This window comes from Zea mays, chromosome 1, assembly GCF_902167145.1.
Source record: "Zea mays cultivar B73 chromosome 1, Zm-B73-REFERENCE-NAM-5.0, whole genome shotgun sequence".
In the NCBI taxonomy this organism is placed as follows: Eukaryota; Viridiplantae; Streptophyta; class Magnoliopsida; order Poales; family Poaceae; genus Zea; species Zea mays.
The window spans coordinates 54,242,678-54,314,564 of record NC_050096.1 but is presented as its reverse complement, the minus strand read 5'-3'; the positions used below and the strand labels follow the sequence as shown (position 1 = coordinate 54,314,564).

General features: G+C 50.0%; 1 protein-coding gene across 1 annotated transcript; it reads left to right on the top strand.

Annotated features, from left to right (window-relative positions):
* Positions 1-42,565: 42,565 nt before the first annotated feature.
* On the top strand, positions 42,566-46,818 carry LOC100501706 (Endoglucanase 25). Its single transcript, NM_001196379.1, has 6 exons — positions 42,566-43,174; positions 43,664-43,971; positions 44,066-44,527; positions 45,752-45,887; positions 45,967-46,139; positions 46,217-46,818. The coding sequence occupies exons 1-6, from the start codon at positions 42,793-42,795 to the stop codon at positions 46,613-46,615; spliced, it is 1,860 nt and encodes a 619-aa protein (NP_001183308.1). The 5' UTR covers positions 42,566-42,792; the 3' UTR covers positions 46,616-46,818.
* Positions 46,819-71,887: the final 25,069 nt, after the last annotated feature.

Sequence of the window (71,887 nt, the reverse complement as noted above, 5' to 3'; positions counted from 1 at the left end):
TTCTGAAGCCCGGAACGTACAAGCTGGCCAACAGTCAAGGCGAGGTCTACAGCAACGCTTGGAACATCCAACAACTACGTCGCTTCAACCCTTAAGATGCTTTCAAGTTGTTCGTATACCTCATTCCCACGCAAAGTTTAGTCATCAAGGAAGGGTCAGCCTTGCCTCGGCAAAGCCCGACCCTCCCTCGGGGGCTAAAAGGGGGAACCCCCTCTGCGTCGAAATTTTCCTCGAAAAAAGATCCTTTCTGCCAGAATGTCTTTCGTGCTTTTCGACTACTTCGAAAGTGGATCCTGAAAATGATGGAGTACACGTAAGCAGCCAAGGCTGACGGAGCCGAGGGACTCCTACGCCTCCGGGATACGGATACCTCACTCATCACCTTCTGCGATAAGTAACTCGCGTTCGGATAAGTGATTCCGCGGACCGAACAAGTCTTCACGCTCGAAAGCTCCTCTGCCGAAGCGATTCTTCGGGCCTTCTCGACTGCGTCGGTGACAGAACCCTATGGACGGGTAAGAGTGCGCGTAAGCGGCAAGGCCGACCGAGCCGAGGGATTCCTACGCCTCCGGGATACGGATACCTCACTCATCGCCCTCCATGAAAAGCAACTCTCGCTCGCACAGACAATTCTGTTACCGACGAAAAAGTCCAGATACTCGAAACAAGAGGAAAAGAAGTGCAGCTTTACAATACGACGATGGTGTGCTTGGGCCTCGGCGGCCGCAGAAAACACACGCTACAAGATAATCCGGTCCTGCAGGCTCGGATCTTGACAGTTGAAGGGAGCAGCAGCACCCTCGGCGTCAACTACACCTTCGGCGAGGTCTGACCTAGCCTCGGACGGCGACACGGTCCGAGGATCTCCACTCTGAAGGACGACAACATCACCACGCCCAGGCCATCGCCGCCAGGTTCTTCTCCAGGAATCCAGTTCGAGCAGACGGCTCGGCCGGTCACCCCGAGGCCTCGGCCAGCTGTCCCCCGAGGACATCAGCCCGGCCCGAGGCCTCGGCAACTCAATCCCGGCGTCGGTCCTGCCAGTGGACGACCCGGCCAGGCTCTGGCCGACCAAGTCTTATTTTCGAGCCAACTCTGCCTCTGTCCGTGCTGACACCGCTAATCCTGGCTTCGGCTCATCGAAGAGCGCCCGAGGGGTCCCTTTAACTAAGCAAGAGAAGCCTCGGACAGCAAGGCCGACCGAGCCGAGGGACTCCTACGCCTCCGGGATACGGATACCTCACTCGTCACCTTTGCACGGGGCGACTCACGCTTGGTGAAGCGGTTCAGATAACCAACGGGCGAGTCTTAGTGCTCGAAAATGAGGAAAAAACACGGCTCTGCGCCAAAAATACATACATGTTCAGGCCCCAACAGCCACAATGAACAAAAGACCGGCATTCAAGGTGCCATTACAAACAGAACCCCGGTTCCACCTCCACAGGTACGAACAACCCCACACGATTGGGGGGCCTGCGGAGCAACAGAAGACCGACGAACGGCTAGCCGTCGCCCGCTCCAGTAGCGGCGACGACGACGACTTCTGCTTTGGGGGGCCGAACAGTAGCAGCGATGACCTCAGGGCGGATGCTGCTGTCATGAGGCCCTCGCCCATGCCCTCACTCGAGAGGCAGGGACGGGCAGAAGGCCGTAGAGTTGGAGGTCAGTCCGTGGGCGGCACCGGCTATCTCGTCGGCGGAAGAACCTCTTCCAGCTGCCGTGGCGGAAGGCGGCGCCGGGAGCGGCTCCGAAGCCGCTCGGGTCAGAGAGCCAGGCACGCGGCAGCTGCCAGCGCCACGAACGACGAACGCCCTTCCCCCCGATCACTGAGGGAAGGAGCGGGCCGCCGCCCGCGCAGGGGCCGACCCCAACTCGGCACACTCCCCTCCCCAGCACTGATGATGAAAATCCTTGAAGCTAAGGGAGGGGCAGAGGCCGCAGCCAGGCTCGTTTTTCCCCGCCACCGAACTGGAGGTCATCGTCTTGGGTGACCGCCGGCGAGGGGGTGCAGCCGGGCTGCATGATGAAAATCCTTGAAGCCGAACGATGGCTGAAAGGTACCAACTTCCACGAAGTTGCGTTCCTCCAACGACAAGGCAGAAGGATTGCGGGTGTCCCCCATCTAGGGGCTCGGAAGGTGGAAAGACACGATGCATAAGGGAGCGCGAAGACATGGTCGCCTTTCAAGGGGGTCACCCTCCTTTTAAAGGCGACTCTCCCTACTTGCGTCCCCAGCCATCGTGGGCTGAGTCTTCTCCAACACGCTCCAAGGTCCTCCCCCTATGGCGCGGGGGCTGGGTCCCACGCGTCATGCAAACTGGCCCAGGGCAGAAGAAGCCAAACCGCCGCGCGCGGTGCATGCAAACGCCCAGCGGTTACAAGCGTTCCTCCACTTTCGCCCAGACTGGCGGGTGAAAGGGCGGACAGCCATGCGGGCAGCATGCAACCGCGCCAAGCGGGCGCGCCCCTCCGACTTCCAACGCACCCAGCATGGAGGCCCAGGCCCACGCGTCATGCAACCGGCGCGCCGGTTGCTGCGTGCGAGCAACTGCACCGCCACTCGCATCACTACCACGCCTCCTCGACTGCGGAACCAGTACCGCGACTTGAGGCAACCCTGCGTACGACCCAGCAGTGCCAGCCTGGCGCGACGGTCAATACGGCCAAAAATGTGCCGGCAGTAATGGCGGTGGCAGGCGGGCAGGAGCAGCGGTCACGTCGTCAGCCAAGCTTATGTCCCATCCAAGGGCAGTGAGAGAACCCTCTCTCATGGCGTAAAGACGGCGCGCCCGTGTTCCGTTCCTCGAACGGCTCACGCACGCGCAACGGCCACCTCGCGGACCACTCGCCCTGTCGCATTAACTCCGCGACGGGACATGCGGCGCCTCTGGCAGGAGAAGCAAGCGACGTTTCGCCTTCGCCATAATGACCGCGTCAAAAAAGGTACGCCACGTCATTCGATTTCGTATCCTTTTCCTCTTTCTCTCTCTTACAACAGGGACCGGGAAAGGGGGATACCCCGAAAAGGATCCTTCTCCGTGAAGGAAACAGGCCCCGAGCCTCCCTACTGATCAGAGGTTCGAAGGCTGGCCCCTCGGAGGGGTTCAACAGCCGCCTCAGAGCGCTTGGGTTCTGCGCCCACTACTGGTCAGAGGTTCGAAGGCCGGCCCCTCGGAAGAGTTCAACGGCCGCCTCAGGCCACTCGGGCTCCGCGCCCACTACTGATCAGGGGTTCGTAGGCTGGCCCTCGAAGGGTTCACAGCCGCCTCAGACACAGAGCGAGGGATGACCCTGGGTACGTTCGATACACAACCAAGGCTCGGGCTACACTTCCGAGGTACCCTAGGACATTTCCGAGACCAGCGGGAATGATCTTGTAACAGAATCCCATCAGAGGGAGGCATCGAGCCCTCGGACCCCATCGAAAGGGGACCGGGTCTGGCAGATCACCCGCAGGTACTTTTGAGCGCGCCTCCGGGCCTCTAGCCGACCCCTAACAAATGGGGCACGGTCGTCCACTCGGATTACCCGCCAGCAGCTCACCGGAGACACCATGTTCGGCGCCCTCCGAGGGCAACATGGCGCTTTCCCCCTCCTCCTTGTGGAAAGGCGATCCAAGGGCGTATGTAAAAAAGTCGGGTCTATCCTCGACCGTCCTCTCGCGCTGTGCAGAGGCTCGGGGGCTGCTCTCGCAAACCCGGCTCCGGCCAAACCGTTGACAGCGTCAACATACCAGCCCAAGAACTTGGGACCCGACCGTGCGCCCGGGCTACGGCCAGCTCGCATGAGGGAACGACCAGACCAGCCGAAGCATTGCGCAAGGCATTAAGACCTCGGAGGAGTCAAACCACTCCTCCGAGGCCTCGGGGGCTACACCCGGCGGGTGCGCTCGCGCGCACCCACCGGAACAAAACGCAATCGAGAAAGGCTGGTCCCCTTGCAAAAAAGTGCGACAAAAGCCTCCAAGCGAGTGTTAACACTCCCTTCGAGGCTCGGGGGCTACTGTCGGGGACCATAATTAGGGGTACCCTCAAGACTCCTAATTCTCAGCTGGTAACCCCCATCAGCACAAAGCTGCAAAGGCCTGATGGGTACGACTAAGTCAAGGATCGGTCCATTCGAGGGACTCGATCACGCCTCGCCCGAGCCCAGCCTCGGGAAAGGGTAGCCGACCCCGGAGGATCTACGTCTCACCCGAGGCCCCCTCCAGCAACGGACATACTTTCGGCTCGCCCGAGGCCTAGCCTTCGCCAAGAAGCAACCTTGGCCAAATCGCCACGCCAACCGACCAAATCGCAGGGGCATTTAATGCAAAGGTGGCCTGACACCTTTATCCTGACGCACGCCCTCCAGTCGACAGAGCCGAAGTGACCGTAGTCACTTCGCCGCTCCACTGACCGGTCTGACAAGATGATAGCGCCGCCTGCGCCGCTCCGACTGCTGTGCCACTCGACAGAGTGAGGCTGACAGCAGCCAAGTCTGGCCCTAGGCGCCATGGGAAACTCTGCTTCGCCCGACCCTAGGGCTCGGACTCGGGCTCAGCCCCGGAAGATGACGAACTCCGCTTCGCCCGACCCCAGGGCTCGGACTCGGGCTCAGCCCCGGGAGACGACGAACTCCGCTTCGCCCGACCCCAGGGCTCGGACTCGGGCTCAGCCCCGGAAGACGACGAACTCCGCTTCGCGCGACCCCAGGGCTCGGACTCGGGCTCAGCCCCGGAAGACAACGAACTCCGCCTCGCCCGACCCCAGGGCTCGGACTCGGGCTCAGCCCCGGAAGACGACGAACTCCGCCTCGCCCGACCCCAGGGCTCGGACTCGGGCTCAGCCCCGGAAGACGACGAACTCCGCCTCGCCCGACCCCAGGGCTCGGACTCGGGCTCAGCCCCGGAAGACGACGAACTCCGCTCCGCCCGACCCCAGGGCTCGGACTCGGGCTCAGCCCCGGAAGACAACGAACTCCGCTTCGCCCAGCCCCAGGGCCCGGACTCAGCCCTGGCCTCAGCCGACGGTCTCCGCCTCGCTCGACCCAGGGGCTCGGACTCGACCTCGGTCTCGGAAGACAGACTCAACCTCGACCTCGGAGGAGCCTCCACATTGCCCAACCCAGGGCACGGACCGACGACGTCAATAGGAGGCGCCATCATTACCCTACCTCGAGCTGACTCAGGCTACGGGGAACAAGACCGGCGTCCCATCTGGCTCGCTCCGCCAGACAAGTAATGATGGCGCCCCGCACGCTCTATGACGACGGCGGCTCCCAGCCTCCTTACGGAAGCAAGAGGACGTCAGCAAGGACTCGACAGCCCCGACAGCTGTCCTTCCGCCAGGCTCCAGCGCTCCTCCGACGGCCACGACACCACACGAACCGGGTGCCAAAACCTCTCCGGCTGCCACGATGGCATGTACTTAGGGCGCTAGCTCTCCTCCGCTAGACACGTTAGCACACTGCTACACCCCCATTGTACAACTGGATCCTCTCCTTGCGCCTATAAAAGGAAGGACCAGGGCCCTCTTACAGAAGGTTGGCCGCGCGAGGAAGGACGGAACGGCGCTCGCGTGAGGCCGCTCGCTCCCTCCCGCGTGGACGCTTGTAACCCCCTACTGCAAGCGCACCCGACCTGGGCGCGGGACAAACACGAAGGCCGCGAGATTTCCACCTCTCACGCCCGTCTCCCTCCGGCTGCCTTCCCCCCTTCGCGCTCCGTCTCGCGCCGACCCATCTGGGCTGGGGCATGCGGCGACAATTTACTCGTCGGTCCAGGGACCCCCGGGTTTCGAAACGCCGACAGTGTGCTACAAATGTGGTAAGCCCAGTCATTTCATTGCTAAATGTCCTTTATCTAGTGATAGTGACAGGGGCAATGACAAGAAGGGCAAGAGGAGAGAAAAGAGGAGGTATTACAAGAAGAATGGCGGCGATGCCCATGTGTGCCGCGAGTGGGACTCCGACGAGAGCTCCTCAGACTCCTCATCCGATGAGGACGCCGCCAACATTGCCATCACCAAAGGGCTCCTCTTCCCCAATGTCGGCCACAAGTGCCTCATGGCCAAGGACGGAAAAAGAAGAAGGTGAAATCAAAATCCTCCACTAAATATGCATCCTCTAGTGATGAAGATAATGCTAGTGATGAGGAGGATAATTTGCGTACCCTTTTTGCCAACCTAAACATGCAACAAAAGGAAAAACTAAATGAATTAATTAGTGCTATTCATGAGAAGGATGATCTCTTGGACTCTCAAGAGGATTTCCTAATTAAGGAAAATAAGAAGCATGTTAAGGTTAAAAATGCTTATGCTCTAGAAGTAGAAAAATGTGAAAAATTATCTAGTGAGCTAAGCACTTGCCATGATACTATTACCAACCTTAGAAATGAAAATGCTAAACTAATTGCTAAGGTTGATTCTAATATTTGTGATGTCTCAATTCCCAATCTTAGAGATGATAATGTTAATTTGCTTGCTAAGATTGAAGAATTGAATGTCTCTCTTGCTAGCCTTAGGATTGAAAATGAAAAATTGCTTGCTAAGGCTAAAGAACTAGATGTTTGCAATGCTTCCATTTCCGATCTTAGAGATAACAATGATATTTTATGTGCTAAGATTGTTGAACTTAATTCTTGCAAACCATCTACATCTGCCATTGAGCATGTCACTATTTGCACTAGATGTAGAGATATTAACATTGATGCTATTCATGATCATATGGCCTTAATTAAACAACAAAATGATCATATAGAAAAATTAGATGCTAAAATTGCCGAGCATGACTTAGAAAATGAAAATTTTAAATTTGCTAGAAGCATGCTCTATAGTGGGAGACGCCGTGGCATCCAGGATGGCATTGGCTTCCAAAAGGGGGACAATGTCAAACTTAATGCCCCTCCTAAAAGATTGTCTAACTTTGTTAAGGGCAAGGCTCCCATGCCTCAGGATAACGAGGGTTATATTTTGTACCCTGCCGGTTATCCCGAGAGCAAAATTAGGAGAATTCATTTTAGGAAGTCTCACTCTGGACCTAATCATGCTTTTATGTATAAGGGTGAGACATCTAGCTCTAGGCAATCAACCTGTGCAAAATTGCCTAAGAAGAAAACTCCTACTGCATCAAATGATCATAACATTTCATTCAAAACTTTTGATGCATCTTATGTTTTAACTAACAAATCCGGCAAGATAGTTGCCAAGTATGTTGGGGGCAAACACAAGGGATCAAAGACTTGTGTTTGGGTAGCCAAAGTTCTTGTATCTAATGTCAAATGACCCAAAACCATTTGGGTACCTAAAGTCAAGAACTAATCTTGTTTTGTAGGTTTATGCATCCGGGGGCTCAAGTTAGATCATCGATAGCGGGTGCACAAACCACATGATAGGGGAGAAGAAAATGTTCTCCTCCTATGAGAAAAACCAAGATCCCCAAAGAGCGATCACATTCGGGGATGGAAACCAAGGTTTGGTCAAAGGATTGGGTAAAATTGCTATATCACCTGACCATTCTATATCCAATGTTTTTCTTGTAGACACTTTAGATTATAACTTGCTTTCAGTTTCTCAATTATGTAAAATGGGTTACAACTGTCTTTTTACGGATGTAGGTGTCACTGTCTTTAGAAGAAGTGTTGATTCAATAGCATTTAAGGGAGTGTTAGAGGGTCAGCTTTACTTGGTAGATTTTGATAGAGCTAAACTCGACACTTGCTTAATTGCTAAGACTAACATGGGCTGGCTCTGACATCGCCGACTAGCACATGTTGGAATGAAGAATCTTCACAAGCTTCTAAAGGGAGAACACATTTTGGGACTAACAAATGTTCATTTTGAGAAAGACATGATTTGTAGCGCATGTCAGGCAGGGAAGCAAGTTGGTGTTCATCATCGACACAAAAACATCATGACAACTGACAGGCCACTCGAGCTCCTACACATGGACCTATTCGGCCCGATCGCTTATATAAGCATCGGCGGGAGTAAGTACTGTCTAGTTATTGTGGATGACTATTCTCGCTTCACTTGGGTGTTCTTTTTGCAGGAAAAATCTCATACCCAAGAGACCTTAAAGGGATTCTTGAGACGGTCTCAAAACAGTTCGGCTTAAGGATCAAGAAAATTAGAAGCGACAACGGGACGGAGTTCAAGAATTCTCAAATCGAAGGCTTCCTTGAGGAGGAGGGCATCAAGCATGAGTTCTCTTCTCCCTACACGCCACAACAAAATGGTGTAGTGGAGAGGAAGAATCGAACTCTATTGGACATGGCAAGAACCATGCTTGATGACTACAAGACTTCGGATCGGTTTTGGGCCGAGGCGGTCAACACCGCTTGCTACGCCATCAACCGGTTGTATCTACACCGAATCCTCAAGAAGACATCATACGAACTCCTTACCGGTAAAAAGCCCAATGTTTCATATTTTAGAGTCTTTGGTAGCAAATGTTTTATTCTTGTTAAAAGAGGTAGAAAATCTAAATTTGCTCCTTAGACTGTTGAAGGCTTTTTACTAGGATATGATTCAAACACAAGGGCATATAGAGTCTTTAACAAGTCCTCCGGACTAGTTGAAGTTTCTTGTGACATTGTGTTTGATGAGACTAACGGCTCTCAAGCAGAGCAAGTTGATCTTGATGAGATAGGTGATGAAGAGGCTCCGTGCGTCGCGCTAAGGAACATGTCCATTGGGGATGTGTGTCCTAAGGAATTCGAAGAGCCACCAAATGCACAAGATCAACCATCTTCCTCAATGCAAGCATCTCCACCAACCCAAGATGATGATCAGGCTCAAAATGATGAAGTAGAAAATCAAGAAGTTAAGCCACCTCAAGAGGAGAGCATTGATCAAGGGGGAGATGTCCATGATCAAGATGAGGAAGAAGAACAAGCTACAAGGCTGCCACACCCAAGAGTCCACAAAGCAATTCAACGAGATCACCCCGTGAACACCATCCTCGGCGATATTCAAAAGGGGGTAACTACTCGATCTCGTGTTGCTCATTTTTGTGAACATTACTCTTTTGTTTCCTCTATTGAGCCACACAGGGTAGAGGAAGCACTACAAGATTTGGATTGGGTGGTGGGGATGCAAGAGGAGCTCAACAACTTCACTAGGAATGAGGTATGGCATTTAGTTCCACGTCCTAACCAAAATGTTGTAGGAACCAAGTGGGTCTTCCGCAACAAGCAAGATGAGCATGGTGTGGTGACAAGGAACAAAGGCTGACTTGTGGCCAAGGGATACTCACAAGTCGAAGGTTTGGATTTCGGTGAAACCTATGCACCCGTAGCTAGGCTTGAGTCAATTCGTATATTACTTGCCTATGCTACTTACCATGGCTTTAAGCTCTATCAAATGGACGTGAAAAGTGTCTTCCTCAATGGACCAATCAAGGAAGAATTCTATGTTGAGCAACCTCCCGGCTTTGAAGATAGTGTCGGCGTTTCGAGACAGGGGGGTCCCAAAGCCGACGAGTGAGTGTGCTGCGTGCCCCAGCCCAGATGGGTCGAGCGCGTGGGCGAGCGCGAAGGGGGGAGAGGCGAGGTGGCCGGAGTCGAGCGTGAGAGAGGTGGAAGTCCCGCGGCCTTCGTGTTCGTCCCGCGCCCAGGTCGGGTGCGCTTGCAGTAGGGGGGTTACAAGCGTCCACGCGGGTGAGGGAAGCGAGCGGCCCCAAGAGAGCGCCTGTCCCGTCCTCGGTCCCGCGCGGCCAACCTCCTCTAAGAAGGCCCTAGTCCTCCCTTTTATAGTCGTAAGGAGAGGATCCAGGTGTACAATGGGGGGTGTAGCAGAGTGCTACGTGTCTAGCGGAGAGAGAGCTAGCGCCCTAGGTACATGCCAATGTGGCAGCCGGAGAGGTCTTGGCACCTTGCTGGCGTGATGTCGTGGCTGTCGGAGGTGCGACGGAGCCTGGCGGAGGGACAGCTGTTGGAGCGGTCGAGTCCTTGCTGACGTCGCCCTGCTTCCGTAAGAGAGCTGGGGGCCGCCGTCGTCACAGAGGTTGTGGAGCGCCATCATTGCCCATCCGGCGGAGCTGGCCGGATGGGACGCCGGTCTTGTTCTCCGTGACCCGAGTCGATTCGGGGTAGGACAATGATGGCGCTTCCTGTTGACGTGGCGGGTCTGTGCCCTAGGCAGGGTGACGTGGGGGCTCCTCCGAAGCCGAGGTTGGGTCTGTCTTCTGTTGCCGAGGCCGAGTCCGAGCCATGGGGTCGAGCGAGGCGGAGGTCGTTCGACCGAGGCCAGGGCGGAGTCCGAGCCCTGGGGTCGGGCGAGGCGGAGTTTCGTCGTCTTCCGGGTCTTAGCCCGAGTCCGAGCCCTGGGGTCGGGCGGAGCGGAGTTCGCCGTCTTCCGGGTCTTAGCCCGAGTCCGAGCCCTGGGGTCGGGCGGAGCGGAGTTCGCCGTCTTCCGGGTCTTAGCCCGAGTCCGAGCCCTGGGGTCGTGCGGAGCGAAGTTCGCCGTCTTCCGGGTCTGAGCCCGAGTCCGAGCCCTGGGGTCGGGCGGAGCGGAGTTCGCCGTCTTCCGGGTCTTAGCCCGAGTCCGAGCCCTAGGGTCGGGCGGAGCGGAGTTCGCCGTGGCGCCTTTGGCAAGGCCTGACTGTCTGTCAGACTCACTCTGTCGAGTGGCACCGCAGTCGGAGTGGCGCAGGCGGCGCTGTCCTTCTGTCAGACTGGTCAGTGGAGCGGTGTAGTGACGGCGGTCATGTCGGCTCTGCCGGGGGGCGCGTGTCAGGATAAAGGTGTCAGGCCACCTTTGCATTAAATGCTCCTGCAACTCGGTCAGTCGGTGTGGCGATTTAGTCAGGGTTGCTTCTGAGCGAAGCCAAGGCCTCGGGCGAGCCGGTGATGTGTCCGCCGTAAAAAGGGGGGCCTCGGGCGAGACGGAAGTCTCTCGAGGTTGGCTGCCCTTGGCCGAGGCTAGGCTCGGGTGAAGCGTGATCGAGTCACTCGTGTGGACTGATCCCTGACTTAATCGTACCCATCAGGCCTTTGCAGCTTTATGCTGATGGGGGTTACCAGCTGAGAATTAGGCGTCTTGAGGGTACCCCTAATTATGGTCCCCGACAGTAGCCCCCGAGCCTCGAAGGGAGTGTTAGCACTCGCTTGGAGGCTTTCGTCGCACTTTTTTGCAAGGGGACCAGCCTTTCTCGGTTGCATTTTGTTCCGGTGGGTGCGCGCGAGCGCACCCACCGGGTGTAGCCCCCGAGGCCTCGGAGGAGTGGTTACACTCCTTCGAGGTCTTAATACCTTGCGTAATGCTTCGGCTGGTCTGGTCGTTCCCTCATGCGAACTGGCCGTAGCTCGGGTGCACGGTCGGGGCCCAAGCTATCGGGCTGGTATGTTGACGCTGTCAACGGTTTGGCCGGAGCCGGTTTTTGCGAGAGCAGCCCCCGAGCCTCTGCACAGGGCGAGAGGACGATCAGGGACAGACTCGACTTTTTACATACGCCCCTACGTCGCCTTTCCGCAAGGAGGAGGGGGGGAGTGCGCCATGTTACCCTCGATGGGCACCGAACATGGTGTCTCCGGTGAGCTACAAGCGGGTAATCCGAGTGGGCGTCTGTGCCCCGTTCGTTGGGGGTCGGCTAGGGGCCCAGAGGCACGCCCAAAAGTACCTGCGGGTGATTTGCCGGACCCGGTCCCCTGGCGACGGGGTCCGAGGGCTCGATGCCTCCCTCCGATGGGATTCCGTTACAAGATCGTTCCCGCTGGTCTCGGAAATGTCCTAGGGTACCTCGGGAGCGCAGCCCGAGCCTCGGTTATGTATCGAACGTACCCCTGGTCATCCCTCGCTCGGTGTCTGAGGCGACTGTGAACCCTTCGGGGGCCAGCCTTCGAACCCCTGATCAGTAATGGGCGCGGAGCCCGAGTAGCCTGAGGCGGCCATGGAACCCTTCGGGGGGCTGGCCTTCGAACCCCTGACCAGTAGTGGGTGTCGGGCCCACGCGATCTGAGGCGACTGTTGAACCCTCCGGAGGGCCAGTCTTCGAACCCCTGATCAGTAGGGGGGCTCGGAGCCCGGTTCCTTCGCGGAGAAGGATCCTTTTCGGGGTATCCCCCTTTCCCGGTCCCTGTTACAAGAGATAGAGAAAGAGGAAAAAGGAAAAGGAAACGAAATCGAACGACGTGGCGTACCTCTTTTTGACGCGGTTATTACGGCGAAGGCGAAGCGTCGCGCGCTTCTCCCGCTAGAGGCACCGCGTGTCCCGCCGCGGAGTTAATGCGACGGGGCGAGTGGTTGGCGGGGCGGCCGTTGCGCGTGCGCGATCCGTTCGAGGAACGGGTCACGGGTGCACCGTCTTCACGCCGTGGGAGGAGGCTCTCTTGCTGTCCCAGGATGAGACGTGAGCCTGGCTGACGACGTGTCTGCTGCGCCCGCCCGCCTGCCACCGCCATTACTGCCGGCCCACTTTCGGTCGCTTTGACCAACGCGCCAGGCTGGCGCTGCTGGGTCGCGCGCCGGGTCGCCTCGAGTCGCGGCATAGGCTCCGCAACCGAAGAGGCGCGACGGTGGCACAAGTGGCGGTGCGGTCGCTTGCATGCAGCAACTGGCGCGCCGGTTGCTTGACGCGTGGGCCTGGGCTTCCAAGCTGGCGTGTCAGAAGTCGGAGAAGCGCGTCCACCTGGCGCGGTTGCATGCCGCCTGCATGGCTGCCCGCCCCTTCCGCCCGTTGGTCTGGGCAAAAGTGGGGGGTCACTCGTAACCGCTGGGCGGTCGTGCGCACCATGCGCGGCGGTTTGGCTTCTTCTGCCCTGAGCCGGTTTGCATGACATGCGGGACCCAGCCCCCGAGTCGCAGGGGAGGGCCTTGGAGCGCGTTGGAGAAGACTCAGCCCATGGCGTCTGGTTGGCCGGAGCCTAGCCGTGTTGTCCGTCAGCGGAGCCGACGCCAAAGTCGATCCGCCGAGGCCTCGGGTCGGGCTGGCGCCCTTGGAAGCCGGTTGGCCGAGGCCCCAGGGGTAACCGGCCGAGCCGCCTACTCGGGCCGGATTCCCGGAGTGGTCCCTGGACCGCGTCGCCGTCCGAGGCTGGGTCGGACTTACCTGAAGACGTCGTCGATGCCGAGGGTGCTACGGCTCCCTTCAGCGTGAAGACCCGAGCCTGCAGGATCAGATCGTCTTGTAGCGTGTGCCTTCTGCGGCCGCCGAGGCCAGAAAACACACCCTCGCCGTGCTTGCGAAGCTGCGTCTTTTTTCCTCTTGTTTCGAGCATCTGGACTCTGTCGGTAACAGGGATGTTTGTGTGAGCGAGAGTTGCTTCTCGCGGAAGGGACGAGTGAGGTATCCGTATCCCAGAGGCGTGGGAATCCCTCGGCTCAGTCGGCCTTGCCGCTTACTCGTACTTTCACCCGTCCATGAGGCCCTGTCCCCGACTTAGTCGAGAAAGCTTGAAGGACTGCTTCGGCAGGAGAGCTTCCGAACGTGAAGACTTGTTCGGTCCACGGAGTCGCTTTATCCGAGCGCGAGTTACTTATCGCAGAAGGTGATGAGTGAGGTATCCGTATCCCGGAGGCGTAGGAGTCCCTCGGCTCGGTCAGCCTTGGCTGCTTACGTGTACTCTGTCGTTTCCAGGATCCGCTTTCCGAAGTAGTCAAGAAGCACGAAAGTAATCCTGCTAAAAAGAGATCCTTTTTCGAGGAAAAATTCGACGCAGAGGGGGTCTCTCCCCTTTTAGCCCCCGAGGGAGGGTCGGGCTTTGCCGGGGCTAGGCCGACCCTTCCTTGACGACTAAACTTTGCGTAGGTGCGAGGTATATGAACAACTTGGAAACATCTTAAGGGTAGAAGCGACGTAGCTGTTTGATGTTCCAGGCGTTGCCGTAGATCTCGCCTTGATTGTTGGCCAGCTTGTATGTTCCGGGCTTCAGAACTTTGGCGATGACGAATGGCCCTTCCCAGGGGGGCGTGAGCTTGTGCCTCCCTCGGGCGTCTTGCCGCAGCCGAAGCACCAGATCGCCCACCTGGAGGTCTCGGGACCGGACCCCTCGGGCGTGGTAGCGTCGCAGGGACTGCTGGTACCGCGCCGAGTGTAGTAAGGCCCTGTCCCGAGCCTCCTCCAGCTGGTCCAGCGATTCTTCTCGGCTAGCTTGGTTGCTTTGATCGGTGTAGGCCCTCGTCCTCGGGGAGCCGTATTCCAGGTCAGTGGGCAAGATAGCTTCAGCCCCGTAGACCAGGAAAAACGGCGTGAAACCCGTGGCGCGACTCGGCGTCGTCCTTAGGCTCCAGACCACCGAGGGGAGTTCCTTCATCCACCGCTTGCCGAACTTGTTGAGGTCGTTGTAGATCCGAGGCTTGAGCCCTTGTAGAATCATGCCGTTGGCATGCTCTACTTGCCCATTCGACATGGGATGAGCCACGGCGGCCCAGTCCACCCGGATATGGTGATCCTCGCAAAAATCCAAGAATTTTTTGCCGGTGAACTGGGTGCCGTTGTCGGTGATGATGGAGTTCGGGACCCCGAAGCGATGGATGATGTTGGTGAAGAACGCCACCGCCTGCTCGGACCTGATGCTGTTCAGAGGTCGGACCTCGATCCACTTGGAGAATTTGTCGATGGCGACCAGCAGGTGCGTGTAGCCCCCGGGCGCCTTCTGCAAGGGACCAACGAGGTCCAGACCCCATACGGCGAAGGGCCAGGTGATGGGTATTGTCTGTAGAGCCTGAGCGGGCAGGTGGGTCTGCTTTGCATAGAATTGGCACCCTTCGCAGGTGCGGACAATTCTAGTGGCGTCATCCACCGCCGTTGGCCAGTAGAAGCCTTGCCGGAAAGCATTCCCGACAAGGGCTCGGGGCGCTGCGTGGTGGCCGCAAGCCCCCGAGTGTATTTCTTGCAGCAGTTCCCGACCTTCGGCGATGGAGATGCATCGCTGGAGGATGCCCGAGGGGCTGCGATGGTAGAGCTCCTCTTCATCGCCCAGCAAGACGAACGACTTGGCGCGTCGCGCTACCCGCCGAGCCTCGACTTGGTCGGGGGGTAGCTCTCCTCGACGGAGATATTGCAGGTACGGGGCCTGCCAATCTCGATCAGGCGTGGCCCCGCTCTGCTCATCCTCGACGTCCAGTGCCTCGCCCTCGGGGGCCGAGGGTACCTCGGGCTGAGCCGAGGGTACCTCGGGCTGAGCCGAGGGTGCCTCGGGCCGAGCTGAGGGCGCCTCGGCTTGAGCCGAGGGTGCCTCGGGCTCGGGCGCGTCGTCGATCTTGACAGAGGGTCGATGCAGATCCCGGGAGAAGACGTCCGGGGGGACCGTCGTTCGCCCCGAGGCTATTTTAGCCAGCTCGTCTGCGGTTTCGTTGTAGCGCCGAGCGATGTGGTTGAGCTCGAGCCCGAAGAACTTGTCTTCCAGGCGCCGAACCTCGTCGCAGTAGGCCTCCATCTTCGGGTCGCGGCAGTGGGAGTTCTTCATGACTTGGTCGATGACGAGCTGCGAATCGCCGCGGGCGTCGAGGCGTCTGACCCCTAGCTCAATGGCGATCCGCAACCCGTTGACCAGAGCTTCGTACTCGGCCACATTGTTGGACGCCGGGAAATGGAGGCGCAGCACGTAGCGCAGGTGCTTTCCAAGGGGCGAGATGAAGAGCAGGCCCGCGCCGGCTCCTGTCTTCATCAGCGACCCGTCGAAAAACATGGTCCAGAGCTCCGGTTGGATCGGAGCCGTCGGCAACTGGGTGTCAACCCATTCGGCCACGAAGTCCGCCAACACCTGGGACTTGATGGCCTTCCGAGGGGCGAACGAGATCGTTTCGCCCATGATTTCCACCGCCCACTTTGCGATCCTGCCCGAGGCCTCTCGGCACTGGCTGATCTCCCCCAGGGGGAAGGATGACACCACAGTTACCAGATGAGACTCGAAGTAGTGTCGCAGCTTCCGCCTTGTCAGGATCACAGCATATAGCAGCTTTTGAACTTGTGGGTAGCGGATCTTGGTCTCGGACAGCACTTCGCTGACGAAGTAGACCGGCCTCTGAACGGGCAATGCATGCCCTTCCTCTTGCCTCTCGACCACAATCGCGGCGCTAACCACCTGAGTGGTCGCGGCGACGTAGACCAAGAGGGCTTCTCCATCCGCCGAGGGCACCAAGACAGGCGCCTTCGTAAGGAGCGCCTTCAGGTTGCCGAGGGCTTCCTCGGCCTCAGGGGTCCAAGCGAAACACTCGGCCTTCCTTAAGAGGTGGTACAGAGGCAGACCTCTTTCGCCGAGGCGTGAGATGAAGCGGCTCAGGGCCGCGAGGCATCCCATGACCCTCTGTACACCTTTTAAGTCCTTGATGGGCCCCATGCTGGTGATGGCCGCGATCTTCTCCAGGTTGGCTTCAATGCCTCGCTCGGAGACGATGAACCCTAGGAGCATGCCTCGGGGCACCCCGAAGACACACTTCTCAGGATTGAGCTTGACTCCTTTCACCTTGAGACATCGGAATGTCACTTCAAGGTCGGAGAGGAGGTCGGAAGCCTTCCTTGTCTTGACCACGATGTCATCGACGTAGGCCTCGACTGTGCGACCGATGTGTTCGCCGAACACATGGTTCATGCACCGCTGGTACGTCGCGCCCACATTCCTCAAACCGAACGGCATGGTGACATAGCAGTACATGCCGAACGGCGTGATGAAAGAAGTCGCGAGCTGGTCGGACTCTTTCATCCGGATCTGGTGATACCCTGAGTAGGCATCGAGGAAGGACAGGGTTTCGCACCCAGCGGTGGAATCCACGATTTGATCGATGCGAGGCAGAGGGTAGGGAACCTTCGGACATGCTTTGTTGAGACCAGTGTAGTCTACACACATCCGCCATTTCCCCCCTTTCTTCCTCACAAGCACAGGGTTGGCAAGCCATTCGGGATGGAATACCTCTTTGATGAACCCTGCTGCCATTATCTTGTGGATCTCTTTGCCAATCACTCTGCGCTTCTCCTCGTCGAATCGACGCAGAGACTGCCTGACGGGTCGGGCTTCGGCCCGAATATCCAGCGAGTGCTCGGCGACATCCCTCGGTATGCCGGGCATGTCCGAGGGACTCCACGCAAAAACGTCGGCGTTTGCGCGGAGAAAGTCGACGAGCACTGCTTCCTATTTGGGGTCGAGCCCGGAACCGATCCGGACCTACTTGGTGGTGTCGCCACTGGGGTCAAGAGGGACGGCCTTAACCGTCTCTGCTGGCTCGAAGTTGCCGGCATGGCGCTTCACGTCTGGCACCTCCTTGGAGAGGTTCTCCAGGTCGGCGATGAGGGCCTCGGACTCGGCGAGGGCCTCGACGTACTCCACGCACTCCACGTCGCATTCGAACGCGTGTTTGTACGTGGGGCCGATGGTGATGACCCCGTTGGGGCCCGGCATCTTGAGCTTCAGATAGGTGTAGTTGGGGACGACCATGAACTTCGCGTAGCATGGCCTCCCTAGTACGGCGTGGTAGGTTCCTCGGAACCCGACCACCTCGAACGTCAGGGTCTCCCTTCGGAAGTTGGAGGGCGTCCCGAAGCAGACGGGGAGGTCGAGTCGCCCGAGGGGCTGGACGCGCTTCCCAGGGATGATCCCGTGGAAGGGCGCAGCGCCTGCTCGGACGGAGGACAGATCGACGCGCAGGAGCTTGAGGGTCTCGGCGTAGATGATGTTGAGGCAGCTGCCCCCATCCATCAGGACCTTGGTGAGCCTGACATTGCCGACAACGGGATCGACAACGAGCGGGTATTTCCCCGGGCTCGGCACATGGTCGGGGTGGTCGGCCTGGTCGAAGGTGATGGGCTTGTCGGACCAGTCTAGGTAGACTGGCGCCGCCACCTTCACCGAGCAGACCTCCCGGCGCTCTTGCTTGCGATGCCGAGCCGAGGCATTCGCCGCATGCCCTCCATAGATCATGAAGCAGTCGTGGACCTCGGGGAACTCTCCTGCTTGGTGATCTTCGTTCTTGTCGTCGTCGCGGGCCCTGCCACCCTCGGCGGGTGGCCCGGCCCTGTGGAAGTGACGCCGAAGCATAACGCACTCCTCGAGGGTGTGCTTGACGGGCCCCTGATGGTAGGGGCACGACTCCTTGAGCATCTTGTCGAAGAGGTTTGCACCTCCGGGGGGCTTCCGAGGGTTCTTGTACTCGGCGGCGGCGACAAGGTCCGCGTCAGCGGCGTCGCGTTTCGATTGCGACTTCTTCTTGCCTTTCTTCTTGGCGCCGCGCGGAGCAGACGCCTCGGGAGCCTCTTCCGATGGGCGACCCTGGGGCTGCTTGTCCTTTCGGAAGATAGCCTCGACCGCCTCCTGGCCAGAGGCGAACTTGGTGGCGATGTCCATCAGCTCGCTCGCCCTGGTGGGGGTCTTGCGACCCAGCTTGCTCACCAGGTCGCGGCAAGTGGTGCCGGCGAGGAACGCGCCGATGACATCCGAGTCGGTGATGTTGGGCAGCTCGGTGCGCTGCTTCGAGAATCGCCGGATGTAGTCCCGGAGCGACTCCCCCGGCTGTTGCCGGCAGCTTCGAAGGTCCCAGGAATTCCCGGGGCGCACGTATGTGCCCTAGAAATTGCCAGCGAAGGCTTGGACCAAGTCGTCCCAGTTGGAGATCTGCCCCGGAGGCAGGTGCTCCAACCAGGCGCGAGCAGTGTCGGAGAGAAACAGGGGGAGGTTACGGATGATGAGGTTGTCGTCGTCCGTCCCACCCAGTTGGCAGGCAAGGCGGTAGTCCGCGAGCCACAGTTCCGGTCTCGTTTCCCCCGAGTACTTCGTGATAGTAGTCGGGGGTCGGAACCGGGTCGGGAATGGCGCCCGTCGGATGGCCCGACTGAAGGCCTGCGGACCGGGTGGTTCGGGCGAGGGACTCCGATCCTCCCCGCTGTCGTAGCGCCCCCCCACGCCTGGGGTGGTAGCCTCGGCGCACCCTTTCGTCGAGGTGGGCCCGACGGTCGCGTCGATGGTGCTCGTTGCCGAGGTGGCCCGGGGCCGCAGGCGCGGTGTTGCGCGTGCGCCCGGTGTAGACCGAGGCTTCCCGCATGAATCGGGAAGCCGCGGCATGAGGTTCCGAGGGATATCCTTGCCTTCGGGAGGCAGTGCTCTCGGCCCGTCGGGCCGCAGCGCCTTCCAGGAGATTCTTGAGCTCTCCCTGGATTCACCGACCCTCGGTGGTTGATGGCTCCGGCATCGCGCGGAGGAGCATCGCTGCGGCTGCCAGGTTCTGACCAACCCCGCTGGATGCGGGCGGTGGCCTGACCCTGACATCGTTGGCGACGCGGTGCTGGAGACCTTGGGGCAGGTGACGTATTTCTCCGGCCAGGGGTTGGCCCGCCCATACCTGCCCGACGTCCCGACGGATCGGCTCAAGCGCTCCTGTTCCCTCGTTGAGCCTGGCCTGCGCCTCGCGGACTTGCTCGAGTTGTGGGTCGTAACCCCCCGCCGGAGCGGGGACCACAGCTAGCTCCCGTGGGATGTTGGCGTGAGGCACCGGCCTAGGAAGATCACCGTCCTCCGGCATGCCGAGATGGTTGCCTTCGGAGGGATCCCCTAGCTCGATGTGGAAACATTCGCGGCTTGGGCCGCAGCTCTCGTCGCCAAGGCTGCGGCTTCCGTCGGAACAGTCGGATAGGCAGTAGTCACATGCGGTCATGAAGTCCCGCATGGCACTAGGGTTGCCAAGTCCGGAGAAATCCCAATAGACGCTGGGATCGTCATCTTCCTCGGACCCAGAGGGCCCGTAGGTCGAGACGTCCGTCAGCCGGTCCCAAGGCGACCGTATACGAAACCCCAGTGGGGTTGCACTCGCCTCAATGAGAGCGCCCGCCAAAGCGAGGTCGTTTGGCGGGTTGAGGCCGAGTCGAAATAACGTAAGATGGGAGTTAGTCGGTACCTTTTGGTCGACGAGGAGCGACGTAGTCACATCGGGGACTGGTTGCACCGTCATCTCGGGTACGAGGGCGACGTCCTGCAGGCTTTCCGCGAGCGCGCCGGCGTCGTCTTCTTGCTCAGGGTCAGCGTGTCGCGGGGGGACGGCGCTTGCCTTCGTCTTGAACGCGAGGTCGACGTCCGGCGTGCCTTCCGTCGGGGCGTCGGGGGCATCGATTCGCTCGACGACCAACGAAGCGCGGCCTCCCGCTTGGCCTTGATGGCCCCGCCTCCTCCTCCGTTGGCGGGGGAGAGAACGGAGCGAGCTCGAATGTTGTTCTTCCACCACGCGGGGAAGGTGTCGTCGATTCCGCCGCCGGCGAGCGGGTTGTCGGCCGCCATTGTCGTTGTCGCGCAGCGGTGGAAGAAGTATCATGTCGTAGCTGTCGTCGAAGGACATGAACTCAAGAGTCCCGAAACGAAGCACCGCCCCGGGCCGGAGAGGTTGCTGGAGACTGCCCATCTGGAGCTTGACGGGGAGCTGTTCGTCAGCACGCAGCAGGCCCCTACCTGGCGCGCCAACTGTCGGCGTTTCGAGACAGGGGGGTCCCAAAGCCGACGAGTGAGTGTGCTGCGTGCCCCAGCCCAGATGGGTCGAGCGCGTGGGCGAGCGCGAAGGGGGGAGAGGCGAGGTGGCCGGAGTCGAGCGTGAGAGAGGTGGAAGTCCCGCGGCCTTCGTGTTCGTCCCGCGCCCAGGTCGGGTGCGCTTGCAGTAGGGGGTTACAAGCGTCCACGCGGGTGAGGGAAGCGAGCGGCCCCAAGAGAGCACCTGTCCCGTCCTCGGTCCCGCGCGGCCAACCTCCTCTAAGAAGGCCCTGGTCCTCCCTTTTATAGTCGTAAGGAGAGGATCCAGGTGTACAATGGGGGGTGTAGCAGAGTGCTACGTGTCTAGCGGAGAGAGAGCTAGCGCCCTAGGTACATGCCAATGTGGCAGCCGGAGAGGTCTTGGCACCTTGCTGGCGTGATGTCGTGGCTGTCGGAGGTGCGACGGAGCCTGGCGGAGGGACAGCTGTTGGAGCGGTCGAGTCCTTGCTGACGTCGCCCTGCTTCCGTAAGAGAGCTGGGGGCCGCCGTCGTCACAGAGCTTGTGGAGCGCCATCATTGCCCATCCGGCGGAGCTGGCCGGATGGGACGCCGGTCTTGTTCTCCGTGACCCGAGTCGATTCGGGGTAGGACGATGATGGCGCTTCCTGTTGACGTGGCGGGTCTGTGCCCTAGGCAGGGTGACGTGGGGGCTCCTCCGAAGCCGAGGTTGGGTCTGTCTTCTGTTGCCGAGGCCGAGTCCGAGCCATGGGGTCGGGCGAGGCGGAGGTCGTTCGGCCGAGGCCAGGGCGGAGTCCGAGCCCTGGGGTTGGGCGAGGCGGAGTTTCGTCGTCTTCCGGGTCTTAGCCCGAGTCCGAGCCCTGGGGTCGGGCGGAGCGGAGTTCGCCGTCTTCCGGGTCTTAGCCCGAGTCCGAGCCCTGGGGTCGGGCGGAGCGGAGTTCGCCGTCTTCCGGGTCTTAGCCCGAGTCCGAGCCCTGGGGTCGGGCGGAGCGGAGTTCGCCGTCTTCCGGGTCTGAGCCCGAGTCCGAGCCCTGGGGTCGGGCGGAGCGGAGTTCGCCGTCTTCCGGGTCTTAGCCCGAGTCCGAGCCCTGGGGTCGGGCGGAGCGGAGTTCGTCGTGGCGCCTTTGGCAAGGCCTGACTGTCTGTCAGACTCACTCTGTCGAGTGGCACCGCAGTCGGAGTGGCGTAGGCGGCGCTGTCCTTCTGTCAGACTGGTCAGTGGAGCGGTGTAGTGACGGCGGTCACGTCGGCTCTGCCGGGGGGGCGCGTGTCAGGATAAAGGTGTCAGGCCACCTTTGCGTTAAATGCTCCTGCAACTCGGTCAGTCGGTGTGGCGATTTAGTCAGGGTTGCTTCTGAGCGAAGCCAAGGCCTCGGGCGAGCCGGTGATGTGTCCGCCGTAAAAAGGGGGGCCTCGGGCGAGACGGAAGTCTCTCGAGGTCGGCTGCCCTTGGTCGAGGCTAGGCTCGGGTGAAGCGTGATCGAGTCACTCGTGTGGACTGATCCCTGACTTAATCGTACCCATCAGGCCTTTGCAGCTTTATGCTGATGGGGGTTACCAGCTGAGAATTAGGCGTCTTGAGGGTACCCCTAATTATGGTCCCCGACAGATAGTGAGTATCCTAACCATGTTTATAAACTCTCTAAGGCGCTTTATGGGCTCAAGCAAGCCCCAAAAGCATGGTATGAATGCCTAAGAGATTTTCTTATCACTAATGGCTTCAAAGTTGGAAAAGTCGATCCTACTTTATTTACTAAAACTCTTGACAATGATTTGTTTGTATGCCAAATTTATGTTGATGATATCATATTTGGGGCTACTAACGAATCTACATGTGAAGAATTTAGTAGGATCATGACACAGAAATTCGAGATGTCGATGATGGGGGAGTTGAAGTACTTCTTGGGATTTCAAGTGAAGCAACTCCAAGAGGGCACCTTCATTAGCCAAACGAAGTATATTCAAGACATCCTAACCAAGATTGGAATGAAGGATGCCAAGCCCATCAAGACACCCATGGGAACCAATGGGCATCTCGACCTCGACACGGGAGGTAAATCTGTCGATCAAAAGATATACCGGTCGATGATAGGCTCTCTACTTTATTTATGTGCATCTCGACCGGACATAATGCTTTCCGTATGCATGTGTGCAAGATTCCAAGCCGACCCTAAGGAAGCTCACCTTACGGTCGTAAAACAAATCTTGAGATATTTAGTTTATACTCCTAAGTTTGGGCTTTGGTATCCTAGGGGATCCACATTTGATTTAATTGGTTATTCGGATGCCGATTGGGCGGGGTGTAAAATTAATAGAAAGAGCACATCGGGGACTTGCCAGTTCTTGGGAAGGTCCCTGGTGTCTTGGGCTTCAAAGAAGCAAAATTCCGTAGCTCTTTCTACTGCTGAAGCCGAGTATATTGTCGCAGGTCATTGTTGCGCACAATTACTTTGGATGAGGCAAACCCTTAGGGACTATGGTTACAAATTAACCAAAGTTACTCTTCTATGTGATAATGAGAGTGCAATCCGCATGGCGGATAATCCCGTTGAGCATAGCCGCACTAAACACTAGCCATTCGGTATCATTTCTTAAGGGATCACCAATAAAAGGGAGATATCGAGATTGCATATATTAACACTAAGGAACAATTAGCCGATATCTTTACCAAGCCACTAGATGAACAAACTTTTAACAAACTTAGGCACGAGCTAAATATTCTTGATTCTAGGAATTTCTTTTGATGTCTTGCATGCATAGCTCATTAATATATATTTGATCATATCTCTTTCATGTGCTATGACTAATGTGTTCTCAAGTATATTTTAAACCAAGTCATAGGTGTATTGAAAGGGAATTGGAGTCTTCGGCGAAGACAAAGGCTTCCACTCCACTCCATAACTCATCCTTCGCCGTCGCTCCGAGCAACTCTCCAACTTTGGTATAATCTTCACTCATATTATGTTCGCCAAAGGAGGAGAAAGTAGTTAAGAGGGCTTATATTTCATTCAATTATCCGTTTTTGGCGATTCATGCCAAATGGGGAGAAAGTATTAGCCCAAAGCAAAAGGACCGCACCACCACCCATTTTCAAAAGGTTTTAAAATGATGAATTTTTCAATTGATTGTAGGAAACGGGTGACGCCTAAGAGGGGGGGTGAATTAGGACTTCTAAAACTTTTACTTAACTAGGCAACAATTAAATCCCTAGAGCAAAACCTATGCAAATAATCAAAACTAGAATGTGCAAACTAGGTTTTGTCTAAGTGTTGCTATCTCTACTGCAAAGGCTAAGTTTCAATCTACACTAAATAAGTATGACTACAAGATTGAAACTTAAATGCTTAATATAAATGCAGAATGTAAAGAGCTAAGTAGAGAAGTAAACTCTCGTGGATGACGCCGGTATTTTTACCGAGGTATCCGGAACCGCGCAAGGTCCCGACTAATCCTCGTTGGTGCCCCTACGCAAAGGGAAGCCCATGCGAGGGCTAGGCACCACGGTCGAGTAACTCCGTAGAGAGTCGCGGGCCTTCTCCACGCGCATGTGGTGCTCCGCTTCCGGCTCCTCTCGGACGCTCCCCGCCGTCTCCACTATCGAGCTTCCGGCCGAAACGCCGCGGGCCTCGTTCCCTCCAGTACACGGTGGCGGCCGTGACACAAACGCGGTTGTCACGGTCTCGCAAGACTCTCGCCCCACTCGGTACAATTACAACGACTCACGCAAGAGCCGAGAGGTTGTGAGGTTTATCTAAACTCACTCAACTAACTAGGGTTCACCTAGAGCAAGCGCTAAAACGGTCTAACTATCCTAAGCACTTCGCAAAGCACCTACGCTAATCACCGAGTGATTCTATTAAGCACTTGGGTGTTTGAGCTCTTGGAAATATGCACTATGTGTCTTGGTATGTTGCTTGGGCTCTCACACTTGAGAATGGCCGGTTGGGGTGGTATTTATAGCCTCCACACCCCAAACTAGCCGTTGGACAGAAAGCAGCAGCTTTCTATCGTCGGGTGCACCGGACAGTCTGGTGCACCACCGGACATCTACTGTGCAGTGTCCGGTGCACGCCACGTCAGCCGACCGTTGGCGCCTGTAGCAGTCGACCGTTGGATCCGACCGTTGCCGTCTGCCCGTGGCACACCGGACAGTCCGGTGCCGACCCACCGGACAGACCGGTGCTACAGCCAGAGAGCGCCTGTCTGTGGCCTCTCTGCGCAGACTGTCCGATGCCACACCGGACAGTCCGGTGCACACCGGACATCAATGTCCGGTGCACCACCAGGCGCTGGCTGACAGCCTGTTTCTTGGATTCCTTTGCTGATTTCTTTGGGCTTCTTTTGTTCTTGAGTATTGGACTCCTATGCATCTTTTTATGTCTTCTTTTGAGGTGTTGCATCCTCATGGCCTTGGTCCAATTCTCTTCGCATCCTGTGAACTATAATCATAAACACTAGCAAACATATTAGTTCACGGGTTGTGTTAATCATCAAACACCAAAACTCAATTAGCCAAATGGCCCGGGGTCCATTTTCCTTACAATCTCCCCCTTTTTGGTGATTGATGACAACACAACCAAAGCAAGCAAATAATACAAGTATTGAATTAAAATATGCAATCTACTTGCTAAGATGCATGATTGTCCCCACAATGTGATATTATGGACTTAAGCCTCCCCCTAACTCCATAATTCACTTACTTCCTATTTTTGGACCAAATAACCAAAACCACTTGAAAAATCATTTGGAGATATAAAATTTTAAATTGGTGGTGTTTGGTGTTTGATATAGTTTTTATTGCTTTGGTCCCTAAACTTCTCCCCCTTTGGCATCAACCACCAAAAAGGAAGACATTAAAAGCATGTAGGAAGAAAATAAAAGCTTGCCCTCATCAAGAAATTTATCAAATGATACCACTAGAAGGATATTAAATTAAACCATATGAATGATACCAGTTGAAAGGAACTCCCCCTAAATGAGTGTTCTCTTTAGAAAGAAGTTTCTCCCCCTTTTTTAGAGATGAAGAAATACTCCCCCTGACAGAGATCCTCTACTTAGGAAAAAGCATGTGAAAATTAGAGGTGCAAGACATGATTTGAAAAGACTAACTTCCCTTATGCATAGGTAACAGAATATGAGTTAACTACTTATGCATTTTTAGCAACATGGAAGCATATGATATGAAATATAGTCTAATCAAATTTTGGAGAAGACATGTAAATGATACTGAATGTAGTCTCAAAAGATACCAATTGAAGATCAATGGTGAGCTTGAGAGACATGAGAGTTCTTGGAGATTTTGCAGTGGAAGATTGTTTACTTTCTCCGGGGACTTCATTTTCCTTACAATGAGACTATCACATGAAATAGACTTGAAAAGGTGTTAGTCTCAAAGTGTTAGATTATAGAGTAACCTTCCCCTAAAGGTATGCATACAAGTTTTGAATACTTGTAGGAGACATGCACTTTGATTTGATATCAAGAGGGGCAAATTATCCATAATCCAAACTTTGGCACATATAAGTTAAATGATACACTTTGTAGAAATCAAGATTTTCAATTGATGCATCATTTACTATGGAGTGATATAAAAGCTATGTGTCGTGCTTTAACTAAACATTTTAAGCCATGTAGGTTTGCTTAAGTATATGAATTTAAAAACTAGCAATCCTACCATATGATTTACCTAGTATGCATGATTTTGAACAAAAGTACATAACAAATGTAATACTAGGCAAGAAAGGTAAACTAGATACAAGATAAATAGATACGCATATCTAAAAACGAGAAATACAATAAAACTAGTTACCTTAGTCATGGGTGGGAAATTTGGGTCCAAAATTTTCACTAACCCACTTGGCAATAAACTTGATCCAATATGATGTATCCCATGATATACATCCCAATTTAGCCAAGTCTCCAAATTTCCCGACGACCTTTGGTCCACTCACTTCCCTTTCGGGATCTAAACCTTCTTGGTGCTTTTCATGGTTGAAATTATCTCCTTTGGCACCCAGATGCGTTTGGCCCTCTTTCCTTTGTTGGCTTGCTTGTTGGCCTTGATTGCTATCACCTTTCCGTTCTTTTTCTTCTTGATCAAATATGGTGTAGCATCCTTTTTGTTCACCTTTTTGATGTAGGTGTTGGAGATTTTGCTTGATGGCTTTTGCTTGAGCTTTTGCCTTTGTTTATCCCCGGTCATCGCCTTGCATTGGAAAGACTTGTGGCCTTCCATGTGGCATAGCCTACAAATCACAGTTTCTCCCTCTACAGGCTTGTTCACTCCCGCAGTGGTGTTATCCTGTGGAGGTTGGATTTGTTTGGCTTTGCCTTTCTTGTCATACAAAGCCTTGCCAAGGCGAGCCACTTCTTGCTTTAATTGTTCATTTTCCTTTGCAACCTCATCCGTACATGTCTCTACAACAATATTCTCAACAACGACTTGGTTGCAGGGGTTAGAATCATCAATTAAATCAAAGCAGGAAGTAGAAGCATCTTTCTTAATTATTTCAGGTATTTCAACTAAAGATGCTGCTGGGGTGCTACCAATGTTTTCTAGCTTAGTAGTTAGCTCATTGTTGTGTATGCTAAGAATTTCCATTTTCTCTAGCAAATTTTCAATAGCTTCTTGGGAGCTAGCTAACTTAGCCTTAAGTTTTTCATTCTTTTTAATAAGGCTATCATCGGTAGCAGTGGATGGAGCACTAGATTCTAATAGCTCAATTTTAGTTGATATCTCACTATTTAAGTCTGCAAAAGTTTCAAATTTTTCTAGCAAACCTTTGTAATCATTTTGAGAGCTAACCAACTTATTTTTCAAAGTTTTAAGTTGAGCTTTTTGCTTAGTGCAAACATCCTGGAAAAATTCTACGGCTTCCGCAAGCTCATCTAGAGAGGGCTTTCCCTCACCTTCATCATCACTACTACTTTCATCACTAGAGGATGGAATGCTTTTGTTACCTCTTGCCATAAGGCATTTGTGTGATGACCGTGATGATCGTGATGAGGACCGGTGGCTGCGCGTCCTTGGAGGTTCATCTTCACTTGAAGAATCATCCCAAGTTCTAACACTTGTTAGCGCCTTGCCTTTGCTCCTCTCCTTTTTGGGTTTGGCCATATTTGGACAGTTGTCCCTGAAGTGGCCCTTCTCCCCACATGCGAAGCATCCTCTCTTCCTTTGCTTTTTCCTGTCAATGTTAAAGAGAAGATCCTCGACCTGCAGGGGCACACCCATTAGATTAATCTTGCGGATCATCCTCATTACCTTTCCGACGCGTCGGATTGTTTCTTCGTCCTCGGAGGATGATGTGCATGGTTGATTATCTTCATCATCATCACTTTCTTCTTCTTCTTCCTCTTCTTCGCTTGAGGAACTTGGAGTGGGAGCCTTCTTTTTGCCCTTCCTTTCATCACATGCAAAAGCATATGGTCTTGAGGAAGTTGGCTCCTCTCCCCGACTCATTTTTCGCGACATCTCAAAAGCCGCGATTTTCCCAATCACGATGGTCGGGGTCATGTTGCTCAAGTCCTCCATGTTGTGAAGGATGGTGATGATGCTCCCATATCTTTGTTGTGGTAGCAGGGAGATAATCTTCCTCACAATGTCCGCATCACCTAGCTTATTAATGCTAATCGAATTGAGCTCATTGATAATTAGATTCAAATGAGAATACATGTCTCTAACAAGCTCATCATCTTTCATAGTAAAAGAATTATACTCATTTAAGACTAGGCAATGTTTTTGCTCACGAACATTGGATGTGCCGTCATGGAGCTCATGCAATTTTAGCCAAATCTCATTAGCAGTTTTCAGGGTAAATACTTGATTGAAAATATCCATGCTAAGAGATTCATACAAGCAATTTTTGGATCTAGCATTTAAATGGATTTCTTTTTCCTCACTCGTGGTGGGTTTCTCGGGATTCTTGAGGGGTTTCATCCCGTCACGAGTGACTCTCCAAACACCTAGATCAACGGCCTCTAGGTAACAAGACATTCTAGCACTATAATATGGGAAGTTAGTGCCGTCGAAGTGTGGTGGCCTATGGGTATCCATCCCTTCCTCTAAAAAGCGTCGGCTCTTTTAGCGGTGAAGCTAAAGCGTTTCAAATGAGCCAAACCGGGCTCTGATACCACTTGTAGGAAACGGGTGACGCCTAAGAGGGGGGGTGAATTAGGACTTCTAAAACTTTTACTTAACTAGGCAACAATTAAATCCCTAGAGCAAAACCTATGCAAATAATCAAAACTAGAATGTGCAAACTAGGTTTTGTCTAAGTGTTGCTATCTCTACCGCAAAGGCTAAGTTTCAATCTACACTAAATAAGTATGACTACAAGATTGAAACTTAAATGCTTAATATAAATGCGGAATGTAAAGAGCTAAGTAGAGAAGCAAACTCTCGTGGATGACGCCGGTGTTTTTACCGAGGTATCCGGAACCGCGCAAGGTCCCGACTAATCCTCGTTGGTGCCCCTACGCAAAGGGAAGCCCATGCGAGGGCCAGGCACCACGGTCGAGTAACTCCGTAGAGAGTCGCGGGCCTTCTCCACACGCAAGTGGTGCTCCGCTTCCGGCTCCTCTCGGACGCTCCCCGCCGTCTCCACTATCGAGCTTCCGGCCGAAACGCCGCGGGCCTCATTCCCTCCGGTACACGGTGGCGGCCGTGACACAAACGCGGTTGTCACGGTCTCGCAAGACTCTCGCCCCACTCGGTACAATTACAACGACTCACGCAAGAGCCGAGGGGTTGTGAGGTTTATCTAAACTCACTCAACTAACTAGGGTTCACCTAGAGCAAGCGCTAAAGCGGTCTAACTAACCTAAGCACTTCGCAAAGCACCTACGCTAATCACCGAGTGATTCTATTAAGCACTTGGGTGTTTGAGCTCTTGGAAATATGCACTATGTGTCTTGGTATGTTGCTTGGGCTCTCACACTTGAGAATGGCCGGTTGGGGTGGTATTTATAGCCTCCACACCCCAAACTAGCCGTTGGACAGAAAGCAGCAGCTTTCTGTCGTCGGGTGCACCGGACAGTCCGGTGCACCACCGGACATCTACTGTGCAGTGTCCGGTGCACGCCACGTCAGTCGACCGTTGGCGCCTGTAGCAGTCGACCGTTGGATCCGACCGTTGCCGTCTGCCCGTGGCACACCGGACAGTCCAGTGCCGACCCACCGAACAGACCGGTGCTACAGCCAGAGAGCGCCTGTCTGTGGCCTCTCTGCGCAGACTGTCCGGTGCCACACCGGACATCAATGTCCGGTGCACCACCAGGCGCTGGCTGACAGCCTGTTTCTTGGATTCCTTTGCTGATTTCTTTGGGCTTCTTTTGTTCTTGAGTATTGGACTCCTATGCATCTTTTTATGTCTTCTTTTGAGGTGTTGCATCCTCATGGCCTTGGTCCAATTCTCTTCGCATCCTGTGAACTATAATCATAAACACTAGCAAACATATTAGTTCACGGGTTGTGTTAATCATCAAACACCAAAACTCAATTAGCCAAATGGCCCAGAGTCCATTTTCCTTACATTGATATCTTATTGTATTCAAAAGGGGGAGAAAGTAGCATTTTCAAAATTGGTATCTTAAAACCCTCTTGAACACTAAGAGGAGGATTTTTGAGGGGGGGTTTTGTTTAAGTCAAAGGAAAACCATTTGAAACAGGGGGAGAAAATTTCAAATCTTGAAAATGCTTCTCAAAATCTTATTCATTTACCTTTGACTATTTGCAAAAGGACTTTGAAAACAATTTACAAAAGGATTTGCAAAAACAAAACATGTGGTGCAAGCATGGTCCAAAATGATGAAAATAAAGAAACAATCCATGCATAACTTATGAAAATATTTATTGGTTCAATTCTAAGTAACCTTTGCACTTACATTATGCAAACTAGTTCAATTATGCACTTCTATACTTGCTTTGGTTTGTGTTGGCATCAATCACCAAAAGGGGGAGATTGAAAGGGAATAAGGCTTACACCTATTTCCTAATTAATTTTGGTGGTTGAATTGTCCAACACAAATAATTGAACTAACTAGTTTGCTCTAGTCTATAAGTTCTACAAGTGCCAAAGGTTCACAATAAGCCAATAAAAGGACCAAGAAAGGGTTCAAACAAAGAGAGCAAAAGACATCCTGAAAGGCACCCTGGTCTGGCGCACCGGAATGTCTGGTGTGCCACCGGACAGTGTCCGGTGCACTAGGGCACTCGAAGCTGAACTCGCTACCTTCGGAGAAAATCAGAGGGCGCTCCGCTATAATTCACCGGACAGTGTCCGGTGTCACACCGGACTGTCCGGTGTGCCAGCGGAGCAACGACTACTTCACGCGCAACGGTCGACTGCAACGCATTTAATGCGCGCCTGCATGCGCAGAGGACAGAGCACGCGCAGTTGACGCACCGGACAGTCTACAGGACCTGTCCGGTGCACCACCGGACAGCCCATAGGCCCCACAAGTCAGAACTCCAACGGTCGAACCCCAACGGTCTTCTGACGTGGCTGGCGCACCGGACAGTGTCCGGTGGCGCACTGAACTGTCCGGTGCGCCATGCGACAGCAGCCTTCCAATGACCATTTTTGGTGGTTGGGGCTATAAATACCCCAACCACCCCACATTCAATGGCATCCAAGTTTCCCACCTTCAACACATTACAAGAGCTATATCATTCAATTCTAGACACTCCAAAGAGATCAAATCCTCTCCCAAGTCCGGAATCACTCCAAATCAAATAGTGACTAGAGAGAGAGCGACATTTGTGTTCTTTTGAGCTCTTGCGCTTGGATCGCTTCTTTTTCTTTCTCATTCTTCTTGTGATCAAACTCATTTGTAATCGAGGCAAGAGACACCAATTGTGTGGTGGTCCTTGCGGGAACTTTGTGTTCCGATTGATTGAGAAGAGAAGCTCACTCGGTCTAAGTGACCGTTTGAGAGAGGGTAAGGGTTGAAAGAGACCCGGTCTTTGTGACCACCTCAACGGGGAGTAGGTTTGTAAGAACCGAACCTCTGTAAAACAAATCATCGTGTCTCGCTCTTTATTTGCTCATGATTTGTTTTGCGCCCTCTCTCTTGGACTAGTTTATATTTCTAACGCTAACCCGGCTTGTAGTTGTGCTTAAGTTTATAAATTTCAGATTCGCCCTATTCACCCCCCTCTAGGCGACTTTCAGAAAGGAAGATGGACACACATGCACTTCAAGCGGTGGGTTCTACCTCTCCCTAGCCCTTTGTGAAAGGGAATTAGGCTTACACCTAGTTCCTATATAATTTTGGTGGTTAAATTGCTCAACACAAATCTTTGGACTAACTAGTTTGCCCAAGTGTATAGATTATACAGGTGTGAAAGGTTCACACTCAGCCAATAAAAAGACCAAGTTTTGGATTCAACAAAGGAGCAAAGGGGCAACCGAAGGCACCCCTGGTCTGGCGCACCGGACTGTCCGGTGTGCCACCAGACATGTCCGGTGTACCAGGGGGACTCAGACTTAAACTCGCCACCTTCGGGAATTCCCGGAGGCGACTCGGCTATAATTCACCGGACTGTCCGGTGTACACCGGACAGTGTCCGGTGCGCCAAGGGAGGTCGGCCTCAGGAACTCGCCAGCTTCGGGAAACTCCAACTTCTAGTCCACTATAATTCACCGGACTGTCCGGTGTGCACCGGACTGTCCGGTGCGACTCCGAAGCAACGGCTACCTCCGCGCCAACGGCTCTCTGCGGTGCAATAAATGCGCGCGCAGCGCGCACAGATGGCAGGCGTGCCCATACTGGCACACCAGACAAGGAACAGTAGATGTCCGGTGTGCACCGGACACCCTGGAGGGCCCACAAGTCAGAAGTTCCAACGGTCAGAATCCAACGGCAGTGATGACGTGGCAGGGGGCACCGGACTGTCCGGTGTGCACTGGACTGTCCGGTGCGCCATCGAACAGACAGCCTTCCAACGGCCACTTTTGGTGGTTGGGGCTATAAATACCCCAACCACCCCACCATTCATTGCATCCAAGTTTTCCCACTTCTCAACCACTTACAAGAGCTAGGCATTCAATTCTAGACACATACAAAGAGATCAAATCCTCTCCAATTCCACACAAGGTTTTAGTGATTAGCGAGAGAGATTTGTCGTGTTCTTTTGAGCTCTTGCGCTTGGATTGCTTCTTTTCTTTCTCACTTGTTCTTGTGATCAAAACTCCATTGTAATCAAGGCAAGAGGCACCAATTGTGTGGTGGCCCTTGCGGGGAAGTTTTGTTCCCGGCTTTGATTTGAGAAGAGAAGCTCACTCGGTCCGAGGGACCGTTTGAGAGAGGGAAGGGTTGAAAGAGACCCGACCTTTGTGGCCTCCTCAACGGGGAGTAGGTTTGCGAGAACCGAACCTCGGTAAAACAAATCCGTGTGTCACACTCTTCATTTGCTTGAGATTTGTTTTGCGCCCTCTCTCGCGGACTCGTTTATATTTCTAACGCTAACCCGGCTTGTAGTTGTGTTTATATTTGTAAATTTCAGTTTCGCCCTATTCACCCCCCCTCTAGGCGACTATCAATTGGTATCAGAGCCCGGTGCTTCATTAGAGCCTAACCGCTCGAAGTGATGTCGGGAGATCACGCCGAGAAGGAGATGGAGACCGGCGAAAAGCCCACTACAAGCCAAGGGAGCACTTCATCGGAAGAGTCCCGCACCAAGAGGAAGGAGAAGAAGAAGGACTCCTCCAAACGGAAGGAGAAAAAGTCTTCCTCTTCTCACCACAAAGAGAAGAAGGAAAAATCTTCTTCCCACAAGCCGCATCGGAAAGGCGACAAGCACAAGAGGATGAGGAAAGTGGTCTACTACGAGACCGACACTTCATCAACATCGACCTCCGACTCCGATGCGCCCTCCGTCACTTCTAAGCGCCAAGAGCGCAAGAAGTATAGTAAGATCCCCCTACATTACGCTCGCATTTCCAAACATACACCTTTACTTTCCGTCCCATTAGGCAAACCACCAACTTTTGATGGTGAAGATTACGCTAGGTGGAGCGATTTAATGCGATTTCATCTAACCTCGCTCCACAAAAGCATATGGGATGTTGTTGAGTTTGGTGCACAGGTACCGTCAGTAGGGGATGAGGACTATGATGAGGATGAGGTGGCCCAAATCGAGCACTTCAACTCTCAAGCAACAACAATACTCCTCGCCTCTCTAAGTAGAGAGGAGTATAACAAAGTACAAGGGTTGAAGAGCGCCAAGGAGATTTGGGATGTACTCAAAACCGCGCACGAGGGAGACGAGCTCACCAAGATCACCAAGCGGGAAACGATCGAGGGGGAGCTCGGTCGGTTCCGGCTTCGCAAAGGGGAGGAGCCACAACACATGTACAACCGGCTCAAGACCTTTGTGAATCAAGTACGCAACCTCGGGAGCGTAAAGTGGGATGACCACGAGATGGTTAAGGTTATTCTAAGATCTCTTATTTTCCTTAACCCTACTCAAGTTCAATTAATCCGTGGTAATCCTAGATATACTAAAATGACCCCCGAGGAAGTTATCGGGAATTTTGTAAGTTTTGAGTGCATGATCGAAGGCTCGAGGAAGATCAACGAGCTTGATGATGCCACCACATCCGAAGCTCAACCCGTTGCATTCAAGGCAACGTAGGAGAAGAAGGAGGAGTCTACACCAAGTCGACAACCAATAGACGCCTCAAAGCTCGACAATGAGGAAATGGCGCTCGTCATCAAGAGCTTCTGCCAAATCCTCAAGCAAAGGAGGGGGAAGGATTACAAATCCCGCTCCAAGAAGGTTTGCTACAAGTGTGGAAAGCCCGGTCATTTTATTGCTAAATGTCCTATATCTAGTGACAGTGACCGAGGTGATGACAAAAAGGGGAGGCGAAAGGATAAGAAGAAGTACTACAAGAAGAAGGGCGGTGATGCCCATGTTTGTCGGGAGTGGGACTCCGACGAAAGCTCAAGCGACTCCTCCGACGACGAGGACGCCGCCAACATCGCCGTCACCAAGGGACTCCTCTTCCCCAACGTCGGCCACAAGTGCCTCATGGCAAAGGACGGCAAAAAGAAGAAGGTTAAATCCAACTCCTCCACTAAATATGAGTCTTCTAGTGATGATAATGCTAGTGGTGAGGAAGATAATTTGCGAACTCTTTTTGCCAACCTAAACATGGAACAAAAGGAGAAATTAAATGAACTAATTAGTGCCATCCATGAGAAGGATGATCTCTTGGACTCCCAAGAGGACATCCTAATCAAGGAAAATAAGAAACATGTTAAGGTTAAAAATGCTTACGCTTTACAAGTTGAAAAATGTGAAAAATTATCTAGTGAGCTAAGCACTTGCCGTGAGATGATTGACAACCTTAGAAATGAAAATGCTAGTTTAAATGCTAAGGTTGATTCTCATATTTGTAATGTTTCAATTCCCAATCCTAGAGATAATAATGATGATTTGCTTGCTAGGATTGAAGAATTAAACATTTCTCTTGCTAGCCTTAGATTAGAGAATGGAAATTTGATTGCTAAGGCTAAAGATTTTGATGTTTGCAAAGTTACAATTGCCGATCTTAGAGATAAGAATGATATACTTCGTGCTAAGATTGTTGAACTTAATTCTTGCAAACCATCTACATCTACCATTGAGCAAGTCACTATTTGTACTAGATGTAGAAATGTTGATATTAATGCTATTCATGATCATATGGCTTTAATTAAACAACAAAATGATCATATAGCAAAACTAGATGCTAAAATTGCCGAGCACAACTTAGAAAATGAGAAATTTAAATTTGCTCGTAGCATGCTTTATAATGGGAGACGCCCTGGCATCAAGGATGGCATTGGCTTCCAAAAGGGAGACAATGTCAAACTTAATGCCCCTCCAAAGAACTTATCCAACTTTGTTAAGGGCAAGGCTCCCATGCCTCAGGATAACGAGGGTTACATTTTGTACCCTGCCGGCTATCCTGAGAACAAAATTAGGAGAACTCATTCTAGGAAGTCTCACTCTGGCCCTAATCATGCTTTTATGTATAAGGGTGAGACATCTAGCTCTAGGCAACCAACCCGTGCCAAGTTGCCTAGAAAGAAAACTCCTATTGCATCAAATGATCATGCTATTTCATTTAAAACTTTTGATGCTTCTTATGTGCTTACAAGCAAATCCGGCAAGGTAGTTGCCAAATTTGTTGGGGGCAAACACAAGGGATCAAAGACTTGTGTTTGGATACCCAAAGTTCTTGTTTCTAATGCCAAAGGACCCAAAACAGTTTGGGTACCTAAAGTCAAGAACTAAATTTGTTTTGTAGGTTTATGCATCCGGGGGCTCAAGTTGGATACTCGACAGCGGATGCACAAACCACATGACCGGGGAGAAAAGGATGTTCTCCTCATATGAGAAAAACCAAGATCCCCAACGAGCTATCACATTCGGGGATGGAAATCAAGGTTTGGTCAAAGGATTGGGTAAAATTGCTATATCTCCTGACCATTCTATTTCCAATGTTTTTCTTGTAGATTCTTTAGATTACAACTTGCTTTCTGTTTCCCAACTATGTCAAATGGGCTACAACTGTCTATTCACTGATGTAGGTGTCACTGTCTTTAGAAGAAGTGATGATTCAATAGCATTTAAGGGAGTGTTAGAGGGTCAGCTATACTTGGTAGATTTTGATGGAGCTAAACTCGACACTTGCTTAATTGCTAAGACTAACATGGGTTGGCTCTGGCACCGCCGACTAGCCCATGTTGGGATGAAGAATCTTCACAAGCTTCTAAAGGGAGAACACATTTTAGGATTAACAAATGTTCATTTTGAGAAAGACAGGGTTTGTAGCGCATGCCAGGCGGGAAAGCAAGTTGGAGTTCATCATCCACACAAGAACATCATGACGACCGACAGGCCGCTTGAGCTACTCCACATGGATCTATTCAGCCCGATTGCTTACATAAGCATCGGCGGGAGTAAGTATTGTCTTGTAATAGTGGATGATTATTCTCGCTTCACTTGGGTATTCTTTTTACAGGAAAAATCTCAAACCCAAGAGATCTTAAAGGGATTCTTGAGACGGGCTCAAAATGAGTTTGGCTTAAGGATCAAGAAAATAAGAAGCGACAACGGGACGGAGTTCAAGAACTCTCAAATCGAAGGCTTCCTTGAGGAGGAGGGCATCAAGCATGAGTTCTCCTCGCCCTACACTCCACAACAAAATGGTGTAGTGGAGAGGAAGAACCGAACTTTGTTGGATATGGCAAGAACCATGCTTGATGAGTACAAGACACCGGACCGGTTTTGGGCCGAAGCAGTCAACACCGCCTGCTACGCCATCAACCGGTTATATCTTCACCGAATCCTCAAGAAGACATCCTATGAACTCCTAACCGGTAAAAAGCCCAACATTTCATACTTTAGAGTTTTTGGTAGCAAATGCTTTATTCTTGTTAAAAGAGGTAGAAAATCTAAATTTGCTCCTAAAACTGTAGAAGGCTTTTTACTAGGATATGACTCAAACACAAGGGCATATAGAGTCTTTAACAAGTCCTCAGGACTTGTTGAAGTTTCTTGTGACGTTGTGTTTGATGAGACTAACGGCTCTCAAGTAGAGCAAGTTGATCTTGATGAGATAGGTGAAGAACAGGCTCCATGCACAGCGCTAAGGAACATGTCCATTGGGGATGTGTGTCCTAAAGAATCCGAAGAGCCTCCAAGTGCACAAGATCAACCATCCTCCTCCACGCAAGCATCTCCACCAACCCAAAATGAGGATGAAGCTCAAGTTGATGAAGGGCAAAATCAAGAAGATGAGCCACCTCAAGATGATGGCAATAATCAAGGGGGAGATGCAATTGATCAAGAAAAGGAGGATGAGGAAGAACCAAGGCCGCCACACCCAAGAGTCCACCAAGCAATACAAAGAGATCACCCCGTCGACACTATCCTCGGCGACATTCATAAGGGGGTAACTACTAGATCTCGTATTGCACATTTTTGTGAGCATTACTCGTTTGTTTCCTCTATTGAGCCACACAGGGTAGAGGAAGCACTACAAGATTCGGATTGGGTGGTGGCGATGCAAGAGGAGCTCAACAACTTCACGAGGAACGAGGTATGGCATTTAGTTCCACGTCCTAACCAAAACGTTGTAGGAACCAAGTGGGTCTTCCGCAACAAGCAAGATGAGCATGGTGTGGTGACAAGGAACAAAGCTCGACTTGTGGCCAAAGGATACTCCCAAGTCGAAGGTTTGGATTTCGGTGAAACCTATGCACCCGTAGCTAGGCTTGAGTCAATTCGCATACTATTGGCCTATGCTACTTACCATGGCTTTAAGCTTTATCAAATGGACGTGAAAAGTGCCTTCCTCAATGGACCAATCAAGGAAGAGGTCTATGTTGAGCAACCTCCCGGCTTTGAAGACAGTGAGTATCCTAACCATGTCTATAGGCTCTCGAAGGCGCTTTATGGGCTCAAACAAGCCCCAAGAGCATGGTATGAATGCCTTAGAGATTTCCTTATTGCAAATGGCTTCAAAGTCGGAAAAGCCGATCCTACACTCTTTACTAAAACTCTTGAAAATGACTTGTTTGTATGCCAAATTTATGTTGATGATATTATATTTGGGTCTACTAACGAGTCTACATGTGAAGAGTTTAGTAGGATTATGACACAGAAATTCGAGATGTCTATGATGGGGGAGTTGAAATATTTCTTAGGATTTCAAGTAAAGCAACTCCAAGAGGGCACTTTCATTAGCCAAACAAAGTACACTCAAGATATTCTAAGCAAGTTTGGAATGAAGGATGCCAAGCCCATCAAGACACCCATGGGAACAAATGGGCATCTCGACCTCGACACGGGAGGTAAGTCCGTGGATCAAAAGGTATACCGGTCGATGATTGGTTCTTTGCTTTATTTATGTGCATCTCGACCGGATATTATGCTTTCCGTTTGCATGTGTGCAAGATTTCAATCCGACCCTAAGGAATCCCACCTTACGGCCGTAAAACGAATCTTGAGATATTTGGCTTATACTCCTAAGTTTGGGCTTTGGTACCCTCGGGGATCCACATTTGATTTACTTGGTTATTCCGATGCCGATTGGGCAGGGTGTAAGATTAATAGGAAGAGCACATCGGGGACTTGCCAGTTCTTGGGAAGATCCTTGGTGTCATGGGCTTCAAAGAAGCAAAATTCGGTCGCTCTTTCTACCGCCGAAGCCGAGTATATTGCCGCAGGCCATTGTTGCGCGCAATTACTTTGGATGAGGCAAACCCTGCGGGACTACGGTTACAAATTAACCAAAGTTCCCTTGCTATGTGATAATGAGAGTGCAATCAAAATGGCTGACAATCCCGTCGAGCATAGCCGCACTAAGCACATAGCCATTCGGTATCATTTTCTTAGGGATCACCAACAAAAGGGGGATATCGAGATTTCTTATATTAACACTAAAGATCAATTAGCCGATATCTTTACCAAGCCACTTGATGAACAATCTTTTACCAGACTTAGGCATGAGCTCAATATTCTTGATTCTCGAAATTTCTTTTGCTAACTTGCACACATAGCACACAAGTATACCTTTGATCATATCTCTTTTATATGCTATGACTAATGTGTTTCCAAGAGTATTTCAAACCAAGTCATAGGTATCTTGAAAGGGAATTGGAGTCTTCGGCGAAGACAAAGGCTTCCACTCCGTAACTCATACTTCGCCATCACTCCAAGCAACTCTCTATTCTTGGGGAGAAATGAACATCAAAGAAAAGGACTTCGTCTTTGGTATAATCTTAACTCATTTATTTATGACCAAAGGGGAAGATAGCGCTTTATGGGCTCTAATGATTCCGTTTTTGGCGATTCATGCCAAAGGGGGAGAAAGTATGAGCCCAAAGCAAAAGGACCGCACCACCACCAATTTCAAAAACTTAGTGTTGAGTATTTATCAATTGATTTTCCTATTGTGTTCAAAAAGAGGGAGAAAGTAGTATTTTTAAAATGATATATCAAAACCCTTTTGAACACTAAGAGGATGATTTCATTTAGGGGGAGTTTTGTTTAGTCAAAAGAAAAGCATTTGAAACAGGGGGAGAAAATTTCAAATCTTGAAAATGTTTTGCAAACTCTTATTCATTTACCTTTGACTATTTGCAAAAGATTTTTGAAATGGACTTACAAAAGAATTTGCAAAAACAAAACATGTGGTGCAAGCGTGGTCCAAAATGTTAAAAATAAAGAAACAATCCATGCATATCTTATAAGTATTTATATTGGCTAAATTCCAAGCAACCTTTACACTCATATTATGCAAACTAGTTCAATTATGCACTTCTATATTTGCTTTGGTTTGTGTTGGCATCAATCACCAAAAAGGGGGAGATTGAAAGGGAATTAGGCTTACACCTAGTTCCTATATAATTTTGGTGGTTAAATTGCTCAACACAAATCTTTGGACTAACTAGTTTGCCCAAGTGTATAGATTATACAGGTGTAAAAGGTTCACACTCAGCCAATAAAAAGACCAAGTTTTGGATTCAACAAAGGAGCAAAGGGGCAACCGAAGGCACCCCTGGTCTGGCGCACCGGACTGTCCGGTGTGCCACCGGACATGTCCGGTGTACCAGGGGGACTCAGACTTAAACTCGCCACCTTCGGGAATTCCCGGAGGCGACTCGGCTATAATTCACCGGACTGTCCGGTGTACACCGGACAGTGTCCGGTGCGCCAAGGGAGGTCGGCCTCAGGAACTCGCCAGCTTCGGGAAACTCCAACTTCTAGTCCACTATAATTCACCGGACTGTCCGGTGTGCACCGGACTGTCCGGTGCGACTCCGAAGCAACGGCTACCTCCGCGCCAACGGCTCTCTGCGGTGCAATAAATGCGCGCGCAGCGCGCACAGATGGCAGGCGTGCCCATACTGGCACACCGGACAAGGAACAGTAGATGTCCGGTGTGCACCGGACACCCTGGAGGGCCCACAAGTCAGAAGTTCCAACGGTCAGAATCCAACGGCAGTGATGACGTGGCAGGGGGCACCGGACTGTCCGGTGTGCACCGGACTGTCCGGTGCGCCATCGAACAGACAGCCTTCCAACGGCCACTTTTGGTGGTTGGGGCTATAAATACCCCAACCACCCCACCATTCATTGCATCCAAGTTTTCCCACTTCTCAACCACTTACAAGAGCTAGGCATTCAATTCTAGACACATACAAAGAGATCAAATCCTCTCCAATTCCACACAAGGTTTTAGTGATTAGCGAGAGAGATTTGTCGTGTTCTTTTGAGCTCTTGCGCTTGGATTGCTTCTTTTCTTTCTCACTTGTTCTTGTGATCAAAACTCCATTGTAATCAAGGCAAGAGGCACCAATTGTGTGGTGGCCCTTGCGGGGAAGTTTTGTTCCCGGCTTTGATTTGAGAAGAGAAGCTCACTCGGTCCGAGGGACCGTTTGAGAGAGGGAAGGGTTGAAAGAGACCCGGCCTTTGTGGCCTCCTCAACGGGGAGTAGGTTTGCGAGAACCGAACCTCGGTAAAACAAATCTGTGTGTCACACTCTTCATTTGCTTGAGATTTGTTTTGCGCCCTCTCTCGCGGACTCGTTTATATTTCTAACGCTAACCCGGCTTGTAGTTGTGTTTATATTTGTAAATTTCAGTTTCGCCCTATTCACCCCCCCTCTAGGCGACTATCACTTTGCCAATGACGATCACTAGTGAATGGCTTGAGAACCTCCTCATTGCGACTTCAGAGGTCTATGATTGCACCTAGAACTTTGCTTGAGTTTGAGTGTGCTAACAAGAATGAAGTAAGCACATATTTGTTTCTCAAAAACCTTGTATTTGTCTGCCTAAAATTAATAACTCGTCAACGTTTACAACACAATATATGAAGTGGCATTTCAGTGAGTAGATGTATCAACCTAAGTGTCATTATCTAGATGCCAAAACAAAAGGAGAAAGAGACTGACCATATCATAGCCTTTTAGTATTGTGCAAATACGGTGTTGAAGCCCACTATGGTCTAGTTCATTTTAAACTAGGAATAGGGCATTGGTGTGGTCATATGGTTGAGTATGATGAGATTGATTATATCATCTAAGAAAAACTTCAATTTGATATTGTGGCATGTAATGACTATTTTTAACACAATAGTAGAAATGTGATTGAGTGGATAAATTTTAGACATGAATACGAGAATACAATTAGACAAAAATAAGTAACACAATAAAAGTTAAAGTATGGATCTCAACTTGTCGACAATATCATTAAGTCCCCCAAAGAGAAACGTCGTCAAGCATGGGAATGAGAACCACTTCACCTGATACATCCAAGTACAAATGTGTAGTATGTTTAGGATTCAAAGACATGAGGTGGAAAAAGTCAAATACATCTCATAAAAACCTCATTGCTAGACTGTTTAATAAGTATTTGGACTATAATTATTTTGTGACCTTGTTTTATTGTAGACGGCCAACTTATTATATTTTCCTTGCAAGGAAAGAATGACATGATGATATTGTCACTAAGGTAGCGCATGCTAGGTTTGAAAGAAGGAATGCAGAGAAGGGTTTAGGGTTAGGGCCACCCTACCTTTGTCTTAGATCATGTGGGAAATTCTAGCCTAAGATTTAATAGGATTAATAGAATATTTATACCAATAAGATTCACATTTTTAAACCTATTTCGAAAGAATTTCTAGGTTAAACGTGCTTATCTTAGATATCTTAGAATCTAATAATACTTATTTAGTATAATAATAATAATTTATATAAGTTTGAAATAATTTATAATTTAGGGCCTGGTTGACTAAGAAAATATTGTATTATTTTATCTAAGTAAGAAAATACCACAGTAATTTATTGAAGAAGGAAGCCAACGACTCAGATTCTCAGACATTCAAGAAGGATCAGCTTTTATAAACAAATAAAAGTGATGCAGGATAGTCGGCCATCCTGAAGCATCTAAAACTCTGTCGAAACACCTGTAGATACTTGACAGCGATAAAACAAAGACTCGGCACCAAACAGGTGAGCACGAAACGTGCACTGATCGTCCCGGACGAGGAACCCAACATGCCATCACCACACTAGAGTACACTACTACAAAATCTCTCCGAAACAAGCCAGCAACCAAGTACAGCAGACATCCGTCCTATCCCACTCCTAGTCCCACCGCCACCTTCCCTCCCACCGCCACCATTCGGGCCGCCCTCTCTCCCAGTCGGCCAGTCCCAGCAAATCCCACTTCACCAGGCCTCAGCTCCAGCTCGCCTATCCCGGTATCCCCCCTCACCAGCGCCGCCGGAAGATCGCGCTGCGCCCGTCGTCTCACGAGGAGGCATCGACCGGCGCGGTGGCATTTAGGAGGAGGAAGGGGAGGCTGTACCTTGTTGACAGGGTCTTAGTTAGGCGGGGAGGGGCGAGATGAGCATGTACGGGAGGGACCCCTGGGGCGGGCCGCTGGAGATATGCCACGACTCGGCCACGGACGACGACCGCAGCCGGAACCTGGACATCGACCGGGGCGCGCTGTCGCGGACGCTCGACGAGACGCAGCAGAGCTGGCTGCTGGCGGGGCCCGGGGACCCGGGCCGCAAGAAGAAGAAGTACGTCGACATCGGTTGCCTCGTCGTCAGCCGCAAGCTCTTCGTCTGGACGCTCGGGGTGCTCCTCGCCGCCGCCGTATTCGCGGGGGTCGTGGCCGGGATCGCCAAGGCCATCCCCAGGCGCCACCGCCCGCCGCCGCCGCCCGACGACTACACCGTCGCGCTGCACAAGGCGCTCATGTTCTTCAATGGCCAGAGATGTGAGTAGTAACTCTGTTTCTTCTGTGGTTTTGCCATTGCGTGGGCGGAGTGTTGGAAAGATTGTTTTTTTAATGTGTCTGTGATGGCGATGCGTTAGAACTTAGAAATACTGAGGCCGTCTCAGCTGATTCGAGAAACTTACGTGCCAAAGATTGATTTCTAAGACAATTTTCTTTAATAGAATAGGAAATATCAGTTCAGTTTTCTGTGCTGTTTCTTCTGGTTTGTGGACAGCGAAGTATCAACATTTTTTGAATTCATCATTTTTCTAGTGAAGTGATTTGGAACGCCAGTTCAAAAGACGGTATTTAGGGCGCTTTTTTAGGGGAAAAGGCTATAGGAAACCTGCAGCGCGATTTTATTGAAACTTATTTAAGGCGCTCTTAGCTGAAAATCCAAGTTAGATGGTTAAGCTGCATTTTGAACAAGTGATTTCCGAATAAAAAAGTTACATTTCGTTGATATCTTCCTTGTTCAATTTGCTGCAGCCGGGAAGCTTCCGAAGCACAACAATATACCATGGCGTGGTAACTCTTGCATGAAGGACGGACTTTCTGATCCTGCAGTTCGGCGAAGCCTGGTCGGCGGGTACTATGATGCTGGCGACGCTGTCAAATTCAATTTCCCAGCTGCCTTCTCCATGACCCTCCTCAGCTGGAGCGTCATTGAGTACAGTGCTAAGTACGATGCTGCTGGGGAACTTGGCCATGTCCGTGACATTATCAAGTGGGGTTCAGATTACTTCTTGAAGACCTTTAATTCCACAGCCGATAGCATTGATCGTGTCGTTGCACAGGTAAATATTTCATCTGAAATAGATATGTATTTGGAGTTGGGTCTTGCCTGTTGCCACTAGGCCATTGCTAATCTGAATTATGGGGAGGGTGCAGGTGGGAAGTACTGCAACATCGCCCGGTTCAACGCAGCCCAATGATCGTTATTGTTGGATGAGGCCAGAGGACATTGACTACCCACGTCCAGTGGTTGAGTGCCACGCTTGTTCAGATCTTGCTGCAGAAATGGCTGCAGCATTAGCTGCAGCGTCGATTGTATTCAAGGACAATAAGGCTTACTCACAGAAGCTTGTACATGGTGCAACCACTCTTTTCCAGTTTGCAAGGGAACGACGTGGGAGGTATAGTGCAGGTGGCTCAGATGCTGCAAAATTCTACAATTCAACCAGTTACTGGGATGAGTTTGTGTGGGGTAGTTCATGGATGTACCTTGCAACTGGCAATTCGTCATACTTGACTCTAGCCACACACCCTAAACTTGCAAAGCATGCTGGCGCTTTCTGGGGTGGACCAGATTATGGTGTGTTCAGCTGGGATAATAAGCTCACTGGGGCACAGGTAAATGTTTTAATCTTAATTACCGAATTAAAGATTAGAGACATTTTCTACGTTTGACATGCTGGGATTTATTTGGTTGATGGTTGATACCTGGTAGAGTGGTAATGACCTGCTGACATTTACTTGGTTGATGACTGATACCTGGTGCTTGTCTAGTACTCTCTCTGGTCCAGTTTATAAGGCACAATTTGACATTATACAATCTCTCAAGTTACACTTTGACCATTCATTTGTTATATAAAAACTTATGATTGTTGGATATTATATTCCGTTACAAATATAACCATATCAAGTTCGTATTGTTATAGTTTGAAGTTGTTGGCCACTATTGATCAAAGATTGCAAAATTTGAATCTTAATATGCATGCGTGTCCTATAAACTGGACCAGAGGGAGTACCACGTTTAATTATTATATATGCCAATAGATGCCCTATCTATCGAATGATTGTTGTTATATAAGCATTACATCTACTTGCTCAGCTGCGGCAGGAATTTAGTGCCAAATCCTATCATATTTAAGGTACTAACTATTGTTAAACTATAAGCATGTTTCCAATTATAGATCATGGGGCTCATGGTTTGTTTGATATTCTAAGGGTGATGTGGGCACACTTTCAATGCTGTCCTGTCTTGTTCCCTAGTATAGGAATGTATCAAGCTTAGGCTATCTCCAACAACTTACTTATCCTCATACATATATTTAAACTGCACTGTTTACACTCTGCGAACAGTGCAGACTACAGTGCAAAACAGTGTTTTGAATGATTATATGGGTGAACTGGACACGACCTTAACATATAACTGCCAGGAAACTCCTTCAGCATGAAAATGTTCTGTCTTAAAATATTAATCAAACCATGAGCCTCATATTGTCCAGTCTTGCTCAGCATGAAACTTTTATTTTGAACAACTTGATTAAGCCTCAGAAACTCCATTCATGTCTGCTAGCTATCTTCTGCAGTGAAAGCAAATGTTTTGAACTCTGGTACCATCTTTAACACCTTAATGTTCCAGAGTTCACTCAAAGGCCCAACCCGAATGTGGTACGGCCCTACATGTGTAGCACCCTTTTGTTTTGTCTCCTTTCACCCAATGACCCAAGGCCAAAGGAGTCAATTAGATCTGGGCCGGTCTCTTTAATAAATAGAGAGTAACATTTTGTTTACCGTTGAGTGACATATTTGTCTTACAGTACTTATTCTTTTATTTGTGTTACATTTCAGGTTCTTCTAAGCCGGTTGAGGCTTTTCTTGAGTCCTGGATATCCATATGAAGAGACCTTGAGTACATTCCACAACCAAACTAGCATTATCATGTGTTCCTACCTTCCAATATTTAAATCTTTCAACAGAACAAGAGGTGATTTAGGCATCTACTCGGTGTATTATACTATCACTGCTGCTTTTAAAATATTTGACTGAATTTTCTTCCTTTACAGGTGGTTTGATTCAGTTAAATCATGGGAAGCCACAGCCCCTTCAGTATGTGGTCAACGCTGCATTCCTTGCTTCTGTGTTCAGTGACTATCTTGAGGCTGCGGATACTCCTGGGTGGTATTGTGGCCCACATTTCTACTCTATCGAGGTTCTCCGCAGTTTTGCAAGGACTCAGGTATGCTGCCAGCATTTTAATACCATTGTTGTTCCAGCAGTGTTTGACTTCTGATACTAACTAGCTACTTCCATCAGATCGAGTACATCTTAGGGAAAAATCCATTGAAGATGAGCTATGTGGTTGGGTTCGGAAACCATTACCCCAAGCATGTTCACCACCGGGGCGCCTCGATCCCTAAGAACGGTGTTCACTATGGATGCAAAGGAGGGTGGAAGTGGAGGGACACCAAGAAGCCAAACCCCAATATCATAGTAGGGGCCATGGTTGCTGGCCCCGATCGCCATGACGGGTTCAAAGATGTCCGCAAGAATTATAACTACACTGAAGCAACGCTGGCGGGCAATGCTGGTCTAGTCGCAGCGTTGGTAGCTTTGTCGGGTGAAGGCCATGGGGTGGACAAGAACACCATGTTCTCTGCAGTGCCACCCATGTTCCCTTCGCCTCCGCCGCCACCAGCCCCATGGAAACCGTAATGCCTGTGGGTGTCTGATTCTTCTGTATACTGCGTATTTAGATTAGTGCTCCTCTCGCTATAACTAGTTAACTACTACCATCACTATCTTGCATATTTAACAAGATGTAGCATCGATTTTTCTTGTTTCTTTCATTGTTGTGTATTTGCCGTGCAATGTAAGGATTGATTATGTTTGTGTATGCATCTCTGTTCTTTTTAGATAATGGAGAAAAGGTTCCGGCTTTCCTCTCAAGGTTAGGGTCAACATAAATTGATATATCGAACTGCTATCGAAAGAGGGACGAACATCTCCAAACAACCAACACACAAAAGGTCTATAAAACGAGATTATTACAGAGCAATGCAAAATTGCATGGCCACCGACCTCATGTAGTCATGTGACAGCAGACATTCTTTATTAAAACTCTATCGGCTTCATCTTTTATAGTTGAGCCTAGAATCTAAACCAGTTAGTACATAAAAAAATCTGCAGATAAGTAAAACTTGAAACATTATTAAAAACTAAGTCGTTCCTACATATCTAAATAGCCCAGTAAAACACTAAGACACCTATAATAACAAGATACTTAGTTCTTAAGTCAGTCATGTGAGCCACACACCAAAGATATGATGAACAAACCTCGGTGTACTTATACCAAAATAAAATTGAAGCAACCTCCATAAATGGCATTCTATAAACAAATGTTGAATAGGCTCATCTGTGTTACAGACCCCACATTTTTTATTCCTGTTCCAATTCCGATCACAAATGTGCGCTTGGATCACGATCCTGTGGTCCAGATTTTAAAATCCCACGGGAACCCAGGATCACCCGATCCCAATCCAACCGCCCGAATTGATCCCAACCGAACGGATGTGCGATGTCTAATCTGAGCCCTCCATTAGCCGATCAACGATGCCCGCGGTGCTTTCCCCACCCGACACAGCGCTGCGGCGGCGCCACTCAGTAACACGACGGAGCATCGTCGGTGGACACGCAATCCAACGCTCGGACGCCCCCAGATCTAAAATTGACCGGTGCTAGACCTAGAGGGGATGATGGCGAACTCGAATGGAGCACATACCGCGGACGGAGGTCGGTGGGACGAGCAGGCCACGGTGAATGGCGACTGCGAGGTGTGAAATGTGCGTCGACGAGGAATTCCCCTAGTTTTGGAACCACTCACCCCACCCGAGGGCACAGATGGCCTCCCCGGACCCTGGCGCTCCTTCACGGCCACTCACGGAGGACCCGAACACCGGCGCAGACGGTTTTCACCGGCGGCGCGATGGAAGAACTCACAGCGGCACCCGCTCTCTCTCTCTGTACTTCGACTCCCGTTGGTGTTGGCCACCGTATGGCTTGGAAACCGGAGGGGGAAGAAAGAACGATGCCCGACTTTTAAGAGCAGGACTGGGGCTCCCGAGCGCACAACGGGGGAAGCACGGATGCGGCAGCGTTCTATTACGCTGGCACACAGTTTTCACGGGGACGACGACCGGGCGAGGGAGGCCCGCAGAGAGTGAGGAGTCGCGAGAGGTCGGTCGTGGGTGGCTCCAACGGATCCCGCGACGTGCGCCAGGATCGAGCTCGTCCGAGCAGCGCGACGAAGGAAAAGGAGAGATTCGACGACCCTGGCCCGTTCGTCAGTCACGGAGAGAAGGAAACGCGGGCAACTCGGCTTCAACTAACCGAGGGGATGGCTGACCTGACACGAGGGGCCCAGGCGGCAGTGAGTGCCCGTGGTGGAACTTGGGCTGGTCGCTAGGAATGGGCCAGGCTGTCAGTGAGCAAGGAAAGGGTGCAGGCGCTTTGGTTCTGCACAGCTGGGCCCACGGGTCGGCGGCGTTGAGCGAGCCTGGCGCGTGCGTGACGACGGGTGGGGCCCACATGTCGGCGCAGGCTGGTAGTTGGGCCGCGCATGCTGGAGAGCGAAGTGGGCCGAGGCAGTGAAGATGGCGGCCCAGTGCGCAGTTTTTCCTTTTTGTTTTTACTCTTTTCTGTTTTCTTTTATTCCTAATTCATTTGAATTTAAATTTTTGAATTCAACTTAAGTGTAAATTAAAGTTCATGTTAACTATGCAATTTGGTCACACCATCATGTGGTGAAGTTATTTAATTATAATATTATTTTATATTGAATAATATTTCTCTCCTTCCTTTCAAATTTAAATCTCAAATTTGAATTCCCCTCAATTGTGAATTTAAACTCATCTTTAACAGTACAATTTGAACCTACTATTATGGCGGAATTTTATTTATTTATTTTGTTTAGTATTTTCTTCTCTTTTCTCAAATTCTAAATTTGTTCCTTTGGGTTAAAACCCAATTCTCATCTCATTATTCTATTCCCATATTATTCCTTTTTGACATTACAAAATTCTAATTACAATTTAATACAAACTCAAAATAAATTATGAAGCAATAGATATATATATTTATTTTAATTGATTTATTTGTTTGATAGATGTTTGAAATATGAGAAACACTTATATTGTTTTCTTTCTTTTTAGAAAAATAGTATTTTGAACGTGGGATAAGAAGTATAAGTTACTTTAAAATTAAATATTCATGTAAATAAATGCTTATGGTGCATCATTTAATAATATGCATAATCATATAGTTGAATAGAAAACTTTTCTATTACCTTCTTTCTAAACTAATTCTTGGTTTTCACAAATTCAGTCCTCAAATTTCAACATTCTAGTATAATTTGAGATATCTGAATTTGTTATTTTATTTCTTCATATATTTATTTTATTATTATTATTATTTTCTTATACAAATTTTGGGCCTTACAACATAGGGATACCTAGGTATTTAAAAGGGTACCCCTTTCTTACAACGAAAAAAAGCGTCCAGTGGGGCTCGGTGAAGATTGTATCACATTTGAGTCCCAGAGGATTGGGGACGCTTCAGTCTCCGCTTGGGTCGGTGAGGACCACTCCCGCTCCGCCAACTTGCTGACGGGCGGATCCGTCGAAGAAAAGCGTCCAGTGGGGCTCGGTGAAGACCGGACCCCTGGGCTCCGCAAGTGTGGGGTCCGATTCGGGATCCAGACCCCCAGGAGCGCTCAGGGTAGGCGTCCATTCCACGATGAAGTCAACCAAGACCTGGCTCTTGATGGCGTGGCGAGGCTGGAAGTACAGCTGGAGAACCTCACTGATGTAGTAGATCGGTTTCTGAACAGCATAGAGAAGCTTATGCATCTCAAGGTACCTGGTCTTTGCCTCGTGGAGGACCTCACTGACGTAGTAGACCGGTTTCTGAACGGTGCGGACCCCTGTAGCTGGTATCGAGCCCTCAGGTTTCTGGTCTTCTTGTGTCGTCCTTTCAACGACCAGCACCATGCTCACCGCTTCTGCAGCCGCCGCGATGTATAAATACAGCAGCTCCCTGAGAGCACCTAGAGGGGGTGGGGTGAATAGGTGATCCTGTGAAACTTGAAAACTTAAGCCACAAAACTTGGTTAATCGTTAGCACAATAATTGCCAAGTGACTAGAGAGGAGTCAAAACACAATAACCACAAGAAATCAATCACAGAGATGACACGGTGGTTATCCCGTGGTTCGGCCAAGACCAATGCTTGCCTACTCCACGTTGTGGCGTCCCAACGGACGAGGGTTGCAATCAACCCCTCTCAAGCGGTCCAAAGACCCACTTGAATACCATGGTGTTTTGCTTGCTTTTTCTCAATCCCGTTTGCGAGGAATCTCCACAACTTGGAGCCTCTCGCCCTTACACTTTAAGATCACAAAGAAACACGGAGCAAGGGAGGGATTAGCAACGCACTCAAGAAATCACAGCAACACCACGCACACAAGTCACAACGAGAGCTCACAATACAACTCAATGAGTTCACCACTCAACTAGAGCTCTAATTGCTATCGCAAAGAATCAAAGGCACGGAATCGATGTCTTGGTGCTTAGGAATATTGTAGGAATGCTTGGTGTACTCCTCCATGCTCCTAGGGGTCCCTTTTATAGCCCCAAGGCAGCTAGGAGCCGTTGAGAGCAATCTAGGAAGGCTGATCTTGCCTTCTGTCGACTGGCGCACCGGACAGTCCAGTGCACACCGGACACTGTCCGGTGCCCGATTTCTTTCCAAAAATGACGCAGTCGACCGTTGGCAGCCTGAGAGCCGTTGGCGCACCGGACATGTCCGGTGCACACCGGACAGTCCGGTGCCCTCTTCTAGCCGTTGGCTCGGCCACGTGTCCCGCGCAGATCGCGCGGCCGACCGTTGGCTCACCGGACAGTCCGGTGCACACCGGACAGTCCGGTGAATTATAGCCGTACGTCGCCGGTGAATTCCCGAGAGCGGCCACTTCGCTCGAGCCAGCCTGGCGCACCGGACACTGTCCGGTGCACCACCGGACAGTCCGGTGCTCCTAGACTCAGCAGAGTCTTGGCTGCTCGAGCCAAGACATTTACAATTGGATTTTTCCTGTTTCCAGCACTTAGACACAATACATTAGTCCATAAAACAGTGTACTAAGTCTGAGAAACATACCTTTATCCTTGATTTGTACTTTGTCCACCTTTTTACACTTAGGCACTTGTGTTGGACACTAAATCACCAAAATACTTAGAAATGGCCCAAGGCACATTTCCCTTTCAATCTCCCCCTTTTTGGTGATTTATGCCAACACAATATAAAGCAAGTAGAACAAATACAAAATCAATTCAAATAAGAACTCAAATTGTTTTAATTCAAATTTGACATATATGGATCACTCTTTGCCACCACTTGGTTTGTTTTTGCAAATCAAACTCAAATTTCTATCTCTAAGTCAAACACACATGTTAAGACATAAAGAGAGTCATTCCAAGAGAAATTGATTCAAGATTTCAAAAACTCCCCTTTTTTCATAATCAACACTTCTCCCCACAAGAAGCCATCTTTTGACAAGAGAGACAATAAAAAGTTTTGACAAACCAAAAGCTCTATTCTACTATTTTCAAAATTTCTCAAGTGGTAGCTGATCCATCTATTGCTTTGGCCTTTATTTTCTCCCCCTTTGGCATCAAGCACCAAAACGGGATCAATCTTGGCCCTGTAACCCCATTGCCTCACCAAAATCTTCAAATAAGAGCACAAAGGCAATAAGAGTACATGAGATGAACTTGGAATAAGTTACCCTCTCATCGGAGTGCAGTGGAAGTCTTTCATGGTCCAAGTCCACATTTTCCCTTTCAAACCTCCTTTGAGACTAAAACAAGTAAACTCAAGCATATGGTTAGTCTCAAAGAGTCAAGTTGTAGCACAACTCCCCCTAAATATGTGCATCACTTGCAAAAAGGACTTGTGAGGTCGAGGGAGTGTTTGTACAACTTGAGCACCACAATAAGCAACAAAATGCAGAATGAACATGATCAAAGGCATAAACACATGTATGTTATAATTCAATCCAAGTTCCGTGAATCTAAGACATTTAGCTCACTACGCAGCCTGCAAAAGGTCTTCTCATCTAGAGGCTTGGTAAAGATATCGGCTAGCTGGTTCTCGGTGCTAACATGAAACACTTCGATATCTCCCTTTTGCTGGTGGTCTCTCAAAAAGTGATGCCGGATGTCAATGTGCTTTGTGCGGCTGTGCTCAACAGGATTTTCCGCTATTCGGATAGCACTCTCATTATCACATATGAGTGGGACTTTGCTCAGATTGTAGCCAAAGTCCCTGAGGGTTTGCCTCATCCAAAGTAGTTGCGCGCAACACTGTCCTGCGGCAACATACCCGGCCTCAGCGGTGGATAGGGCAACGGAAGTTTGTTTCTTAGAATTCCATGACACCAGGGACCTTCCTAAGAATTGGCATGTCCCCGATGTACTCTTCCTATCGACCTTACATCCAGCATAGTCGGAATCTGAGTACCCAATCAAGTCAAAGTTAGACCCCTTTGGATACCAGATCCCGAAGCAAGGCGTAGCGACTAAATATCGAAGAATTCGCTTCACAGCCACTAAGTGACACTCCTTAGGATCGGATTGAAATCTAGCACACATGCATACGCTAAGCATAATATCCGGTCTACTAGCACATAAATAAAGCATAGAACCTATCATGGACCGGTATGCTTTTTGATCAATGGACTTACCTCCTTTGTTGAGGTCGGTGTGTCCGTCAGTTCCCATCGGCGTCTTTGCGGGCTTGGCGTCCTTCATCCCAAATCGCTTTAGCAAGTCTTGCGTGTACTTCGTTTGGGAGATGAAAGTGCCGTCCTTGAGTTGCTTCACTTGGAACCCAAGGAAGTAGTTCAACTCGCCCATCATCGACATCTCGAATTTCTGCGTCATAACCCTGCTAAACTCTTCACAAGACTTTTGATTAGTAGAACCAAATATTATGTCATCGACATAAATTTGGCACACAAAAAGATCACCATCGCAAGTCTTAGTAAAAAGAGTTAGATCGGCTTTCCCAACCTTGAAAGCATTAGCAATTAAAAAGTCTCTAAGGCATTCATACCATGCTCTTGGGGCTTGCTTAAGTCCATAGAGCGCCTTAGAGAGCTTACACACGTGGTCGGGGTACCGTTCATCCTCGAAGCCAGGGGGTTGCTCCACGTACACCTCCTCCTTGATCGGCCCGTTGAGGAAAGCGCTCTTCACATCCATTTGGTACAACCTGAAAGAATGGTGAGCGGCATATGCTAGCAAGATACGAATTGATTCTAGCCTAGCCACAGGAGCAAAAGTCTCCTCAAAGTCCAAACCTGCGACTTGGGCATAACCTTTTGCCACAAGTCGAGCCTTGTTCCTCGTCACCACCCCGTGCTCGTCCTGTTTGTTGCGGAACACCCACTTGGTTCCCACAACATTTTGCTTGGGACGAGGCACCAGTGTCCAAACTTCATTGCGCTTGAAATTGTTGAGTTCCTCCTGCATGGCCAACACCCAGTCCGGATCTAGCAAGGCCTCTTCTACCCTGAAAGGCTCAATAGAAGAGACAAAGGAGTAATGCTCACAGAAATTAACTAATCTTGAACGAGTAGTTACTCCCTTGCTAATATCACCCAATATTTGGTCGACGGGATGATCCCTTTGGATCGTCGCTCGAACTTGGGTTGGAGGTGCCTGAGGTGCTTCTTCTTCTTCAACTTTATCATCCTGTGCTCCCCCTTGATCATGCGCCTCCACTTGAGGTACCTGTTCGTCATCTTGGGATGGGGGATGCACCATAGTTGAGGAAGACGGTTGATCTTGCTCCAATTGTTCCTGAGGCCGCACATCTCCAACCGCCATGGTGCGTATCGCGGCCGTTGGAACATCTTCTTCATCTACATCATCAAGATCAACAACTTGCTCTCTTGGAGAGCCATTAGTCTCATCAAATACAACGTCGCTAGAGACTTCAACCAAACCCGATGATTTGTTGAAGACCCTATACGCCTTTGTATTTGAATCATAACCTAATAAAAACCCTTCTACAGCTTTGGGAGAAAATTTAGAGGTTCTACCTTTCTTCACAAGAATATAACACTTGCTCCCAAAAACACGAAAATAAGATACATTGGGTTTGTTACCAGTTAGCAGCTCGTATGAAGTCTTCTTGAGGAGGCGGTGAAGGTAGACCCTGTTGATGGCGTGGCAAGCCGTGTTCACGGCTTCCGACCAAAAACGCTCGGGGGTCTTGAACTCTCCAAGCATAGTCCTCGCCATATCAATGAGCGTCCTGTTCTTCCTCTCTACCACACCATTTTGCTGAGGTGTGTAGGGAGCGGAGAACTCATGCTTGATCCCTTCCTCCTCAAGGAACTCCTCCACTTGAAGATTCTTGAATTCGGACCCGTTGTCGCTCCTTATCTTCTTCACCTCGAGCTCAAACTCATTTTGAGCTCTCCTGAGGAAGCGCTTGAGGGTCCCTTGGGTTTCAGACTTATCCTGCAAAAAGAACACCCAAGTGAAGCGGGAAAAGTCATCAACAATAACTAGACCATACTTACTTCCTCCTATGCTCAGATAGGCGACGGGTCCGAAGAGGTCCATATGCAACAGCTCCAGAGGTTTTGAAGTGGTCATCACATTCTTGCTGTGATGTGCTCCTCCCACTTGTTTACCTGCTTGACAAGCTGCACAAGGTCTATCTTTTTCGAATTGTACATTGGTTAGACCTATCATGTGTTCTCCCTTTAGAAGCTTGTGGAGGTTCTTCATCCCCACATGTGCTAAGCGGCGATGCCACAACCAGCCCATGCAAGTCTTAGCCATTAAGCATGCATCTAGACCGGCCTCCTCTTTTGCAAAATCAACTAAATAAAGTTTGTCGTCTAGTACACCCTTAAAAGCTAGTGAACCATCACATCTTCTAAAGACAGACACATCTACATTTGTAAATAGACAATTATATCCCATATTACATAATTGACTGACAGATAGTAAATTATATCCAAGAGACTCAACTAAAAACACATTAGAGATAGAGTGCTCATTTGATATTGCAATCTTGCCTAAACCTTTCACCTTGCCTTGGTTCCCATCACCGAATATGATTGAATCTTGGGAATCCTTATTCTTGACGTAGGAGGTGAACATCTTCTTCTCCCCCGTCATGTGGTTTGTGCATCCGCTGTCGATAATCCAGCTTGAGCCCCCGGATGCATAAACCTGCAAGGCAAATTTAGGCTTGGGTCTTAGGTACCCAACTCTTGTTGGGTCCTACAAGGTTAGTCATAATTTCCTTAGGGACCCTAATGCAAGTTTTATCACCCTTGCATTTTGCCCCTAATTTCCTAGCAACTATCTTCTTATCCTTTCTACAAATAGCAAAGGAAGCATTTAAAGCATGATAAATTGTAGAGGGGCCATTCATAACTTTTCTAGGAACATGAACAATATTCTTCCTAGGCACATGATGAATATTTTTCCTAGGCATATCTGTACCATGCATATAGGAAGAACTGGAAGCATACATAGCATAAGAGTCATAGGCATGTGAATCAAAAGCATTACAACTCCTATGAGACTGTCTTCTATCATTGTACATAAAAGCATGGTTCTTTTTAGTACTACTTGCCATAGGGACCTTCCCTTTCTCCTTGGCGGAGATGGGAGCCTTATGGCTTGTTAAGTTCTTGGCTTCCCTCTTGAAGCCAAGCCCATCCTTAATTGAGGGGTGTCTACCAATCGTGTAGGCATCCCTAGCAAATTTTAGTTTATCAAAATCACTTTTGCTAGCCTTAAGTTGGGCATTAATACTAGCCATTTCATCATTTAACTTTGCAATAGAAGCTATGTGTTCACTACAAGCATCAATATCAAAATCTTTACATCTATTGCAAATAACAACATTTTCTACACAAGTTGTTGATTTACTAGCTATTTCTAACTTAGCATTCAAATTATCATTAATGCTTCTTAAGCTAGAAATTGTCTCATGGCAAGAAGATAATTCACAAGAAAGCATTTCATTTCTCTTAACTTCTAAGGCATGAGATTTTTGAGCTTCTACAAATTTGTCATGTTCTTCATACAACAAGTCCTCTTGTTTTTCTAAAAGCCTATTTTTATCATTCAAGGCATCAATCAATTCGTTAATTTTATCTACCTTGGTTCTATCTAGGCCCTTAAATAGACATGAATAATCTATTTCATCCTCATCACTAGATTCGTCCTCACTTGAAGAAGCATAGGTAGAGTCTCGAGTACATACCTTCTTCTCCCTTGCCATAAGGCATGTATGACGCTCGTTGGGGAAGAGAGATGACTTGTTGAAGGCGGTGGCGGCGAGTCCTTCATTGTCGGAGTCGGACGAGGAGCAATCTGAATCCCACTCCTTGCCAAGATGTGCCTCGCCCTTTGCCTTCTTATAGTTCTTCTTTTTCTCCCTCTTGTTCCCTTGATCCTGATCACTATCATTGTCGGGACTGAGAGCACCTAGAGGGGGGGGGTGAATAGGTGATCCTGTAAAAACTTAAACTTATAGCCACAAAACTTGATTAGGTGTTAGCACAGTTTATGCCAAGTGGCTAGAGAGGAGTCAAAACACAATAACCACAAGAATCCAATCACAGAGATGACACAGTGGTTATCCCGTGGTTCGGCCAAGTACAAAACTTGCCTACTCCACGTTGTGGCGTCCCAACGGACGAGAGTTGCACTCAACTCCTCTCAAGTGATCCAATGATCAACTTGAATACCACGGTGTTCTTGCTTTTCTTTTCTCAATCCCGTTTGCGAGGAATCTCCACAACTTGGAGCCTCTCGCCCTTACAAAAGATGTTCACAGAGAATCACAGAGCAAAGGAGGGATTAGCAACTCACACACGACACAAAGATCACAGCGAATACGCACACACAAGACCCAGATTTGAGCTCAAAAGACTAGCACACTAGAACGGAGCTCAAATCACTAGAATGTCGAACAAATGCGCGAGATTGATGTGTGAGTGATCAAGAGTGCTCAAGGAATGCTTGGTATTTCCCTCCATGCGCCAAGGGGTCCCTTTTATAGCCCCAAGGCAGCTAGGAGTCGTTGGGAACAAATCTGGAAGGCCATCTTTGCCTTCTGTCTCGTGGCGCACCGGACAGTCCGGTGCACACCGGACACTGTCCGGTGCCCGATTTGTTTCCATAGAAAGCGAAGCCGACCGTTGCCGACCGTTGCAGATCTGGCGCACCGGACAGTCCGGTGCACACCGGACAGTCCGGTGCTCCCTTCCGACCGTTGGCTCGGCCACGTGTCGCGCGCCGATCGCGCGGCCGACCGTTGGCCCGGCCGACCGTTGGCTCACCGGACAGTCCGGTGCACACCGGACAGTCCGGTGAATTTTAGCCGAAGTCGCCGGAGAAAAACCCGAGAGCGGCTGGTTTGCGCTGCGCTGATCTGGCGCACCGGACACTGTCCGGTGCACACCGGACAGTCCGGTGCCCCAGCCCGAAGCAGCCTTTGGCTGTACACAGCCACTCTCCACTTCTTTTCTTTTCTTCTTTCTCCTGTTTCTAACACTTAGACAAGATGTTAGTACACAAAACTAATGTACTAAGGCTTAGAAACATACCTTTACTTGTGATTTACACTTTGTTCATCCATGAGCATATTTTCACATTTAGGCCCTTGTGTTTGCACTCAATCACCAAAATACTTAGAAATGGCCCAAGGGCACATTTCCCTTTCAATCTCCCCCTTTTTGGTGATTTATGCCAACACAATATAAAGCAACTAGAACAAGTGCAAAATCACTTTAAATAAAAACTCAAATTGGTTTTATTCAATTTTGGCATATATGGATCATCCTTTGCCACCACTTGGTTTGTTTTTGCAAATCAAACTCAAATCTCTATCTCTAAGTCAAACACACATGTTGAAGTATAAAGAGAGTCATTCCAAAAGAGATTGATCAAAGATTTCAAAAACTCCCCCTTTTTCCCATAATCAACACTTCTCCCCACAAGAAGCCAACTTTTGAAAATAGAGACAATAAGAGACAATAAAAGCTTTTGACAAAACAAAAACTCTATTCTACTATTTTCAAAATCTCTCAAGTGGTAGCTGATCCATTTATCACTTTGGCCTTTATTTTCTCCCCCTTTGGCATCAAGCACCAAAACGGGATCAATCTTGGCCCGTTAACCCCATTGCCTCACCAAAGTCTTCAATTAAGAGCAAATGGCAATAAGATTTCATGAGATGAACTTGGAATTAGTTACCCTCTCATCGGAGTGCAGTGGAAGTCTTTCATGGTCCAAGTCCACCTTTTCCCTTTCAATCCTCCTTCGAGACTAAATTATCAAACTCAAGCACATGGTTAGTCTCAAAGGGTCAAGTTGTAACACATCTCCCCCTACACATGTGCATCACTTTGCAACGGACTTGTGAGGTCCAGGGAGTGTTTGTACAACTTGAGCACCATAATAAGCAACATAATGCAAAAAGGAACATGATCAAAAGCATAACTACATGTATGCTACAATTCAATCCAGGTTCCGCGAATCTAAGACATTTAGCTCACTACGCAACCTGCAAAAGGTCTTCTCATCTAGAGGCTTAGTGAAGATATCGGCTAGCTGGTTCTCGGTGCTAACATGAAACACTTCGATATCTCCCTTTTGCTGGTGGTCTCTCAAAAAGTGATGTCGGATGTCTATGTGCTTTGTGCGGCTGTGTTCAACAGGATTTTCCGCCATGCGGATAGCACTCTCATTATCACATAGGAGTGGGACTTTGCTCAGATTGTAGCCAAAGTCCCTGAGGGTTTGCCTCATCCAAAGTAGTTGCGCGCAACACTGTCCTGCGGCAACATACTCGGCCTCAGCGGTGGATAGGGCAACGGAAGTTTGTTTCTTAGAGTTCCATGACACCAGGGACCTTCCTAAGAATTGGCACGTCCCCGATGTACTCTTCCTATCGACCTTACATCCAGCATAGTCGGAGTCTGAGTATCCAACTAAGTCAAAGGTAGACCCCTTTGGATACCAGAGCCCGAAGCAAGGCGTAGCAACCAAATATCTAAGAATTCGCTTCACCGCCACTAAGTGACACTCCTTAGGATCGGATTGAAATCTAGCACACATGCATACGCTAAGCATAATATCCGGTCTACTAGCACATAAGTAAAGCAAAGAACCTATCATTGACCGGTATGCTTTTTGATCAACGGACTTACCTCCTTTGTTGAGGTCGGTGTGTCCGTCGGTCCCCATCGGAGTCTTTGCGGGCTTGGCGTCCTTCATCCCAAACCGCTTTAGCAGATCTTGCGTGTACTTCGTTTGGGAGATGAAGGTGCCGTCCTTGAGTTGCTTCACTTGGAACCCAAGGAAGTAGTTCAACTCGCCCATCATCGACATCTCGAATTTCTGCGTCATCACCCTGCTAAACTCTTCACAAGACTTTTGGTTAGTAGAACCAAATATTATGTCATCGACATAAATTTGGCACACAAATAAATCACCATCACATGTCTTAGTGAAAAGAGTTGGATCGGCTTTCCCAACCTTGAAAGCATTAGCAATTAAGAAATCTCTAAGGCATTCATACCATGCTCTTGGGGCTTGCTTAAGTCCATAGAGCGCCTTAGAGAGCTTACACACATGGTCGGGGTACCGTTCATCCTCAAAGCCAGGGGGTTGCTCCACGTACACCTCCTCCTTGATTGGCCCGTTGAGGAAAGCGCTCTTCACATCCATTTGGTACAACCTGAAAGAATGGTGAGCGGCATATGCTAGCAAGATACGAATGGACTCTAGCCTAGCCACAGGAGCGAAAGTCTCCTCAAAGTCCAAACCTGCGACTTGGGCATAACCTTTTGCCACAAGTCGAGCCTTGTTCCTCGTCACCACCCCGTGCTCGTCCTGTTTGTTGCGGAACACCCACTTGGTTCCCACAACATTTTGCTTCGGACGAGGCACCAGTGTCCAAACTTCATTGCGCTTGAAGTTGTTTAACTCCTCTTGCATGGCCAACACCCAGTCCGGATCTAGCAAGGCCTCTTCTACCCTGAAAGGCTCAATAGAAGAGACAAAGGAGTAATGCTCACAAAAATTAACTAATCGAGATCGAGTAGTTACTCCCTTGCTAATGTCACCCAGAATTTGGTCGACGGGATGATCCCTTTGAATCATCGCTCGAACTTGAGTTGGAGGTGCCGGTTGCGCTTCTTCCTCTATCACTTGATCATCTTGTGCTCCCCCTTGATCAAGCGCCTCCACTTGAGGTACCTGTTCGTCATCTTCGGTTGGGGGTTGCACCATAGTTGAGGAAGAAGGTTGATCTCGTTCATCTTGTTCCTGTGGCCGTACTTCTCCAATCGCCATGGTCCGTATAGCGGCCGTCGGAACATCTTCTTCATCTACATCATCACAATCAACAACTTGCTCTCTTGGAGAGCCATTAGTCTCATCAAATACAACGTCGCTAGAGACTTCAACCAAACCCGATGATTTGTTGAAGACTCTATACGCCTTTGTATTTGAGTCATAACCTAATAAAAACCCTTCTACAGCTTTGGGAGCAAACTTAGAATTTCTACCCTTCTTTACTAGAATGTAGCATTTACTCCCAAATACACGAAAGTACGATACATTGGGTTTGTTACCGGTTAGTAGCTCATACGACGTCTTCTTGAGGAGGCGATGAAGGTAGACCCTGTTGATGGCGTGGCACGCCGTGTTCACGGCTTCCGTCCAAAAGCACTCGGGGGTCTTGAACTCTCCTAGCATCGTCCTCGCCATGTCGATGAGCGTCCTGTTCTTCCTCTCTACCACACCATTTTGCTGTGGTGTGTAGGGAGCGGAGAACTCGTGCTTGATCCCTTCCTCTTCAAGGAACTCCTCCACTTGAAGGTTCTTGAACTCGGACCCGTTGTCGCTTCTTATCTTTTTCACTTTGAGCTCAAACTCATTTTGAGCTCTCCTGAGGAAGCGTTTGAGGGTCCCTTGGGTTTCAGACTTATCCTGCAAAAAGAACACCCAAGTGAAGCGGGAAAAATCATCAACAATAACTAAACCATACTTACTTCCCCCTATGCTTAGATAGGCGACGGGTCCGAAGAGGTCCATATGCAGCAGCTCCAGGGGTCTTGAAGTGGTCATCACATTCTTGCTGTGATGCGCTCCTCCCACCTGTTTCCCTGCTTGACAAGCTGCACAAGGTCTATCTTTTTCGAATTGAACATTGGTTAGACCTATCACGTGTTCTCCCTTTAGAAGCTTGTGAAGGTTCTTCATCCCCACATGTGCTAAGCGGCGATGCCACAGCCAGCCCATGCAAGTCTTAGCCATTAAGCATGCATCTAGACCGGCCTCTTCTTTTGCAAAATCAACTAAATAAAGTTTGCCGTCTAATACACCCTTAAAAGCTAGTGAACCATCACTTCTTCTAAAGACAGACACATCTATATTTGTAAACAGACAGTTATATCCCATATTGCACAATTGACTAACAGATAGTAAATTATATCCTAGTGACTCTACTAAAAACACATTAGAGATAGAGTGCTCATTAGAAATTGCAATTTTACCTAACCCTTTTACCTTGCCTTGATTCCCATCACCGAATATGATTGAATCTTGGGAATCCTTATTCTTGACGTAGGAGGTGAACATCTTCTTCTCCCCCGTCATATGGTTTGTGCATCCGCTATCAATAATCCAGCTTGAACCCCCGGATGCATAAACCTGCAAGGCAAATTTAGGCTTGGGTCTTAGGTACCCAACTCATGTTGGGTCCTACAAGGTTAGTGCAAATATCCTTAGGGACCCAAATGCAAGTTTTGTCTCCCTTGCATTTTGCCCCTAACTTCCTAGCAACAATTTTCTTATCCTTTCTACAAATAGCAAAGGAAGCATTTAAAGCATAATAAATTGTGGAAGGTTCATTCACTACTTTCCTAGGAGCATGAATAGCATTCTTTCTAGACACATGATGAATAGTATTTCTCTTAGGAACAACATTTCTCCTAGTAACATTTCTATCATACACATAAGAGGAACTAGGAGCAACCATGGCATGAGAGTCAAAATCATCAAAAGCATTATAACTCCTATAAGCATTTCTAGTTTGTCTCCTATCATAATACATAAAAGCATGGTTCTTTTGCACATTACTAGCCATAGGGGCCTTCCCTTTCTCCTTGGCGGGAATGGGAGCCTTATGGCTTGTTAAGTCCTTAGCTTCTCTCTTGAAGCCAAGTCCATCCTTAATTGAGGGGTGTCTACCAATTGTATAGGCATCCCTTGCAAATTTTAGCTTATCGAAATCATTCTTGCTAGTCTTAAGTTGAGCATTAAGACTAGCCAGTTCATCATTAAGCTTGGAAATTGAAACTAGGTGTTCACTACAAGCATTAATGTCAAAATCTTTACACCTAGTACAAATTTCAACATGTTCTACACAAGAATTGGATTTATTTGCTACTTCTAATTTAGCATTTAAATCATTGTTGACACCTTTCAAAGTAGAAATGGTTTCATGACAAGTAGATAGTTCAAAAGAAAGCATTTCATTTCTTTTAACTTCTAAAGCATAGGATTTTTGTGCCTCAACAAATTTATCATGCTCTTCATACAACAAATCCTCTTGCTTTTCTAAAAGTATATTCTTTTCATTCAAGGCATCAATTAACTCATTAATTTTGTCTATCTTAGATCTATCTAAGCCCTTGAACAAACATGAATAATCTACTTCATCCTCATCACTAGATTCTTCCTCACTTGAAGAAGCATAGGTAGAGTTGCGAGTACATACCTTCTTCTCCCTTGCCATAAGGCATGTGTGACGCTCGTTGGGGAAGAGGGTTGATTTGTTGAAGGCGGTGGCGGCGAGTCCCTCATTGTCGGAGTCGGACGAGGAGCAATCCGAGTCCCACTCTTTGCCTAGATGCGCCTCGCCCTTTGCCTTCTTATAATGCTTCTTCTTTTCCCTCTTGTTTCCCTTTTCCTGGTCACTTTCATTATCAGGACAGTTAGCAATAAAATGACCAAGCTTACCGCATTTGAAGCATGATCGCTTCCCCTTGGTCTTAGTCTTGCTTGGCTGTCCATTGCGACCCTTTAGCACCGTCTTGAAGCGCTTAATGATGAGAGCCATTTCTTCATCATTAAGCCCGGCCGCCTCAATTTGCACCACCTTGCTTGGTAGTGCCTCCTTGCTCCTCGATGCCTTGAGAGCAATGGGTTGAGGCTCGTGGATTGGACCGTTCAACGCGTCATCGACGTACCTTGCCTCCTTGATCATCATCCGCCCGCTTACAAATTTTCCAAGAATTTCTTCGGGCGACATTTTGGTGTACCTGGGATTCTCACGAATATTATTCACCAAATGAGGATCAAGAACAGTAAAGGACCTTAGCATTAGGCGGACGACGTCGTGGTCCGTCCATCGCGTGCTTCCATAGCTCCTTATCTTGTTGACAAGGGTCTTGAGCCGGTTGTATGTTTGAGTTGGCTCCTCGCCCCTTATCATCGCGAACCGTCCAAGCTCGCCCTCCACCAACTCCATTTTGGTGAGCAAGGTAGCGTCATTTCCCTCATGAGAGATCTTGAGGGTATCCCAGATTTGCTTGGCGTTATCCAAGCCACTCACTTTATTATATTCATCCCTGCACAATGAGGCTAGAAGAACAGTAGTAGCTTGTGCATTCTTATGGATTTGCTCATTAATGAATATAGGACTATCCGAACTATTAAAGTGCATTCCACTATCTACAATCTCCCATATGCTAGGATGGAGAGAGAATAGGTGACTACGCATTTTGTGGCTCCAAAATCCGTAGTCCTCCCCATCAAAGTGTGGGGGCTTGCCGAGTGGAATAGAAAGCAAATGTGAATTTGAACTTTGCGGAATACGAGAGTAGTCAAAAGAAAAGTTAGAATTAACCGGTTTCCTTTGTCTGTCGTGGTCGTCGTCCTTTTGGGAAGAAGAGGACTCATCGCTGTCGTAGTAGACGATCTCCTTGATGCGTCTTGTCTTCTTCTTCTTCCCATCTCTTCGCTTGTGGCCCGAGCCCGAGTCATTGGACTTGTCATCCCTTGGCTCGTTGATGAAGGACTCCTTCTCCTTGTCGTTGATCACAATTCCCTTCCCCTTAGGATCCATCTCTTCGGGCGGTTAGTCCCTTTCTTGAAGAGAACGGCTCTGATACCAATTGAGAGCACCTAGAGGGGGGGGTGAATAGGTGATCCTGTAAAAACTTAAACTTATAGCCACAAAACTTGATTAGGTGTTAGCACAGTTTATGCCAAGTGGCTAGAGAGGAGTCAAAACACAATAACCACAAGAATCCAATCACAGAGATGACACAGTGGTTATCCCGTGGTTCGGCCAAGTACAAAACTTGCCTACTCCACGTTGTGGCGTCCCAACGGACGAGAGTTGCACTCAACTCCTCTCAAGTGATCCAATGATCAACTTGAATACCACGGTGTTCTTGCTTTTCTTTTCTCAATCCCGTTTGCGAGGAATCTCCACAACTTGGAGCCTCTCGCCCTTACAAAAGATGTTCACAGAGAATCACAGAGCAAAGGAGGGATTAGCAACTCACACACGACACAAAGATCACAGCGAATACGCACACACAAGACCCAGATTTGAGCTCAAAAGACTAGCACACTAGAACGGAGCTCAAATCACTAGAATGTCGAACAAATGCGCGAGATTGATGTGTGAGTGATCAAGAGTGCTCAAGGAATGCTTGGTATTTCCCTCCATGCGCCAAGGGGTCCCTTTTATAGCCCCAAGGCAGCTAGGAGCCGTTGGGAACAAATCTGGAAGGCCATCTTTGCCTTCTGTCTCGTGGCGCACCGGACAGTCCGGTGCACACCGGACACTGTCCGGTGCCCGATTTGTTTCCATAGAAAGCGAAGCCGACCGTTGCCGACCGTTGCAGATCTGGCGCACCGGACAGTCCGGTGCACACCGGACAGTCCGGTGCTCCCTTCCGACCGTTGGCTCGGCCACGTGTCGCGCGCCGATCGCGCGGCCGACCGTTGGCCCGGCCGACCGTTGGCTCACCGGACAGTCCGGTGCACACCGGACAGTCCGGTGAATTTTAGCCGAAGTCGCCGGAGAAAAACCCGAGAGCGGCTGGTTTGCGCTGCGCTGATCTGGCGCACCGGACACTGTCCGGTGCACACCGGACAGTCCGGTGCCCCAGCCCGAAGCAGCCTTTGGCTGTACACAGCCACTCTCCACTTCTTTTCTTTTCTTCTTTCTCCTGTTTCTAACACTTAGACAAGATGTTAGTACACAAAACTAATGTACTAAGGCTTAGAAACATACCTTTACTTGTGATTTACACTTTGTTCATCCATGAGCATATTTTCACATTTAGGCCCTTGTGTTTGCACTCAATCACCAAAATACTTAGAAATGGCCCAAGGGCACATTTCCCTTTCAGGGACAGTTAGCAATAAAATGACCAAGCTTACCACATTTGAAGCATGAGCGCTTCCCCTTGGTTTTGGTCTTGCTTGGCTGTCCCTTGCGCCCCTTTAGCGCCGTCTTGAATCTTTTGATGATGAGGGCCATCTCTTCATCATTAAGTCCGGCCGCCTCAATTTGTGCTACCTTGCTGGGTAACGCCTCCTTGCTCCTTGTTGCCTTGAGAGCAACGGGTTGAGGCTCATTGATTGGACCGTTTAGAGCGTCGTCCACGTACCTTGCTTCCTTGATCATCATTTGCCCGCTTACAAATTTTCCAAGGACTTCTTCGGGCGACATTTTGGTGTACCTGGGATTCTCACGAATGTTATTCACCAAATGAGGATCAAGAACGGTAAAGGACCTTAGCATCAATCGGACGACGTCGTGGTCCGTCCATCGCGTGCTTCCGTAGCTCCTTATTTTGTTGATAAGGGTCTTGAGCCGGTTGTATGTTTGTGTCGGCTCCTCGCCCCTTATCATCGCGAATCGTCCAAGCTCGCCCTCCACCAACTCCATCTTGGTGAGCAAGGTGACGTCGTTCCCCTCATGTGAAATCTTGAGGGTGTCCCAGATCTGCTTGGCGTTATCCAAGCCGCTCACTTTGTGGTATTCATCCCTGCACAATGAAGCTAGAAGAACAGTAGTAGCTTGTGCATTCTTATGAATTTGCTCATTAATGAACATGGGACTATCCGAACTATCAAAGTGCATTCCACTCTCTACAATCTCCCATATACTAGGATGGAGAGAGAACAAGTGACTACGCATTTTGTGACTCCAAAATCCGTAGTCCTCTCCATCAAAATGAGGAGGTTTACCAAGTGGAATAGATAATAAATGAGCATTTGCACTTTGAGGAATACGCGAATAATCGAAAGAAAAGTTCGAGTTAACCGTCTTTCGTTTGTCGTAGTCGTTGTCGTCGTTGTCCTTGTGGGAAGAAGTGGACTCATCACTGTCGTCGTAGTAGACGATCTCCTTAATGCGCCTTGTCTTCTTCTTCTTCCCATCTTTTCGTCTATGACCCGAGCCCGAGTCGGTAGGCTTGTCATCCTTTGGCTCGTTGACGAAAGACTCCTTCTCTTTATCGTTGATCACGATACCCTTCCCCTTAGGATCCATCTCTTCGGGCGGTTAGTCCCTTTGTGAAGAGAACGGCTCCGATACCAACTGAGAGCACCTAGAGGGGAGGGTGAATAGGTGATCCTGTGAAACTTGAAAACTTAAGCCACAAAACTTGGTTAATCGTTAGCACAATAATTGCCAAGTGACTAGAGAGGAGTCAAAACACAATAACCACAAGAAATCAATCACAGAGATGACACGGTGGTTATCCCGTGGTTCGGCCAAGACCAACGCTTGCCTACTCCACGTTGTGGCGTCCCAACGGACGAGGGTTGCAATCAACCCCTCTCAAGCGGTCCAAAGACCCACTTGAATACCACGGTGTTTTGCTTGCTTTTTCACAATCCCGTTTGCGAGGAATCTCCACAACTTGGAGCCTCTCGCCCTTACACTTTAAGATCACAAAGAAACACGGAGCAAGGGAGGGATTAGCAACGCACTCAAGAAATCACAGCAACACCACGCACACAAGTCACAACGAGAGCTCACAATACAACTCAATGAGTTCACCACTCAACTAGAGCTCTAATTGCTATCGCAAAGAATCAAAGGCACAGAATCGATGTCTTGGTGCTTAGGAATGTTGTAGGAATGCTTGGTGTACTCCTCCATGCGCCTAGGGGTCCCTTTTATAGCCCCAAGGCAGCTAGGGGCCGTTGAGATAAATCTAGGAAGGCTGATCTTGCCTTCTGTCGACTGGCGCACCGGACAGTCCGGTGCACACCGGACACTGTCCGGTGCCCGATTTCTTTCCAAAAATGACGCAGTCGACCGTTGGCAGCCTGAGAGCCGTTGGCGCACCGGACATGTCCGGTGCACACCGGACAGTCCGGTGCCCTCTTCTAGCCGTTGGCTCGGCCACGTGTCCCGCGCAGATCGCGCGGCCGACCGTTGGCTCACCGGACAGTCCGGTGCACACCGGACAGTCCGGTGAATTATAGCCGTACGTCGCCGGTGAATTCCCGAGAGCGGCCACTTCGCTTGAGCCAGCCTGGCGCACCGGACACTGTCCGGTGCACCACCGGACAGTCCGGTGCTCCCAGACTCAGCAGAGTCTTGGCTGCTCGAGCCAAGACATTTACAATTGGATTTTTCCTATTTCCAGCACTTAGACACAATACATTAGTCCATAAAACAATGTACTAAGTCTGAGAAACATACCTTTATCCTTGATTTGTACTTTGTCCTCCTTTTTACACTTAGGCACTTGTGTTGGACACTAAATCACCAAAATACTTAGAAATGGCCCAAGGCACATTTCCCTTTCACTCCCCAGGCTCTAGGACTACCAGTATTGGTAGGGACACCAGGTGCTGCTTCAACTCTTGGAAGGCTTGTTCTGCTTCTTTGGTCCAAGAGAATGGACTGGACTTCCGCAACAGTTTGAAGAAGGGCAGTGCCCTCTCAGCCAGCCTCGAAATGAAGCGGCTAAGGGTGGCTAATGACCCTACAAGCTTCTGGACGTCCTTGATACGGGCCGGAGGCCGCATTGTTTCAATCGCCTTGATTTTCTCCGGGTTTGCCTCAATGCCTCGGTACGAAACCAGGAACCCCAGCAACTTCCCTGCGGAGACACCAAAGACGCACTTGTCTGGGTTCAGCTTTGTGCAGGTTGCCCGCAGCCTGTCAAAGACCAGGACCAAGTCTTCCACTAGGGTCGACCCTCTCTTGGTCTTGACTATGATGTCATCGACGTATACTTCCACCTTGTCCCTGATCAGGTCCTCGAAAGTCTTACTCATCGCCCGCACAAACGTTGGCAAGGCGTTTTTCAGACCATAAGGCATTACGATATAGCAGTAAAGCCCATCCACTGTTACAAAAGCGGTATGCTTCCTATCTTCCCTAGACATCTGGATTTGATGGAAACCAGAATAAGCATCTAAGAAAGATAAAAGGTCGCACTCGGAGGTGGAATCCACGATTTGATCTATTCGCGGAAGTGGATACGGGTCCTTGGGGCAAGCCTTGTTAAGGCTGGTGTAGTCGATGCACATCCGAAGCTTCCCGTTCGCCTTGGGGACGATGACTGGGTTGGCCAGCCATACCGGGTGATGAACCTCTTCGATGAAGCAGGCGTCTAGCAACTTCTGGACCTCCTCTCGAATGAAGTCCTGCCGCTCGACGGACTGTCTGCGAGGCTTCTGACTCACCGGCCTGGCGTCAGGGTTGATCTTCAGGTGGTGCTCGATCACCTCCCTGGGGATCCCAGGCAATTGCGACGGCTCCCATGCAAACATGTCGGCATTTGCCTGGAGGAAGGCGACGAGCGCGAGTTCCTATTTCTCCTCAAGATCACCCGCAATGCGAGTGGTCTGGGGCAAATCCGCGCGGAGCCGGATGGCCTTGACAGGGATGTCGTCGGCTCTGGATGGCCGCACCTTCGGCACCTTGGTAGGCGCCTTGGTACCGGAGATCGAGGGGTTCCTCCCTCCGTCGTCCGGGCTAGCAGCTTTTCCACAGCCGCAAGCGCAGCGGCACGGTCGCTCTGCACAGTGAGGACCCCAGCAGGAGACGGCATCTTGAGGACCAAATACCCGTAATGGGCAATGGCCATGAACTGGTATAGGACCGGCCTCCCGATGATGGCGTTGAAGGGGAGGTTAACCTCCGCGACGTCGAACTGGACGTTCTCCGTGCGGATGTTCTCCTCGGTCCCGAATGTTACCGGGAGTGCGATGCTCCCAAGGGGATACACCGGTTGTGGGCCTACTCCGGAGAATGGGCGAGAGGGTCCCAGCTGGGACCTCGGGATCTGCAACTGCTTGAATGCAGCATGACTGATGACGTTGAGGCCGACCCCTCCGTCAATCAGAACATGGTGCAGCCGCATGTTGGCGATGACAGGGGCGGTGATGAGCGACAGTATACTGGCCCCCGCCATGTTATCGGTGCAGTTGGATGCCCCGAAGGAGATGGTGGTGCTCCTCCACCGCCGATGTGGAGCAGCCTTCGGGACCACCGGGACCGCCGAAGGACCTCTTAGCGCAGGGACTTGACGTTCCTGCGGGAGGTGAGCTCCCAGCTCCTGTCGTACATGACGTACAGCTTCTTGCGGCGGTCGTCGTCGTCACCGGAGTTGGAGCCTTCAGTGAAGACGTCCTTGAGGACCTGCTCGGGGGATTGATACCTGAGGTCCCGCTCTCCCACGGCTACGTCACCGTCGTTGACCCTCTCCTTGCTAGGTCGGCGACGGGGTGGGGAGCTACCCTTGGCGGACTGCTCGCGTCGCTCGCTGACGCGTTTCGCAAGCTTGATGATCTCGCGACACTCGGCGGCGCTGTGACGGTTGTTGGGGTGCACAGGGCATGGGCGTTGTTACCCCCCTACGGCCGTGGGTGCTTGTTGCGCTCGTTCCTTCCCCCTGTCGTACCTGCGACGACCGGAGCAGCAGTCTGTGGCTTCTCGTGGCCGCGGTTCTTCTTCTTCTTCTTTTTGCCATCTTAGGAGACGGCACCCGAGCCACCCGTTTGAGCAACCCCGGTCTGCGGTGCCGAGTGCCATGCACGGCCCTTGGCGGCTCTGGCACACTTGTCGGCCAGAGCGAAGAGTGTGGTGACAGTCTCCACGTCATGCGTGGCTAACTTTTCCAATACCTTTTCATCACGTACCCCCTGGTGGAAGGCAGTGATGATGGAAGCATCAGAGATACGGGGTATAGTCCCTCGTACCTTGGTGAAGCGGGAGATGAAGGCCTGGAGAGTTTCCCCGGGTTCCTGCCTTACTGCATGGAGGTGGGCCTCCACGCCATGCTGCTGATAGGCGCTGGCGAAGTTCGCTGCGAACCTCGCGCAGAGCTCTTCTCAGGAGTAGATTGATCTTGGGGTGAGGTTCATGAGCCAAATCCAGGCTGGCCTAGACAAGGCTACATGGAAGTATGTCGCCATCACGATGGTGTCTCCACCTGCTACCGTAATGGCGGTGACGTAACCCTGCAAGAATTCCGACGAGTTTAACATATCGTCGTACTTCTCCGGCAGGTGTGGCCGGAACTTGGATGGCCAGGTCGCCGCGCGGAGATGATCCGCCAGCGTGGCGCAACCCACGCCAGCCAATGGGACACCCGCTTGGATCCGGGCGCCCGTTGGGGTTTGCGGTGCTACCGCAGCGAAGTCGTAATCGAGGTTGCGACCCTCGACATTTTGTCGGCGCTCACGCGCCCTCTCCCGCACGCCTGTGGTTGAGTTCTGCCCACAGGTCATTAGACCTATCCAGAGAGTCTGGAGCGTCCTCTTCCGCACGCTGGCGGTTGAGCTCCGCCCGCAGGTCTTCAGTCGGCGCGGCCCTCACTGTAACACCATAAAATCCTATTTTGGTATTTGAGAAAAAATTAATAAGATTTACAATTTAAAAGTGTATTTCTAATAAGTTTATCAATTGAGATATTTTCCTAAAGTTAAATAAAAAGTTAATATAAATTTTGGCTATGTATTTGAACTATTTTTCCCAACTAAACAATATGGTGAGGTATTTTACATAAATCATGACTTATTGAATTATATGTTTTTTTGGCATGGACAAAGCAATCAATATAAATAAATATATAATTTATACTTGCATTGTCATGCTGGGATTTCTGTTTGATGCATCAAATATATGCTTGAAATTCAGAATCAAACTTAGGATTGAAATGAGAAAGGAAATTGGAATGAAGACACTTATTACTAGAATTAAATAAAGGGGAGGAGGAAAAATACTAATATCGAAAATAGTGACGTTTATATTCATAAATTGGATCATATTTGATACTGGGACCCTGAACTTCAAAATAGGAAATTTGAATTTGAATTGAATATTGTAAACTTGAACTAGAGAAGAGAATAGAAATAGAAAAAAAAAGAATAAATCCCTGCGTTTGGGCTAAGTTCCCTGATTCGGCCCACTAGCTTCATCCGGCCCAACTTCATGCGTAGCCCATCTACTCCCTCGCTCCCGAGTCACTTACATGTGGGTCCCGCGGCCAGTAACACCCAGCGCGCACGCCCGCTCCGATGTCTCTGCTAGGCCGCCCCAACTCTCCAGCCGGAGCCACGCGTTCATGGGCAAACCTGTGTCGCTGACACCGGGCCCCACGCTGTCAGCTCCATCTCCACCAGCAGCAACCGCATCCATCGCCGCGAGTTCATTGCAACCAGCCTGGAATCCGCGCGTGATCGGGTTGCCGCCTCCCTCGCGGACTCTACCTTCCTGGGGTATATAACCCAACCCTGTGAACCCCTTTTGGCTATCCAATGCGGGATCTAGCGCGCGTTGCATCCACAATTGAGCTCGCGGCGGAGGGGAGATACCCGCCGCCGTGGAACCT

Coding starts and splice junctions, on each gene's coding strand:
- LOC100501706 (NM_001196379.1), top strand. CDS start 42,793: ATGAGCATGTACGGGAGGGACCCCTGGGGCGGGCCGCTGGAGATATGC. Junction 45,888..45,966: donor ATCTTTCAACAGAACAAGAG/GTGATTTAGGCA, acceptor CTTCCTTTACAG/GTGGTTTGATTCAGTTAAAT. Junction 46,140..46,216: donor GCAGTTTTGCAAGGACTCAG/GTATGCTGCCAG, acceptor TACTTCCATCAG/ATCGAGTACATCTTAGGGAA.